This window comes from Nicotiana tabacum, chromosome 13 (assembly GCF_000715075.1).
Source record: "Nicotiana tabacum cultivar K326 chromosome 13, ASM71507v2, whole genome shotgun sequence".
NCBI lineage: Eukaryota > Viridiplantae > Streptophyta > Magnoliopsida > Solanales > Solanaceae > Nicotiana > Nicotiana tabacum.
The window spans coordinates 122,216,511-122,288,599 of NC_134092.1; the positions used below are offsets into that span (position 1 = coordinate 122,216,511).

Here is a 72,089-nt window from a genome sequence, read left to right on the forward strand (position 1 = left end):
ATAACTTCAGCAACTAATAACATACGGTTATAAAAACCTTTATACTACTTCCTACACCATCTCTTAAAGACGTTACCCAACAATTAATTATAATGCTCTAACACAAGAAGATGCTAGGGCTATAACATCACTAGTAACTGATAAAAAAATATTTGAAGCTGTCCGTTCTTTCCAGGTACTAAAATCACCAAGGCCTGATGGCCTTCATCTATTATTTTTTCAAAAATTCTGGCCTCAAATAAAGCAATAAGTAATTCAATTATGTAAACATATTTTCCAACGGGGACACATCCCAAATGAGTTAAACAAGACATATTTGTTTAATCCCTAAAATTAAAAGTCCATCAACAAGGGGTCACTTTAGACCTAATTTTGTGCAATACACTGTACAAACTCATTACCAAAATAATTGTTAATCGAATCAAACTTTTTCTAGACAAAATTATTCATCCTGCATAGTCACCTTTCCAGAAAAATCGTCGAGCGGCAGACAATGCCATAATCGTTCAAGAATTACTAAATCATTTTAGAAATTCTAGGTCAAAATGCTCAAACATGCTTCTTAAAATAGACATAGAAAAAGCACTCGATCGATTGGAATGGAGCTTTATACGCCAAACATTAACTTACTTTAATCTCCCACAATATTTAATATCTCTCATTATGTCCTGTGTATCCACAACCACTACCGCTATACTTTTAAATGATTCCCCTACCAATTTCTTCACACCCACTAGAGGTATTAGGTAAGGTGACCCGCTATCACCATATCTCTTTATTATGTGCATGGAAATATTATCTCAAAGTATAAACAATTTTGTAGACTACAATCAATGGAAACCGATTTCCTTAAACGCCAAAGCTTGGCAAATATCACACTTGTTCTTCGCGAACGACATTATATTGGCCTAAAAAATAAACACTACTAGTTGTCATAAAATTATTGATTTACTGGATCACTTCGCTCAGCTATCAGGTCAAAAAATTAATTTTGAAAAATAAAGAGTTTACTTCTCTAAATATTATACACCCACATATAAGAAGGGAAAATCATCAGCTGGATTTGGGGGCGTATTCAGAGATAACAAAGGGGATTGGGTAATGGGCTACACAGGCCAACACCCAATAACCAATGTTATGATATCGAACTTCTGGCACTGCTATGAGGATTGCAAATTGGCACAAACTAACGCTATTGGAAAACCACATGGATGCACAAGAAGTAATAAAAATGCTTCACAATCCACTAATAATGTAGTCCCCTTGCTTACTGATTGTATATTCCTGATCCAGAGCCTTAGTAATCCACCAGTACTTCACACATACAGAAAGTAAAATATGGTAGCGGATCAATTAGCATATTTTGGGATGAAACTGATGGAAAGCAATATCATCTTTTTGGCAAATCCTCCACACTTCATTTGAACGCAACTCATGGAAGACAAGCAGGGCCATACGACGCTTAGGATGGCTAGTATAAACAATTCCAATAATACACCGTTGGACTCGCCTTCCACAAGCATAGACTCCCACACAATAATACTATGTAATGAACCCGTCAGAACAAATAGCTCTAGTACTCATCATCAAATACAAAGGCACAATAGTGTCGATAGTAGATCTAACAGACTTTTTGTACTTCTGCCCGAGGGCAGATACTCCCTGTAATGCATGTTTAGTTAATATAAAGTAGTCTTTTAAATAAATAAATAAAAAACAAATCCTTTTGTGTCCTGTTTGGCCACTTCAGACACGTGTTACCTTTTAATTCTAATTTAACTACGATGTTTATTTTAGATACAGACAAAATATATTATCTACTTTGATAAACTCAAAGGACTCACGAAGAATATATTCTAGGGTGGATTCTAGATCTACGTTAAAAGACTTTCTTATCATTTTTAAGGAGAAGGGATTAACCAATTGATCAGAAATATATCACTGTCTTGTCTGGTCTCAATTTATGTGATGATATTTAATTGGATATAAAATTTTAATTTTTTTTTAAACTTGTAATTTAAAATAAAATATAAATATTTATGTAATTATAATAATTTTATTAATTATAAAATAAAAATAAAAATTAAATTATTTGAAGTATAAAATAAAGTCATTCTTTTTTTAATAAAATAAAATACAAAAAGTTTCCCATATAAATGGAAGAGACAAAATATATTACTACGATAAGTTTTTGCCATTCTCACCTTTTTTTCCGCCATTAATAACTTGTACTTTAACAAGAATAAATAACTCTTCTCTTTGTTCTTATCACTTACGGGTCAAATTAAAAATATCTGACTATTCGTTTTTTTATTCCCGTTAAGAATATCTTATTATTCCTCGAAAACTTGTCAAAGGGGCTATCAAATTTACGTGACTATCGCAAATAAATATAAACAAATCGTCTCGTTTTAAACTACAAATAGCTTACTACTACTACTAATAATTAGCTGCTTTCTTAATAACAAAGTCATCTAAATTCTACTTTTCAACTAGTACTAGTACTCCAAAAATGGCTTTTTTCCAAGTCCATTAGCCTACCAAAAATCCTAATCCTTCAATTTTTTTCTTCTCTGTATTAAGTATACAAGGGGTATAGATAATTTTTTCGTGAAAATCGTGAAATTTGGTTGATGGAATCAAGAGGATCGTTGAAATCGTTGGCGCCGGGGTTCAGATTTCACCCGACGGATGAAGAATTGGTTCGTTATTATCTGCGCCGTAAAATCACAGGGAAACCCATTAAATCTGCTCCTATTTCTGATATTGATATTTACAAAGTTGAGCCTTGGGATCTTCCTGGTTAGTCCCCTTTAACGTTCTTACCTTTCTTCTAGAACCTTCTATAACTCATATATTGATGTAAAGTTCTTTTTTTTTAATTTTATGGTCGATTGATTGTCTGTACAGATCTTTTGAAATCATAGTGTATATGGGTTGGTCAGTGGCGGTAAGGATTAAAGGGGTTTACTTTTTTCCCAATTTATTGGTAAATTGCCAAGAATTTATGTAATTCAGGTAATATAAAAGGTAATTGTATAAATGGTAAGCAAACTGCTATAGCAGGTTAAATTATACGGATGATGTAAAATATTCATTACTTTAGCGGTCTATATATCTTAAATCCTTATTTGTGGGCTTAATGGCTATGCTAGTTAGAAGAGTGGTGCCTATTGAACTTATAATAGATGCCTGATTACATAAGTTCATTGTGATGGTTTGTTCTACTTGCTAATTGTAATTTTTTTTCTTTTGTTCAATTTGGGTCATAGAAATATTGGCCATAGTTCAATGATCCCAGGGGTTTGGTTTAGTGTAAGAGCACAACACGTGATGTGTGGGTTGTTGGGCTTGAGTCACTGGTTCGAGACAAAAGCCGGGTATTTAAGTAGAGAAGGATAGAGGGGCGGGCTCATTATCTGCACAGTGTCCAACTGTGAGCCACTGGCCGTTGGGGATTTTTCGGCTATTAATGAAAAACTGGCGATCACATGTATGTAAATATTCTGACTGCAGTACCTATTTTATGTGTCGGCATGTATCACTTGTGAATAATTATCATCAAATTATTTTTTATGTTGCCTCCCTGGAAGTACTAGAACCAGAGCTTTAAGCTTATGTCCATTGATTGATAAAAATTTGTTGACTGCAACTTGGCAACTTATTCGGGATTGGATTATGATAATATCTGTAGTATGGTTGAATTGATTGTTAGGTATTTGTGAGTTATATTGTAAGCTTATGGTGCAATAGGCAAGTCGAGGCTGAAAACAAGAGATTTGGAATGGTACTTCTTTAGCGTTCTTGATAAGAAGTATGGTAATGGAGCAAGGACGAACCGAGCTACAGAAAAAGGCTACTGGAAGACAACTGGAAAGGATAGGGCTGTCCATCGCAATAAGTCTCAGGTTGTGGGGATGAAGAAGACTCTAGTTTTTCACAGTGGTCGGGCTCCAAAGGGTCAGAGGACTAATTGGGTGATGCATGAGTACAGACTGATTGATGAGGAGTTAGATAGAGCTGGAATTCCTCAGGTGAGGGTTCTTTTTCCTTTTTATTTTTTGAAGATGTGTGTATATAGTCATATTTGTCATTGGAAAATAGTGGCTTTGTTTTAGTTTTTGTAAAATTTATCAGCATCTCACATTCTTGTCCAGTTGCCCCAAAGCTGCTTCTGGAGGGAAATAGAGAGATGCTGAAGATAAATAGTCAAATGGACAGAGTGAATGCAAATTCTTCTTTCTACCCGCTTGCCCTTGATTGTGAGTGCTTGTGGGGTTGTCTCTTTTTTTATCTTTTCCTTTTTTGGGGGGTGGGGGGGATCCTCTTCGTGTAAGATGCTTACCTATTGTTGTCACCTATTCTAATTTTCTTCTCTTTTTGGCGGAAGGATGCGTTCGTGGTATGCAGAGTCTTCCAGAAGAGTGGTGCAGGGCCGAAAAATGGGGAACAGTATGGGGCACCTTTTATAGAGGAGGAATGGGAGGATGATGAGTTACAGGTGCTTCTGAAGGACGAGGCTGCTGATGAATTTGTATTTGATGATGATATTTATTTAGATGGAATTGAACTTGACCAGGTATTCATCTCTGATATATCTGTTGCTGTTCCCTTTATTTTGTGCATGCGTAGGTTATGTGGAATGCCTTCTCTCTCTCTCTCTCTCTCTCTCTCTCTCCCTTATAAACTGACAAGTTGTTCTAGCGTGACAAGTTACTTGTGTCACTTATAGCCTGCTTGGCCAAGCTTCTAAAATCGGCTTATTTTAGAAGTGCTTTTCAAAAAAGTATTTTTGGTGAGAATGAGTCTGTGGTTGACTAATTAATTTGAAAAGTTCTTTTGAGCAACACTTAGTGTTTAACCAAGCTTTTAAAAAGTGCCCAAGTGTATTTCTCACAAGTGCTTTTCGCCAAAAAGAAGCTTGGCCAAACAGGCTATTAGTGTTCGAAAGTATTATAACACATAGATATGCTCTCACTTTGCTATATTTCTATATGTTAGTAATCGCTTGTATCTTGTCATTAGAAGGAGTCACTCTAAGAAGTTAGCATGCATCTGCAACCAACAGGTCACTGTTACTATAAAAACACCAACTTTCTGGACATTTCCAATTTCGTTGTTTCTCTTATTTGACAAGGTGTACAGGCCTTCTTTGAAACTTAAACCTGGTGAAGTTTAGTAGCATTCTACACGAAAGTTTGAGCTAGCATAGTTTTATCTAGCATTGTTCTGCCTTTAAGATTTAAGAGTTAAGGGTCTATTGCTCTGGGAATCTGGCTGTCTTTTTTCTTATTTTTCCCGGAATGGCGATCTGGATACGCGGTCCTTTTGTTACTGACTCGACATGCATCATCTAATAACAAAACAGCCTAGCCTTGCTGGAATGTGCATTTACTTGCTGCTGAGTTCTGTGGCAAATAGATCAACTTGCTATTGCTTTTAGTGGCTCGTGGCCATGTCTCCATGAGCTGTTGGCATCATCAGAAAATAGAAACTCATCCTTTCTGAGTGCATGTGTTTGAACGCTAAAGCCTTACTATTGAAGACATTTGTCATTAACTTTAAAAAAACTCATCCTTGTCTTACTGTTCTGTGGTGTTACCTAAAACCTATCTGTGAAAATTTGGATGTAATAACGACAGTATGAGACCGAGAGCATTTTGTTCCTGCTGGTTGAATGTTTATGTGGTTGCGATTTCGGACCCTTTTGAAGCTATGGTCAGGCTAGTTGTTTGTTGAAATTTACAGTAGTAGTCAATTGACATTTAAATTTCTAATTTAAAGTGTCTTATAAAAAATAGATATATATCTTCCCTTGTTCCTTTCTGCAGTACTGGTGTTTTCATAAGTTAATACACATCAATTTTCCTTTTCCTCTTCTGAGAAGTAATTCCTGCTTCTGTCCGAAGTAAAAAGTGGCTTTTTAAGGTAGAGAATTGATGGGGATAAGTTTTAACTGAGTGGAGTGTCTCTTTTTCTTGGGTTGGTATCTAATTTTAACATTTAAATCTATTTCAGCACTTCTAAGAGAAATTAAGTCATGTATTATAACATTTAAACCTATTTCAGTGCTTGTAAAAGAAAGGTCCTTGTGAAGTTGTATATTAGGGTATACCTAAGTTGCTCGGACACAGGTGCGGGTGTCCGACACGGGTGCGGATCTAGAGGTTGGATCCTTTGAAATGTAAATTCTAAGATTCGGGGATACGGATTCTAGTACGGATACGGGGAAGGGAATCCGGCTAAACATAATTAAAAAAAAAAATAAAAAATATAAAAATATCTCTAAATTATGAGAAATTATGTGGAATACTTACGTATAGCTTGTAAAGTGTGGATTTCTTTTTTGTTCTCAAGTTGTAGAAAGTAAATGATTGATTTCCTAGATAAAGTATGCTATTTTCTTCAAATTTACCCTAGTTTTGGTTTTTATTTCGGAAATCAAATTGTATCTCGTCTCGAATTTTTTCGTCCGTCATGGTCAAAGTACCCAAAATTGTTTGACCAGATCCGGTACCCACAATCATACTAGTGTCGTGTCGACATGAGTGCGGCACCTAAACTGCCGTATCGGAGCAGCTTAGGGGTATATCCTTCTTGTGAGCAGTATGAATGTGTTTTTGGAAAAAACCCGCCTCTGCTATACTGGTTTATTCAATTTAATTGAGGTGCGCGCAAGCTGACAAAGACACCACCCATATAAAAAATAAATAAATGAATGAATGTGTTTTTTAATTGAAGCAATATCTTTGAGATTTCTGATCACGTGAACATGGTAATTTTCTTACCTCTTGAACCTTTAACTTGGATGTATATCCGTTTCTATAGGAAGTTGTACGAGGTCTAGAAGTCTCTGATATCATGAAACTTCAAAATAGTTTATCACCATCTGTGAATACAACACAGAGTTCTGCTGCGTTCATAATATTTGCCAAAATCGTGTGCTGTTCTGATGTCTGGTAATGCTTCTCTTGCGCCCAGATTCTTGGAACCGAAACCACTTTGAATCGTGTTCCCTTCCTGTTCATAATATTGCCAAAACTGTGTGCTGTTAATATTGGATTACGGTTATCTATATGTTCTGATTTCTCTTAATGCTTCTCTTGCACCTAGATTCTTGGAACCGAAACCACTTTGAATAGTGCTCCTCTTCCTTTGGACTACTGTTATGGTGAAAATGGAAGTAGTGAGGAGACAAATAACTCCTCTGATTCACAAAATTGGCTGCAGCAACCTGACGAGCTAAAACCAATTGATCTAGCTGTTCAACAGAATGTTGATGTCGATCCAGTCATGCATGAATATATTGGTGAATCAAGCAAGAATGTGAACTCTGAAGATGTGGATTACTTGCTTAATGAACCAACTGTAAATGCAACTGATGACCTTCAATTTAAGGAAGAAGCTTTCCTCGAAGCTAATGATCTTTCAAATCCCATTGAGGTTGATAGCTCTGGTTTTGACATGCTTGAGGAATACCTTACTTTCTTTGATGCAAATGATGATTTCCAGAATATGGGTTTTGATCCTTCAGTTTTGTTTGGAAATGATGATCAAATTTCTGATCAAGCACTGCTGGCTGAGAAGGTAAACTTTATTTTTGCCAGCTTCCCTCTCTCTTAGCTGTTACAGCAGTGTTCGTGCTGAGGCTTACATGTTATGTTTCTACTTTGGCAGAACATCGGTGAGGTAACTCAGCAATTTATTGCACCCAACGAAGGGCTTGGTGAATATAAGAATGATTTTGCATCATCCTCTAAACTGGAACTGACTAAATTTGGATCAGGTAATGATGGGACTTTCTATTTTGATTTTGTTCCTGATGATACCTTTGGGTATATACTAATTTGGTCATTGTTATTTATTTTTCAATATTGTAGATCATCAGTATCCATTTATGAAGCAGGCAAGCAAGATGTTGAGCAATATTCATGCTCCTCCAGCATTTGCTTCAGAGTTCCCTACAAAAGATGCAACTCTCCGTCTGAATTCATTGTCTCAGTCATCTAGTTCAGTGCAGGTCACTGCTGGTTTTCAAATGAGGGACATGACTGTGGGTAGCAATGGGACGGGGTGGCCATTGGGCAAGCATGCGGATTACAATATTTTCCTGTCTTTTGGCATTTCACGAGGTAGTGATGAGTCCGCCGTGGAGTCATTTTATAGCATTCATCCTGGAAAGACGACTTCAATCATATCAAGGGGCTGGTTCTATTATCTATTCTTTTCGTTCCTAATGCTTTGTATGAGCTTCAAAATTGGGACCATAATTTGTGCCAGTTAAGGTATCAGCACTTTAGGAAGCTCAATTATGCTGAAGCTCGAGGTTGCTGTTATTATACAAATTCTCGGTACATTATTAGATCTCAACTAAGACTTTATACTGTGTCCTAAAGGAGGAATTTTCTTTCTTTTCCTTTTTGCCTTCCTTTTTTGGGTGGTAAGTTAGATAAAGTTTGCAGTCTACTGATTGCTTAAAGTAAGCGAGGTTTTGGATCATTTTAAGCTTCCAGCTCTGAAACTTGAACATGTTATATATAACAGTTGTTGAGGTTTTTATTTGGAAGACTTTCTTGAAACATGTAGGAAAACTTTGCCAGCATGATTGTCTTGTGTGTTAAATCCGCGTGAGGATTTTACTTACTGGTGGCTTGTTTATCATATAGAAATTTTTCTTTCAATCGCAAAATCTCTGATTTGGCGTGTGTATGAATATGTAGGAAGACGTTGATGAACTAAGTTAAGTAATAGCGATTAACATTTTACGTAGTTGGACTAGATTGAAATATTGAAACTTCAGAAAACTATATAGTAAAGTAGCGAAGTTCATAGGAGCAGTACGCAAGCAAGAGATTCATCCATTTTCCAGACCGCGAATGTGGTTCCGAATCTCTTAGCATCGTAAAATGCTACAGCCTCAGGGTTGACAGGAGGCTAATTCTCCCAGAGCAAACCCACCACTTCGTCGGGCGGTGCTTGTGTGGAGGGTGCGCCACCTGAAATCGGGCTTGTAGCTCTCGTCTTACCAACAAGCCGAGAGCTGATGGATGTTGGTCACGACTACTATTAAAAAGCTCCTATGAAGATAAATATTTCACAAGGATTACTAGACTTGTGAACTATAAAGTTAGTTTGGTGCTTTGAAAGTAGATGCAAAAGTGCAATTTATCATCAAACAAGAACTTTCAGAGGCAAGATTTTAGCTCATAGAGGAACTTGTGCATGAAAAGATTACTACTCTCAGCGGTAGTCAAATATCTTGCCTTTTAGGAGGGCACTTCTTGAAACTGTCTCATTCATTATATTATTCCCTAGTCATCCAAATTTATTGGTAGACTGCACATCAATAGTATAATAAATTACAAACAACATTGAGGTTGGTAAACACTAGTATTATCTTGTCTATGCAAAGCTCTGATAATATATTCTGCAAAATGTTTTGCTTAGTAGTTTCACATTTCTCCAGGAAGCATTGTATCCCCTGGTAGATCACAGACAGCGATACCCTAAAAGGAAAATGAAAACAAAAAAGAAAAAGAGAAAAATATTTAGTTCATTCCGCGATAAAGAAGAAAACAAAAAATTTCAAGAGTATCTCGTGGCTGTTTAATAATACTCACCTCTCCTGTAAGGTGAGCTACACATCTTTTCTCCGCGAGCAACTCATCTTCTGACTGCACAATTTTAATAACTTAATTAAATTATATCTCACCACGTCTTTTTAACCATGTTTAACTGTGTGACCACCTCGGTTGAATGTTTAAATGATTAGAGGGAGGACATAATTACTTAATTATATTAGGTCTCAACACAATCTCGAGCAGTAGTTTTCTTTATGTTAAAGACTGTGTACTTCAAAATTCCCAAATTAGAGAAAAGGTTGAGCACCTTTTTAATTCGGCTTCGAAGATAATCGTCAAAAATTACCTCCTTTACTAGTTCATAGTCGCCATCTCCCTGCAATCAGTTAAGTATCTCAGAGCTGAAGATAGTGTGTGCTTAACATTTGACAAGATAAAGTAAGAAATTACAAAGGAGAAAAAACTAACTTTTGATCTACAAGGCATGCTGAAAACTATATCCTCTGCTATCCCATATGGATTTCCACTTGTATACACCTACACATTTAATTTGTAGCAATATTATAACAAGAAACTCCCAAATGAAAACATATAACATGTAATTGAACGAAAACTTGGTCTTTTGCGCAGGTAATGTTATACTGCACTATACTGGTGTGTCACCTACATCATCCGAGTATTTATAGTCACCAAACCCCACAATTTTCTTCTAAGTGTGCGTAAACTGGTCCATAGACGGGTAAAGGCAGTAAGTTAGCTGTTCTATGCCACGGATACCAATTTGTTGGGCTAAGCCAGATCAAAGATACTCTTAACATGATGTGAAACAGTCCACTTTGGACTAAACTCTCACGGTTTTCCTCGAATAGTCTCACACTATTAAGTGTACCCCTACACATTGTGTATCTTCTTTTCTTATCAACTTTCAATATTTGACTTTTTTGGCACGCCCAACACTAACTTATAGTACGACGAACTTAGGCCATCAATTTTATGCATAAAAGTTTCATCAACTGGCACAGTAACTCAGAGTAAATGAGTGAAGTCACTGATACAAAAGCTTGTGTATGTTAGAATGAGAGTTAATGAACTTACTCCAGTAGAAAACCAATCGCCTTCAGGCGTAGGAGTGACGAGTGATCTTATTGCATCAACAATTGACACAGCAGTTGATGCAGCTGAAGATCTTCCCCATTTCTGAATAAGTGCACCACCTCTCTGGAAATTAATTTAAAGAATTAGATACTTTTCAACAAAACAGATGAATGGTGTATAGGAGAATATTGAATTGGATATTTTACCTTTTGGACTTTTTCAGTGAACTCTTCTTCTAACCATTTAGTGTCTTTAATCACCTCTTTAACTGGCAATCCATTAATCTTAGCATTTAAAAAGTCTGGAACCTGATATCAAAATGATGTTAGTAAAACTAATGATTTTGAAGAAATTACAAATGAAAATGAAACACAATGACCTGAGTAGTTGAGTGGTTGCCCCATATGGTAACATTAGATACTTTGTCATAAAATACTCCAGCTTTTAGAGCCAGCTGCACAAACCATGAGATTGTCTCTTACTTTTTGTTCACTATGGAAAAAGGCAGCCCGGTGCACTAAACTTCCGCTATGCGCGAGGTTCGGAGAAGGGCCGGACCATAAGGGTCTATTGTACGCAGTCTTACCCTGCATTTCTGCAAGATGTTGTTTTCACGGCTCGAACCCGTGACCTCCTGGTCACATGACAACAACTTTACTAGTTATGCCAAGGCTCCCTTCTTGTTCACTATGGAAAGAGGAGTTTAATTTCCCGTACCGTCACTGGAACTTTACTCACTATAACAATCATGAGACAATTTTTTATCATTTTAAAGTAACTGAATTTTTCCCTAAAGGCATAAATTTTACCTACTATAACAATATAGTCACCTTGATGAATACGTCTTATCGTTATAGTAGGTAAATCATGTGACTTTAGTGTTATGGTAGATAAAGTTTATACTTTAAGATGACAGAAAATAGTATTGTGACTTTACTGACTGTTATAGTGGAGAAAGTTCAGTGACGATACGTAAAATTAATCTTATAAAGAGGTAATGCAAATACTTAAATGTAGCGAGTGAAGGGATACCTGGCATTTTGCTCTATTTTCATCTAACCTAGTCAAAGCATGGAAGTTCTTTGCTGGTATGTTTGGAGCATTTTTCAAACAAATCAATGCACTAGAAAGAAACAGAAAGATATTAGCAATGGAGTAACAGATTCACAGAAAAATCAGAGTTGGAATTGAGTGAGACACTTCTTTACTTGGTATTACAAGGGTTCCCAACTACTATCACTTTGACATTACGCGATGCAACAGCATTGAGAGCTTTCCCCTGTAATCATTTGACAAACAATGCAAAATATTGTCTCAAAATTTCATCTAAGACAATCCTTAAAAACATACATCTGAGCAGTTTTAGTCCTTTATATTTACCAAAATTGAGCAATTTTAATCTCTATTATACTTAGAACCAATGTTTTAAAAGGCAGGGGCATGAGGCGAGGCGTAAGCCCTGAGACATGGGGCGTAAGTCCCACGAATCTTTAAATTTTACTAATTTCAAGAATTTTAAGATTGTATAAAATAAAAATAATTATAAAAATTACACTAAAATCACAAAATTATAACAAATAATCTATTTAGAATATTTTTAAATTATAATTCAACTATGAATAATACGAAAAGTATGACATATATCATAATATGCAAATTAGCTGCAACGTCGTTACAACTCAAACATCAAAAGTAATGTATTCGATACGAAATCTTATACATATCTCTTAAGGAGTAATGAATCTTGAAAGAATTTCGATATTATAAAGTGATATTTTTTTAAAATACTCCTTTTATTTAATATGCTTTCTATCTGAAAGAGAATTTATATAAAAACATAATTCACAATTTAAATATGATTCTCTAGCATCATTTATTTTTAAGTTTCAACAAGTTAATAAAGTGACACATAAGTCACCATACAATATACCAAGATAACAAATTATTTTATAAATAATTAATAGCTAATACTGAGCTATTAAATTAATAAGTATTGTATCTCGTAAACATGAAAAAAATAATATTTAGAAAAATAATTATAAAAAAATTATGGACTATTATATAATAAAGACATAACAAAAGTTAATAAATAAATACTTTTTAAATGAAAGATTTATTTAAAATTTACTATCATAGCAGTCTTGGTGGATAACGTGATAATTTTTATTTTAATTATGACATAAAATACTCTCTACTTAATGATTTATGATTAAGAAAAAAGTAATTTTGAATAGTTAACGATTTTATTAAGAAAATTTGTGGATTTACAAGGTTAGTTACACACAATTGCATAAAGTTCTATTAGGCGAGCCCAGTACGCTAAACCCCGACGTGTTCAGGGCGTAAGCCCTGCCGGCCGAGGCGTAAGTCTCACGGAACTAAACCCCACACATAAGCTCAGGGGCGTTTTACGAGTGCTTCGCCTTGGGGCGAGCCCCAGGCGAGTCCCAATTCTGCCTTTTAAAACATAGCTTAGAACACACGACAATAGTTACATTTCATAGAATTGACTCATGAGAAGCACATAAGCCATTTAAACTGAGGAAACCATCGGGTCGGATGTTTCCCCTATTCATTTGTCCAACTCGTACCTTAAGAAAAACTAGATTATTAGGGGAAATGAATAAGAAATTTGTCTTGACGGGATTTTCAGTTTAAACGGCTCATGTGCTTCTAACGAGCCAACTCAAAGAAATAAAACTATCATCACATTTTTTAAACATAAAAGTGCTCAAGTTTTGTAAACATAACGAACTAAAAGATTTTTTTGTCATTTTCTCGAAAAAAAAACTTTATAATCTGAAGAGAAGAAGAAGAAACCTGCTCAGCGAAAATTTGACCATTTATATCCAATAAGCCAGCTCGTTCCATACCAGGACCTCGAGGCTTTGCTCCAATGAGAAGTGCCCATTCTGCATCCTGGAAAACCTCGTAGGGATCGGTACCGATATTCACTTCCCTAAGCAAAGGATACAAAGAGTCTTCTAGTTCCATAGCAACTCCTGCATATTAACAGCTGATTATTATTTATTAATAAAGCAGCGAGTTTTGGAACTCCACATATATCCTATAATTGCATAAGGATGAAATGTGATACTCGCTGCGATCTAATTTTATGTGACGTTATTTTCTTATCAGTCCATTTAAAAAAGAACAAACAACTTTCTATAGGTAAAAACAATTTAACTTTTAGTTTTTCATTTCGCCCTTACTGGCATGCTTTTATAGGCATAGTCTTAAACTTCATGCACAATCAAACACCACTACATAAATTGGAATATAGGGAGTAAAAAATATGGATGTAAATGAATGGAAAACGAAAAATAACTGAAGACATACCTTCGAGCGCTAGGATTGAGCGCTCGGACCCCAATAACCTTAATGCAATAGGCTGATCTGGTCCAAAAACCTCACCAGATGCAAGCTGAGAAATCAAACACATTATCTACTTTGTTTCCAGGCATGTTACTAATTTAACAGGAAGATTTGGTTTTTTCCAAATTTTAAAAAGGTTAATTGCGTTTTACTTTGAAAAGAAGATGATTAGCAATCATCCCAGCAGCACCAGAGACAGAAACAGTTGTCATTTTCTTCCACGACTTCGTCTCTTCTTCCTGTTAATAAAATTTAAAAGAAAAATAGAAACAGAGATCATGGGTCTCCCTTTACCTTTTTGAAGTGTCCGACCAACATACGTTTTCAATTAAATGCTCCAAAAATGCCCTCTAAAAGTAGTGTATTTTTTAGGATTTGACACAATTGTGGCAACAATTTTAGAAAGTCCGAGCAATATAGTTTTCAGTTGGATGCTTATGTTTTTTTCGCATGATAATATAGTCAAACTTTGTTAAGTTCATTTGTTATCTCATATATTTGTTACTATATTATTGCAGTTTAACTTGTGATAGCAGATTAATTATCACTTTGACCAGGTTACAATCAGAGGCGGATCCAAAAATTGAAGGTGGCGGGTGCCATATTTACTTTAATGTACACCTTGACTATAACGTTTGTTAGAAATGTATATTCGGTTCGATCACATCAACTTAATAGGTTTTTATTTACAAATATAAAAATTACATCTTTTATATATCAAGAAACAAATAAAATTAACATTTTGAATAATATATCACATCTCTATTATTAACAATACAAGTAAAAATAACATTTCCACTAGTGAAAGTATATTCTTTCTTATAAATTAAAAATAAATTTTCACATGTAAAATTAATAGTAATATTTTTTATTTAGAGAATCACACCCTCTCTATTAAAGAAAAATTTGTACAAGTAAAATAACATCTTAGATGAGAGAACTACACCAATTCAGAATAAGAAAAAATAGAAAAAACATCTTCAATAGTTAAACAACACCCCATAAGTAAATGTAAAATTCGAGAATTTACAAGTCCCTAAAACTCAAAAACAAAAATTTTATGGTTTTTTTGTACAATACGTATGAAATTTCATTGCAATTTAAAAGTAAAATGATTTAAACTTTACACAACTATAGAAAAGCACAAAATTATGGTATGGTAAACAAAAGAAATTATAAAAAATGAATTTGATCTCAATCCAAACTTTTCACCGAGACCCGAGTTTTTCAGTTTTAAAAGAAGGAAACTCTAATATTTGAGATTAAGAGCAATACTTTTATTTTACCACACCGAATATTTATACCAAATTATACTAATTTACCATGTCTACATCACGCCCCTTGAGTGTGGCCCTTTCCGGACCATGTGTGAACGAAGGATGCTTTGTGCATTAGGCTGTTTTTTTGTTTTTTGTTTTACCATGGTTAAGTGATAAATTAATGTGAGAATTTTCATTTAGTTAACTATAGTTTACTGTTAACCATATCTTTAAATACATGTGTCGTATATTTATTGGAGTGGTGTAAATGTATCCCGGTACGAGTAAGTATTTACTTTGGAGCATGAGCCCTACACACAATCAAACCTCGCAAAACGTCCTCACAATCATGACACTTTTGTCTAGTTTGAGACTGCGAGTGGCAAGATTAACTATTTAACTTTGCTTAAGAAAATTTCAGCATACGTATATACAAATTTTGCCAACCCAGTGGATGCCATGCCACCCTCACCTAGAAGGGTGGATCCGCTACCGGTTACAATCAATGTTTATCCTAGAAATATAAATATAATTACCAAATAAGTTACCTAATTATATTTCTTACACAAATAATGCATACAACTTAAACTCATATCATGATTTAAATCAAATTCAAGAAATCTAAGAGAAGTTTCAGAGTATGCATGTTAGAACTTACAGCCTTGAGATCATAAGTGAGACAAAAAACTCCATAGCACTCTGGTTTCTTCTTTGGATCATCAGTTTGTACTACTGTTGGCGCTTGAACTTCTCTGCAACACCAATTAAGATGACAAAATTAAATCATAAAAGAAAACACTACTAAAAAAAATTAGAATTAGCTACGAACGTCGTCGTTAATCTGTCGCTAAATCGCACATAGCTAATAGAATTTTTTTTATAATATGTCGCTAATCCGTTAGCAACGAATTTTACTGTTTAGCTACAGAATTTATGTGTCGCTAATTTCTGTTTTTTTAGTAGTGAAAAAAAAAGATTTAAACATCATCAATATTTTAAAAATCAAGAAAGTAGCAACATACTTAGACGTTACAGAGCAACAAATTTGAGAATAATGAGTTCTTGGTAGAGGCCTAAGACTGAAACGGCGCTTCTGGGAAATCTGAGCTGATACATAAGAAAACTGTGATGAGTAAACATTGGTCTTTTTTGTAAATGAAGAAGAAGGAATAAACTCTGCTACTGCCATTGTAGCAGAGAGAAAAGAAGAAGTATGTGTATAATACAAAGACAAGTGAAGTGGGCAAAAAAAGGTGAGATTGTTTTCAGGGAATATTGAGAAGTGTTTGGAAGGGAAGAAGACAGGGGAAAGGGGAAATGAGTTTGTGGTTTTGGAGGGAGAAGAGAGGGACAGGGTTTTGGATCAAGTGTTGATTTTGAAATGTAGGTATAAGGCCATAGGATATGACACTTGTCAACTACTATCCTCATCCCTTTACCTTTATGTTGCATCTTGTCATCTATATTTTGACTTGTAAATACTTACTCGTATTGAATATTTATACGAAAATACTTTGTGCATATAAGTTTTTACCTATTGACCTTACTATGTGCAAGGTAAATTTAGAATTTGAATTTTATGAATTACAAATATCGCCGAACTCACTAATCATTTGAGTTACTGTGGTCGAAATTTAATATGTTAACATATTCAGTAGATTATTTAATACTATACATAATATCTGCGCTAAAGTTACTGAGGCCAAATATATATGGGCCCCTCGGTCCCTAACCATGTGCACTCCCACTCGTTATTTTTTTTTTTTTTTTTTTGCGCTTCTTTCGGCTGCTAGAGAAACATGAGATAATTATCTACTGTTATGGAAAAATTAGATAAGATTAATTTTTATAGTAAAAGTGCTATTATTAATTTATAAGACATGTTTAAGGTCATTGAACAAAAAGGAAGTCATAGAAACTAGGGACTGAAGTCGGGTAGAGAGGTGAATTCATACTTTTCAAAATTTTAAAGATAGGTATTCAAGTGGAAAACTACCTAATTCAAAGACAATTACTTAGTTATAAGTTTTTTATTTTTATTTTTATAGAAACTAGGTAACTTTAAGCAAATGTAAGTAGAATGTGTGTCAAAATACTAATTGTTCCTATTTTGCTTAAAATAAAATAGGAATAAATTAAGTGAAGGACCGCCAAGAGTTGTTGGATTTTCTTTCCTTTAATTTTTCTTGAAAGGAGGAGGAAAACCTAATATGTAAGTACAGTTGGCGCTGCAACTCAGTTCTTTAGGAGTTGACTTCATCTTTATTGATTTTTCTTATTCTTTTTTTTGAAAAAAAAACTATTTCAGAAAAGGTTAATAAAGTTAAATTGTTAAAAAGCAATTACTGTGTTAATTGTTACTTATAAAATAGTATAGAACATAATAAGAAATAATGACAACAGTAACTTCGAAAGGGTTTTTTCCAGTTCCACATTCGTCACATATGTTAACCAGAAAATGGATTCATAAACTTGTAGCATTATTTCTTACAAGGATTTTGAAGGAGATCCTAGTTTGGAAGTGCACTGCACAACAGCAAAAGCAGCTCCCTAACAATTTTGTACAACACGATACAAATAAAACTTAGTAAATAAATCTACTTTCTCAACAACAAAGAACGAAGTTTCCAAGGATGAGCAAGAATTGGCAGCTCAAATTTCAATGGAGTCCACAAGTAGGGCATTGATGTGAGGTTTCAAGACTTTCTCTATCCATCTAGATTGTGTATATATGTAACCTTAACAATACGGGCAAGATTGAGAATACGAGATAAAAACTTCGTACAGACAGGAGTGGGCCTAAGAAGTCCTTCATTAAGATCCTTCCATGCCGCCTCAGCCATTCCTTGAAATTTAGTCATTGCCTCTTGTGTTGATATATGCCATAATCTCTCATGCAACACTCAATTCCTGTTGCAATTTGTCCCCTACTTTTCTCAACCTGTGGATAGATTAGGGGTTAGCTTTTATATTGCCGCAATTGTTGTCGCAATACTTTATTTGTCCAAATCACATGTAATTATAAAAGTTTGTGAGATTCAACTCATACCTCGTATGTAGCTGTGTCATCAATAACTCGGCATATTATCACACTAGCTTCAAGAATTTTAGGATTCTTTGACAACCACTCAAAATCCTGCTCCGTAACAGACTTCATGCCCAAATACAATGTTGTCGTGAGGTAGTAATATGTAGTAGTTGCTAGTGCATTACTTATGTATTCAGAAACAAGTGGCATATATCCTTGAATTCACCATGTTGACTCGACAATATAATTTCTTCCTACTTCTTTCATCTGTGAATACAAAATACATATGTTCAAGTGTTAGATAATTTTGATTGAATTGTATCAAGTTTCTGATCACTAAAAGACGAACAGAAGATAAAACAAAGCGATTATGGAAAAATAATATTTCGATAGTTAAGTTGCACAAACATACTCTTTCTATTGCATGGCAGACAATATGAGATCTTCCAGACAACTCCTTTTCATAACCCTTGTAAAGATCTAGAATAGCTTTATAACTGATTTTCATGTAATCACGAAGCCGATCAATTTCGTTGATATCCTATCTGCAGGATGACAAATTAAGGTGAACTCATGTATTTTGAAAGAGCACAACTATAATGAGTAGAAGTTCATCTTGATCTTTTCACGACGAGATTAACTATCAAGGAATATCCGAATAAGTGAATTGATGAAGTTCATACCTTCGTATGGCATCTGTGTATGCCTCAAGTTCTTTAACTGTACCGTAAGCATGAAAGGTGTCATCGCCAATCGAAATCATTAATATGGTCTTAACGAGCATGACGCGAGCTTGAGAGTATTGGGGCTCAAAATAAACTCCTAATGCCCAAAAGTAGCATTCAACTACTCGATCTCTAACATATAGAAGTGTTGTTACAAAATCCAAATCTTTCCACCACCTGCAGAATAACAAATTTGTTGGCCTAAGTGAAGGTTAGTTTTGAAGATTGACAAAGGAAGCTCAGGCATGAACCAGGTCCATTCCTTGTGTGCATAGACACGAGCAGATTCGAGCATGTGGGATACACGTGAAGGAGATAAGCTTAACTTGGTCTAAATAATATCTCCTGCTCGAAAATATTGCATAATTGATAAGGAGAATGACTCCTTAATCAAAGAGAACACTATCCAAGATAAGGGAGCAGTTAGAAGTTGAGATCAACTAGAACTCTTCCACCAAGGAAGAATAGCATTAGAACTCTAGTTATTTTCTACTCTACTAACTCTATAAATTGCAGGATGTTCTCATTCTACAGAAAACATACAAAAGTAGAAGTTAAACGTGAATTGAGAGTAAAATAGCAAGGCATTTTGCAAGCAATTCGTATGTGATTCAAGTGTGCAAACCTGAAGCTACATGAACCAGATAGAAGAACAAGCTCCAAGTGTCTGTCTTTTATTCTAGTTCAATTATAGTAGGTGTTTTCATATTGTACCTTTCAACTTTATCTGGAGGCAATTGTAATAGGTACTCAGAGTATTAAGTTAGAGTTAACTTGAAGTTGTCGCAGCAGTTAGAGGTTGGTTGGCACAACGGGATTAGAATTAATCCTAGGCTTACAAAAGTGTTTTGTAAATGCAGTTTTTGGCTCAGTGATTTAGTGAAGAGTTTTGGAAAAATCCTACTGGGAAGTAGGTCGTGGTTTTTCACCTTTTGAGCCGGGTATTTTTCACGTAAAAATCCTTGTATTTTTTAATTTCTGCATTTATTATTCCGCAATAGTAGTATAAGGAACAGATAGAAGAACCATGTCCTTCTATAATCTGTGCACGCGAAAAATTAGATATCACATAAATCACCCCCCTCTTGTGTGGTATTGAAGTTAAAACATCTATTGGTATCAGAGCAGGTTATCCTTGAAGAGGCTAATATCTTAGGAGAAGATCAAGATGAGTGCATCACTTGAAAATTGGGAAGGACAATCCACTGCTAGGCCACCATTCTTCAACGGCCAGTATTACTCTTGGTGAAAAATAGTATGAGAGATCACATTATAGGAGAAGAATATGAGCTATGAGACATTGTCACATATGGTCCACTGGCTACCATGAAGATAAATGCCGAAGGAGAAGAGGTGCCAAAGACAAGAGCTGACTGCACTGCCGACGACTTGAGGAAATGGGAGAAGAATGCTAAAGCCAAGAAATGGCTTGTTTATGAACTCGGTCCAGATGAGTACAGTAGAATCCAAAGTTGTACCACTGCTAAGAAAATCTGGGATACTTTTCAAGTGGCCCATGAAGGAACACCTCAAGTGATGAGGTCCAGAGAAACACTACTATATTCTCAATATGAGAATTTCACCATGAAGGAAGGGGAAACCATCCAAGAGATGTATACAAGGTTCACCATACTGACAAATGAACTTAAGTCTCTTGGAAGGATTATTTCTGAAGAAGACAGGGTTAAAAATATTTTGACAAGGGTTCTGCTACTTACTTAGGAGAGTAAAATCACTGCCATTCAGGAATCAAAAAACATTGCCACTCTTAGGTTGGATGAGATAATTTAAAATCCCACTGCTTATGAACTTAGAAGGAAAACCATGAATATGGATGTACCCAATAAGGAAAGGAGCCTGGCACTCAGAATCACTAAAGGTTCTGATCTAGAAGATGATGAAATGGCTATGGTCACAAAGGACTTCAAAAAGTATCTAAAGAGAGGAAAGGGTCCTTCAAGAAGTGGAAGCTACAGCAAACCAAAGGCTCCTGCAAGGCAAACCAATGAGGGATGCTACAAGTATGGTAAGGCTGATCACCACATCAAGAACTGCCCTCAATGGAAAATTGAACGAAAGAAGGAAAGAGTTGAATGAAGAAACATGAAGAAGGAACATGTTCAACCCAAGAAGAACAAAGGATCAATAAAGGTTATGGTTGCTGCTTGGGGAGAAAGCTCAGATGCTGAAGATGGAGATGAACAAGCACTTATGGCCATTGGAGAATCTGATGAGAAATCTGAGGTAAGTGTAATTAATCTCAAAGACAAGATTAAATTTTTGTCTAAAGAAAGGCTATCTGAATTACTTCTAGATTTCATTGATGAATCTGAGGATGTAAACAATGAAAATGAACAGTTGTCTAAGGAATGTGTGATTTTGAAAGTAAAGTGTAAGAACTTGAAACTTAGGGTTAGTGAGACTATAAGTGAAAATGCTGCATTAAAGAACCGGGTTCATGCATTTGAATCAAAAGTCCTAGAACTTAGATCTGAAAACCTAAAACTGAAATTAGGAATAAGTAAGAAGATAATTGATTGCACACACCTCACTCTAGAAGAAAATGTAGGTAAACTAAAAGATGAGTTGTATAAGAAGGATGAGCAGGTTAGAATTTTGAAGGAGGATCTAGGCAAAGTCAAGCATGAACTAGACAGAACTTGTAAATGGAACAGGTCCTCTGATGCACTTTCATGGCTACAGGAACATCATAGTAGCAATAGAAGAGGACTTGGCTTTGGAAATCTGCCACCTAAGTGGAATCCCAAAAGCAAGTACCTTACACTTCCTGAGAACAAGATTTGTACTCACTGTGGTAAAATAAGTCACTATAAAAGTGAATGCGATGCAAAAGATAAGGCAAGCCAAAAGAACAAGAATTTGTTCAAGGGAAGAATAGGCTACCAAGTTGGGCTAAAAAGAATCTGATTCATCCTTTTTCCTATAGAAAGGGACCCGAACTAGTTTGGGTTCCTAAGACTAACCCCTGATTTCCTTTTGTAGGTCTTATTGGGAAGCAGCCAAATATGGTACATGGATAATGGCTGCTCAAAGCACACGACAGGAAGCAAGAATCAGTTCCTTTCATTTAAGGACCTCAAAAGAGGTAATGTCTCCTTTGGAAATGGGAAGAAAGGTGAGATCATTGGGGTTGAAAAGGTAGGTAATACTGATTCTCACTCTATTGAGAATGTCTACTTGATAGATGGCTTAAAATACAGTCTAATCAGTGTATCACAACTGTGTGATAGAGGTAACTTGGTAGCATTCACCTCTACCAAATGTTTTGTGATTAATCTTACCACTGACAAGATTGTTTTGCAGGGAAAAAGAGTGAACAATATATATATTGCAGATCTGTCCACATTTTCAGAAAATGAACTCACTTGCTTAAGTGTGTTGGACAATGATCCACTCCTTTGGCATAAGAGATTTGGACATACAATTCTGAGTCAACTCAACAAATTAGTTCTCCAAGGACCTGGTGATAGGGCTGCCTAACATCAAGTTCAAGGAAGACAAAATTTGTGAGGCTTGTGCAAGGGGGAAGTAGGTAAGATCCTCTTTTAAATGCAAGAAAGTGGTAAACACCACCAGGACGATAGAAGTGGTCCGTATAGATTTCTGTGGTCCAATGAGAACATTAAGCAGAGGTGGTAAAAGATATGTAATGGTGCTTGTTGATGATTACTCTAGGTTTACTTGGACATTATTTTTAACATCTAAAGATGAAGCATTTGACATGTTCACTTCTTTTGTTAGAAAAACTCAGAAACAACTAGGTAATCAACTTGCATCAATTAGGTCTGATCATGGTACTGAATTTGAAAATGCTAAATTTACTGAATTTTGTGATGAGCATGGCATAGATAATAATTTTTCTGCTCCTAGGACTCCACAACAAAATGGAATAGTTGAAAGAAAGAATATGATACTTGAAGATATGGCTAGGACTATGCTTCTTTCTAGTAAACTGCCCCATAGCTTCTGAGCAGAAGTTGTAAATACTGCATGCTACGTCATAAATAGGTGCATGACTAGACCTCTTGTAGAGAAGATTCCCTATGAGTTACTTAAAGAGAGAAAACCAAACATATCCCATCTTAGGGCATTTGGATACAAGTGCTTTGTGCACAATAATGGTAAAGACTCCCTAGGTAAGTTTGATCCCAGAAGTGATGAGGGAGTATTCTTGGGATATTCTTCATATAGTAAAGCTTATAATGTCTATAACAAAAGAACTATGTGTGTTGAAAAAAGTGTTCATGTAGTTTTTAATGAAACTAACATTCTTTCTGAGAGACAGGAACATGATGGACAGGAATATGATGATGAAGCAATTGGGCTGGTGAGAAACTTAAATGAAACCACAACCCAGACTAAAGCTGCACTGAAAGAAGGAACAGGCGATGGAACATGTCCTTCTACCCAGGGAAACCTGACAGGGGGAATAGAACAAAGAGAAAATGATCCTCAAACCTCAATGGAACCTGTTCATGAACCTGTTCCACAACAACAAAGCATTGAAGGAACATTAAAGGGAAACCAGTTGGTTGTAAAATCTTACAAGTATCAAAGTTCTCATCCCATTGAGAACATAATCACTGATCCAACCTTTGAAATCAAAATCAGATCTTCATTAAAACATCTTTGTGCTTTTGATGCCTTCTTATATCTTATTGAACCTAAAAATGTTGGTGAGGCTTTGCAGGATGCAAACTGGGTAAATGCAATGCACAATGAACTCAACCAATTTGAAAGGAGTCAAGTTTGGCATCTGGTAACAAGACCCTTGGACAGATCAGTAATTGGCACAAAATGGGTCTTCAGAAACAAGCTTGATGAGGATGGAACAGTTACAAGGAACAAGGCAAGATTGGTGGTTCAAGGATATAGCCAAGAGGAGGGCATAGACTATGATGAAACCTTTGCTCCAGTTGCAAGGTTGGAAGCAATAAGACTCCTCATAGCCTTTGCTGCTTACATGAAATTCACCCTTCACAAGATGGATATCAAGAGTGCCTTCCTCAATGGCTATCTAAAGGAAGAAGTGTTTGTCAAACAACCTCCGGGGTTTGAAATCAAGGAGAGTTTGATCATGTGTACAAACTTGACAAAGCACTTTATGGGCTCAAGCTAGCTCCAAGAGCATGGTATGAAATATTATCAAAGTTTTTGCTTGAGCATGACTACAAGAGAGGTAAAATTGACAATACTTTGTTCTTGAAAGAAAAAGGTAAAGATCTCTTGATAGTTCAGATATATGTTGATGATATAATCTTTGGAGCAACTACTGATAAGTTGAGTAAAGAATTTGCTAAATTAATGGGGAGTGAATTTGAAATGAGCATGATGGGTGAGCTTAATTTCTTTTTAGGCTTACAAATTAAACAAAATTCAAAATGGAACTATGATCTATCAGCAGAAGTATGTAAAAGAGTTACTTAAAAGGTTTAAAATGGAAGATTTCAAAGAAATTGACACTCCTATTGCAACAGCTACAAAGTTGGATATAGATGAACCTGGTTCATCTGTTGATCAGAAGGTGTATAGGGGAATGATTGGCTCATTGTTGTATCTCACTGCTAGTAGACCTGACATTATTTTTAGTGTAGGTCTTTGTGTAAGATTCAAGGCAAATCCAAAGGAGTCTCACTTTACTGCTGTCAAGAGAATTTTGAGATATCTAAAAGGCATCACTGATCTCTGTCTATGGTATCCAAAAGGTAGTAATTTCAATCTAATGGGATATGGTGATGCTGATTATGCAGGTTTTCTAGTGGATAGAAAGAGCACCTTAGGTATGGCACACTTTTTTGGCTCATGTCTTGTGTCTTGGGCTACCAAAAAGCAAAATTCAGTGGCCTTATCTACCGCTGAAGCTGAGTATGTTGTTGCTGCTTCATGTTGTGCTCAATTATTGTGGATCAAACATCAATTAATGGACTTTGGAATTGATGTTGGTTGTATCCCCATTTTTTGTGATAACACTAGTGCTATTAGTATGTCCAAGAACCCGGTTCACCATAAGAGAACTAAGCACATAGATGTTAGGCATCACCTTTTGCGGGATAACTATGAAAAATGGTTGATCACTGTAGAATTTTATGCTACTAACAAGCAAATAGCTGACATCTTCACAAAAGCCCTAAGTAGAGATCACTTTGAAAGGAACATGTTAGAATTAGGGATGATTAAGATCACCTAAAAGGACCAGTTCAGAATTCACAACGGGAAAAAAAATTGTTTTTGGTTAGAAAATCTGAAAATGTGTATATAATTAGATTACTTTTTGCTCAGACTCATACTTTTAATAGTATACTCTTGTGCCATGTGTTAAAATGACTCATTAATCTCTAATGATATTTTCTCTATTTTGGCAAATTTAGACTTACACAAGAGAATTATTAATGAAGAACCTGGTTCATCAAGATAACACTGTATGTTTTCTACACTCTGCATAATTTGAAATAATGATATTCGGATCATGAGCAGAGTCCTACTTAATTCCAAACTCCTTTTGGACGTATCCGTTACAAGTGAACCAATTCCATTCAAAAGAGTCCCAACCGAATTGAAGTACCTAGATTCTAGGGATACACTCCAAAGTCTTTTCAAAACTGAAATTCAGTTTGATTAGACTTCCACACCCACTATCATCCCTTCCACCACCTCAACCTCTAAGAAAAAAGTAAAGATGCTTGCTCGCAAGGTTGTTGCGGGGAGAGAACAAATCAAGAAAATAAATAAAAAATTGAAAGCGGGTAAGGAAGAAGAACCCCAAAAATCTGAAGACTCATTTAAATCTGCTACTGAGGGGGAAGAAATGGTTTCTTCTGAAACTGAACAGGTATCTTCTAGCCCTAAAGTTACTCTGAGACAATTTCTGAAGTTGATACAAATTTGGAGAATAGGTTTGTGCTGGTAGGGTATATAGCAGGTGTTGAAACTATAGAGTCTGAAGAAGTTGGTGGAAAAAAAAAAAAAAAAAAAGAGCAAGGGAGTTAGGAGTGCTGTGAGGGAAAAGGTTAAAAACCTTTTAGTTTAACCAAAGACACATGTGCAATGGTTGTTTGGGCAGAAAAATCTGTTGGAGTAGAGGAGAGTGTAAAGAAAACAGGGGGAAGTGGGTCTGGCAAAGCTGCTGAAGGGTTGGTTCAACTTGGAAAAAATAGAGATGAATCTATTTCATCTTGGTTCATCCAAGAAGGTACCAGTGAATAGTAAGGTACGAGCCTTGGTGCAAGAAAGTGGGGTTAAGAATTTTGAGATTGAGAGGTTGAAGAAGAGGTTGGCAGAGGTGGAGACTGAGAGAGATGCTCTCAGAAATGAGCTGGCAAGAGAAAAGGAGAAGAATAATGGCATTCTTTAGAATATGCTGAAACTCCTCCACACCAAAAACCTAGCACCTAGTCCTTCCCAGCCTTAAGCCTCCTAGCCCAGTGTAGATCAACCAGTGACCCAGTTCGGGATTTGTTTTTTTTCTTTTGCTCATGTTTCCAGTATTTTTATTTCTTCTTATGCTTTGTGGTAGGATCGTATCAATCATCAAAGAAATTTACAGTCTTTTGCTCTAACTGTTCATTTATATTTTTTTGATGGTTAAAATTCTTAGTTTGATCTATGATGATTAACCCATGATTGCATTTGAAGTAGCCCAGTGGCCACGAGTAAGTTTTAAAATCTCGGAATCACACATTTTTTATGCAACTTTTCGATGATGCCAAAAGGGAAAAAAATATTGTGCTTTACACTTTGAACAGTGATGTTTATAACCTAATGAACCTGGTCCTTGATGATAAGTGATAAAAAGGAAAAATATTTCTAACATTGTGTTGATGTTGAGCTAAGTTGAAACAAGGCCTAAGATTATGAAAAGCACAGAGTTTGTCATCATAAAAAATGGGGAATTTGTTGGCCTAAGTGAAGGTTAGTTTTGAAGATTGACAAAGGAAGCTCAGGCATGAACCAGGTCCATCCCTTGTTTGCATAGACACGAGCAGATTCGATCATGTGGGATTCACGTGAAGGTGATAAGCTTAACTTGGTCTAATTGATATCTCCTGGTCGAAAAGGTTGCATAATTGATAAGGAGAATGACTCCTTAATCAAAGAGAACACTATCCAAGATAAGGGAAGAGTTAGAAGTTGAGATCAACTAGAACTCTTCCACTAAGGAAGAGTAGCATTAGAACTCTAGTTATTCTCTACTCTACTAACTCTATAAATTGCAGGATGTTCTCATTCTACAGAAAACACACAAAAGTAGAAGTTAAACGTGAATTGAGAGTAAAATAGCAAGGCATTTTGCAAGCAATTCGTATGTGATTCAAGTGTGCAAACCTGAAGATACATGAACCAGATAGAAAAACAAGCTCCAAGTGTGTGTCTTTTATTCTAGTTCAATTGTAGTAGGTGTTTTCATATTGTACCTTTCAGCTTTATCTGGAGGCAATTGTAATAAGTACTCAGAGTATTCAAGTTAGAGTTAACTTGAAGTTGTCGCAGCAGTTAGAGGTTGGTTGGCACAACGGGATTAGAGTTAATCCTAGGTTTACAAAAGTATTTTATAAATGCAGTTTTTAGCTCAGTGATTTAGTGAAGAGTTTTGAAAAAATCCTACTGGGAAGTAGGTCGTGGTTTTTCACCTTTTGAGCCGGGTGTTTTTCACACAAAAATCCTTGTGTTCTTTAATTTCTACATTTATTATTCCGCAACAGTAGTATAAGGAACACATAGAAGAATCATGTCCTTCTATAATCTGTGCACGCGAAAAATTGGACACCACACAAATCACCCCTCTTGTGTGGTATTGAAGTTAAAACATCAAAATTAACATAAGTACTTGAGATATGATCAATCAAAAAGGGTTGCTCGTTTTTATATATCACACCTTGATACTTCAGCAAGTTCTTGTTTGTGCAACATCTGGAGCAAGTTGAAATTCAATTTGGCAAATCGAAGTAACACATTATTCTTCGATTGTTCCTTGTCATAGATTGATGAGATGAAGAATCGGGTCTCGACTCTAGGAACACCCTTGTGCAAACATTGCTCAAGGGCATGTGTCACTTGCTCCCTAAGTGGAGATTTCAAATGTGGAGCTGCAGATTCAAGATGGATAGTGGAGAAAGCAAGTGCGTCTTCTAAGATATCGTCAGCATGAGTCCTTACATGTGAAGCTTCATACAAGTTTAATAATCCTAAGATGTCACTAGCAAGAGACTCTTTGAATTAATTTGCCATTTTCATCTTGGAATTTGCTGGAAATTTCTGATATTTCAAGAAAGAAAACTCAAGATGAATTAGCCTTCTTCCAATAAATGGATAATAATATTAACAACATTAAGGCGTGCTTTATGATGAACTTACCAGGAGAGATGTCGAAATTGAAGTGCAGAAGCGCACAAATCATCAAAGTTTGAGTTTTGGTTGTAATTTGATCCAAAATGTCATCAATTTCTTTCTCAAAGTGGTATGATATGCCAAGGCGTTCAATTATGTCAATCAAATTCAATGTATCTGCCAATTTCCTTCCGGTTACTAATAGCATACTCCTCGTTTGTTCCTTCAATGCTTCAATCTCTTTAGCATACTTTTCTGCAATCTATTTATAATTGTGTTGTGGGACGTCATACGCTCGGAAAATAATGTTTACTGGTAACTAATCTTTTTTATAAGGGAAAAGAGTCAAATTTACCTCCCTACTTTTGAATATTGTCTATATTTATCCTCTAGTATACTATACAGTCAAAATTTACCTTTATCGATATAATATCTGAACAAATTTACTCTTATTCGTAGCAAACTTTTAAAAATACCCCTACTTCTAACGACAACACACAATCTCTCCTTTATTCGTACCTGCGCGATGCACGGTCAATACAAAATAGATACCAAATTTATGAGATATTAAAAATTACTTTTAATATAAAAGTTTAATATAATACTTCTTTCTATTAAACGTATTAAATGTCTATTGTTGTGGTGGCGTTTTGGATGGTTTCTATCACTGGTAATTGTGGGGCACAAAAATGGTTGCTCTTATTATTAAGAGGCGAGTGATGGTGAATTATGTGAGTATATGCGTGTCTGCTGGGTAAGAAAAAGCTTCTTCCGGTTTGGAATTTCAAAAATTCTATTTTTTTCAGCAGAAAAAAGATTTTTCGGTGATGGATATTTTCAGATCTGAGTGGTTTTGCTTTACATGTGTATAATTATTTTTATGAAATTATTATTTGTGTATTCAAGAGGGAGAGAGAGGAAGAAGACCGAAATAATTAAAGAAGAATGCCATAAAAGTCACCGGCGAGCGCTGTATGTTGTGACGGGAATTGTGAAGTAGTAGAGAAGAAGGAAAAGACAGAAACAAAGAAAAAGGAAAGAAAAAGAAAAGGAAAGAAAGAGAAAAAGTAAGAAAATATATTTTTAATTTTAATAAAAGTAAGAAAGTAATATTTTAAAATATATTTTTTCTTCTCACTCTCCGAGAGAGAGAGTGATACACACACTCTGTTACCTAAGCCTTTAGGGTACAATTAATTATACTATAAAATGGTTTAAATGGATCATCCAAGGATATTATTAGCTATTAAAATAGAACAAATTCTATTTCTCCAATTTTACTCTCTCCAAAAAGTATACATGGAATTTGAATTGTATTCGGCTTATTATATTTGGAATCCTAAGATTTTCATTGACCCTAAAAACAAGAGAGTACGTTAACGAACTTTTTATTAACTTTTGGAAATATCCAATCACCACTCAAGAATTAATTAATTAATAAAACTATTATGTATTATTTTATCCAAAAGAATAGCCCAACTAAAGTTTCGCATCAAAGGATGTAGTTTAAGTTTTTTATATAGTTGAGGTTTTATATAGCCATTTACTCGTTCAATTACATCAAAAGATCCTTTCATCCAAGGGCGGATTTATTTTAGCCCAAGCGGTGTCACGCCGCTGGTCGTAATTCTTTACTAAATAAGTATATATAATAAAAATCTAATAGGAAAAAAATTAATATAGTGACACCAGTTGACAACAGATGTAGCACAACGGGTCAGACGCTTCAATTTTCTTGAATATGTACTTGTTCGAATCAGTGTAGCTTCATCTTTGTTTTAAATTCTTTGTGCCTCATTTTTGAAATTAAAAAAATATGGAGGTTTACCATTGACCTCTTAACTCTTAAGCATTAAGATAGCTAAACCAATAGATCAAAAGTCACATTTGCTTACTTAATGCAACAATAAGTAATTTGACTTGTATTATAAGTTGTTTGGCTATTTTGTTTCCGTTCATCTTCTTTATCAGCATTGAAATTGATTAATAACATTTTACATAATCAAATGAATAGTGAGTTTTTGTGTAATTACTTGGTGTTCTATATATAAAAAAAGTATTTAGTATTATTTCCAATGAAGTTATATTGAATATATTTTAAAAAATAAAAATTCATATTTAGTAAGATACTTGAGTTGTGTTCTATAAAATAATTCGAATTTTATTTTTTTAATATGATGTTATAGTGAATTATTATTTGTTTACTATTTAAAATCGTTATATCGTTTATGAAAAATCCTGCGTACGCCTTCACCTATCTCGGCAAGCTTTTGAAATTTTTTTATTCCTCCTTTTCGTTTCTCCCTATTGCATAATTGACTTCATTAAATTATTTTCTTTCGCATAATAATATATCTTTCAAACCTGGTTAAGCTTTAATTTTTCACAACAGTTCACTTCAAATTATCAATATAAAGTAACTTTTACAGAAGTAAAGAACATACAAAATAATTGCATACCAAGGTTCAACAACTTATTCTTTGCATTTCTTCAAGGCAATGAGAAAGATTTAATGAATCAGGTTAGACTAGGCCAATAACCACCTTAATCTCAGCTGTTGATTAATGCTTCAAAGTGACAGCTTATTTAGTTCCTAGTTTTTAGCATCTATAAAGTTAGTACTTGTTCAGTTAATTAGCATGATCATTTAGTTGGATGATAATGGTAGAAGTAGTGGGAGCATTTTATCCACTTTGTTTATTAGTTGCTTATTTTTAGCTTAAGTCAAAATACTTCAAAATACTCTCTAACTTCCCTTCTTTGTGTTTTTAAATTCCCAACAATATTTTTGATATCAAAGCTAGGTTCATTGAGAGGCAGCCACAATCAAATAAAAAGTTTGAGGTGAATCCTAAGAGAAAAAAAGTAAGGAGCACAAAATTTAGAGGAAGCTATGTCAAGCAACGGCACAAATTCTTCATCTCAACCCCTGATTCCAATATTTAAAGGGGAAAAATATAATCTTTGGAGTCTCAAAATGAAGACAATGTTCAAGTCCCAGGAGCTATGGGATTTGGTGGAGAACGGGTATGTTGAGCCAAATCCGGCACCGGCTCAACCCGACCAACAGCTACGAGAGACTCACAAGAAAGATGCAAGAGCACTATTTTTCATCCATTAGGCACTGGATGATAAAATTTCCCCCCGAATTGCAACAGCAACAACCTCCAATCAAGCATGGGAGACTCTAAAGCAAGAATATTTGGGCGACAAGAAGGTAATTACTGTGAAATTACAAACACTTTGTCGTGAATTTGAAACTTTAGCCATGAAAGACAAAGAGTCTGTGCAGGAATTTATGTCTAGAGTTTCTGGAATTGTTAATCATATGAAAACATATGTTGTAAGTAAAGTGTTGAGAAGTTTAACAAAAAGCTTTGACCATGTTGTTGCTGCAATAGAAGAATCTAAAGACCTATCTACTTACAGTTTTGATGAACTAATGAGTTCATTGTTAGCCCATGAAGTTCGAATCAGTAGGTCCTATGAAAAGGTGGACGAGAAAGCTTTTCAGGTGAAGGGGGAGCCTCTTTACAAGGTGAAATCAGAATTTTCTGGTGGCCGAGGCAGAGGAAGAGGTGGCTATCATGGTCGAGGTCGTGGCAGCGGCAGAGGAAGAGGTCAATTTGGCGATCAGCGTCAAAATAGAAACAACATTCAATATCGATATTGCAAGAAGTTGGGCCACATAGAAGCTAATTGCTGGACCAAGCAGAGGGATGAAGAAAAAACAAGCAAATTTCACAGAGCAAAAGCAAGCAAATTTCACAGAGGAAGTTGAAGAGGGGAGTAAGTTATTCATGACCCAATCTCCTATCAATGGTGGCCTTAATGGAGTGTGGTTCATGGACAGTGGTACCTCAAACCATTTGTCTGGAATGAGATCACTGTTTAAAGAACTTGATGAGTCTCAAAAAGGTGAGGTCCGACTTGGAGACAACAAGCCGATGAAGGTTGAAGGGAAAGGTACAATTGCCATCAAAACCACACATGGTAATGTAAAGCTTCTACATGATGTGCAATATATTCCTAATTTAGCCCATAATCTGTTAAGTGTTGGCCAATTGATGAGTGGTGGTTACTCGCTTCTGTTTGATGATTATTGTTGCACTGTTTTTGATAAGAACTCAAGGCAAAATATTATCAACATTTTTATGACACAAAATAAACTGTTTCCTTTAGATATATCTGGTGTGAAGAATTGTGCTTTAGTTGCTAAAGCTAGTGGCGCTAATTTATGGCATTTACGGTATGGCCATCTGAATGTTAAAGGGCTGAAATTGTTGGGTCAAAAAAATATGATTGTTGGATTGCCTAAAATTGATGGTCTTGATTTTTGTGAAGGGTGTGTCTACGGTAAGCAAAGTAGAAACTCATTTCCTGTAAACAAGGCTTGGAGGGCTTTCAGTTGTCTTGAATTGGTGCACGCTGATGTTTGTAGTCCAATGAGTATTGAATCCTTAGGTGGAAGTCGATATTTTTTGTTGTTCACTGATGATTATAGTCGAATGAGTTGGGTTTATTTCTTAAAATTCAAATCTGAAACTTTAGAGAATTTCAGGAAATTCAACGCATTTGTAGAGAAGCAAAGTGGGTGTTCTATAAAGGCTCTTCCTTCAGATAGAGGTGGTGAATTTACATCTAAAGAATTTGATAATTTTTGTGAGAAAAATGGTATTTACAGGGAATTGAGTGCACCACGCACACCAGAGAAAAATGGAGTGGCCGAGCGAAACAATCGAACGGTGGTGAAAATGGCCCGAAGCATGATGAAAGCAACAGAACTTCCAAAGAAGTTTTGGGAAGAAGCAGTAGCAACAGCAGTGTATCTTCTTAATATCTCACCGACGAAGGCAGTCATGAATCGAACCCCATATGAAGCTTGGAAGGGCAGGAAGCCACGGGTAAGCCATCTAAAAGTTTTTGGTTGTTTAGCATATGCTTTGGATACTTCTCCATCTCGTCGCAAACTTGATGTGAAATCAGAAAAATACATTTTTGTGGGTTATAGTCCTCAATCCAAAGCATATAAGCTGTATAACCCGATGAGTGGCAAAGTTGTTATAAGCAGGGATGTTAGGTTTAACGAGGCATAAATTTGGGCTTGGAATGTTAGCAATACTACAACACTTGCAAATTCTGTGGTTCTTGAAAATGCACCTGAAACACTTGTAGCTGAACCTTCAGCACCAGTAACATCTAAAACACTTGGAGAGTCTTCAGAAGAGCCAATTCCAGCAGATCCAATTCCTCCAAGAAGATCAAGCAGGGACAAAAGACCAAATCCCAGATATTCTAATGACATTTATACTTGTCAATTTGCTTTTATTATTTCAGATCCTATATACTATGGAGAAGCAGCTGAAAAAGAAGAGTGGCAACAAGCAATGGTGGAAGAGATGAATGCTGTCGAAAAGAATAAAACATGGAAGTTGGTTAACTTACCAGAGGGAAAGAATCTTATTGGCCTGAAATGGGTGTATCGCACGAAGTACCATGCTGATGGAACTATTCAGAAGCACAAAGCTCAGCTAGTTGCAAAAGGATATGCACAGCAGCAAGGAGTTGATTTTGATGAAACATTCTCTCCCGTAGAGCGCTTTGAAACGGTGAGAACTCTCTTAGCTCTTGCTGCTCAATTCTCTTGGTCAGTTTACCAATTTGATGTCAAGTCTGCCTTCTTAAATGGAGAATTAGAAGAAGAAGTTTATGTTACTCAACCTGAAGGTTTTATTGTAACTGGACATGAAAGTAAAGTGTACAGGTTGAAGAAAGCTTTATATGGCCTAAAGCAAGCGCCACGAGCATGGTATAGCAAAATCGACTCTTATTTCTAGGAGAATGGATTTGAAAGAAGCAAAAATGAGCCAACTCTCTATGTAAAGAAGTGAGGTAAAACTGATTTCTTGGTGGTATGCCTTTATGTAGATGATATGATTTATATGGGCTCTTGTGAATCACTTATTGCTGAATTTAAGTCTTTCATAATCAGAAGTTTGAAATGATAGACTTGGGGTTGTTGCACTATTTTCTTGCTCTTGAGATTAAACAAAGTTTAGATGGCATTTTTGTCTCGCAAAGAAAATATGCAACTGATCTTCTTAAGAGATTCAATATGTTGGGTTGTAAGATAGCTTCTACACCTATGAATGTGAATGAGAAGCTCATATCAGATGATGGTACGGGTTTGACGAATGCTCGATGCTTTAGAAGCATAGTTGGTGGTCTAAATTATTTATCGCACACACGGCCTGATATGGCATTTTCTGTTAGTGTGGTTTCCAGATTCATGCATAACCCAACAAAGCATTATTTTGGGGCAGTAAAGCGAATTTTACGATATGTTGCCGGAACTGCTGATTTTGGAATTTGGTACTCTAATGTGTCAGATTTTAAATTGTTTGGTTTCACAGATAGTGATTGGGCAGGTTGTCAGGATAATAGAAAAAGTACCTCTAGATATGCATTCTCTCTTGGTTCATGTGTTATATCTTGGAGCTCAGAGAAGCAAGAAATTGTGGCCTTGTTATCATCTAAAGCAGAATATGTTGCTGCCACTACATCAACTTGTCAAGCAGTTTGGCTAAAGAGGTTACTTGCTGATCTATTTCAAGAGCAAGCTATAGCAACTGAAATTTTCTGTGACAATAAAGCAACTATTGCGATGACAAAGAATCCGGCATTTCACAGCAGAACAAAGCATATCGACATTCGGTACCATTTCATCCGAAATCTGGTAGCAACAGGAAGCATTATGCTGAAGCATTGCGGCATAAATGAGTAGGTTGCTGATATTCTAACCAAAGCACTTCCTGTTGGCAAGTGTGAGTATTTCAGATCACAAATGGGAGTGACAAGCTTTGAAGCAAGGGTGTGTGTTGATTAATGCTTCAAAGTGACAGCTTATTTAGTTCCTAGTTTTTAGCATCTATAAAGTTAGTACTTGTTCAGTTAATTAGCATGATCATTTAGTTGGATGATAATGGTAGAAGTAGTGGGATCATTTTATCCACTTTGTTTATTAGTTGCTTATTTTTAGCTTAAGTCAGTTGGTTGTAAGCCTATTTAAAAGGCCTCTGTTGTAGCTTTTCTTATGCAATTTGACAGACTTCAAAATACTCTCTAACTTCCCTTCTTTGTGTTTTAAATTCCCAACACCAGCTACTTACAGGAAACAAGAATTGAACTACTTTCAGTGAAAATACCATTAGCAAGGAAAGAAAGCCAATCAGATACCAAAAGGAAAAAGGAATAAGAAACCCAAGAACTCCTAATCTCCATTCCAAATGTTAAAAACTATGTAATAGAGTTTATTTTTCTTGGCATTTTACATTTTCTCTTAATGGAGAAGTTGGGGATAAAGAGGAATAGACAAAACTTATGGCGAGTTTAACCAGGTCGGAAACTGTCATGACCCAATTTCACTTACAAGTCGTGATGGCGCCCAACATCACCGCTAGGCAAGCCAACTAGGGATTTAAACACATATTCATTTCTTTAAAAATTATCAAAGTAATTAAACTCTTCTTAATTGAAAGAATTAAAAAAATATGAAAGATCTGGTAAATTAAAAACGAAGAAAATAATTAAATCCAAAGTTCTACTAGTGTGTGCTAAGACCTGGTGTCACAAGTGTATGAGCATCTAGTAGGTTATATAAAATTCTAAATACTGTCTGAAATAAAATAGACAGAATACAAATACAAGAAGAGGCACTAGTTGCTTCAGAACGGCTCAGAAAGGCAGCTCGCCACTAAGTCTCTGGATAACGTGGGTGCACGCCGATAGGTCCTCCGATAGCACATGTCTCAGGTCCTGCACAAAAAGTGCAGCAAGCGTAGCATGGGTACGTAAACAACATGTACCCAGTAAGTATCAAGCCTAATCTCGAAGAAGTAGTGACGAGAGGTCGACTTTGACACTCACTATGGGTCAATAATATTACAATAGAAATATTTAATAAAACATGATTTTTAGGTGAACAACAATAATTTTCTTAACCAGCAGAAATAATTAATTCCTTAAATTTCAATAATTTTTATTTTATCAATTAGCTTCACAAGCTGCAATTAAAATGTCAAGGTATCATATAATTATTATTATTAGGCACGATTTCTGCCGAGGTCGTACGACCCGATCCAGAGTGTCATGTACACTGCCGAGGGACGTGCGGCACGATCCATAGATGCATCTATACTGCCGAGCCATTTGGCCCGTTCCACAAGAAAGGAGGACATTTTCTTGTGAACCTCCGGAATGAGAAGTTATTATAAAAAAAATAACACATAAAGATGTAAAATTTCTTTTAATAGTTAATTAATTTACACAAAAATTCAAGTATATGAAATTTCGACCTTTTAATACTTCCTCTAATAATTCAAAATATAATTCCAATGTTTTAATTAAATAGAGGATGTAATTTATAGCAAGTATTTCATGATTTGAGTCCTAAACTACCCGGACATAGCATAATTAGTAGCTACGCACGGACTCTCATCACCTTGTGTGCACGTAGCCCCCCCACAATTAGCAACAATTATTAATGCAAATCACCTATGGGGTAAATTCCCTCTTACAAGGTTAGACAAGAGACTTACCTTGTCTCAAAGTCCACTTCCCGATCACAATGTCGCGTAAAAATCCAATTCGGTACCGAAAAATCTGAAACTATCCAAATGTTATATAAAATAATTAATAGAAATTCAATAATTCGAAATTAGACTATTAAATTAATTACCCAACCTAAAATGATAAAATTTTTAAAATTCACCTCGGGCCCACGTGCCCGGATTCCGGAAATTTTAGGAGGAAATCGTTACCCATAATCTCAAGAACTCAAATATACAAATTCTAGTCTACCAGTGGAAGAAAGTTTTGCTAAAGAACAAGGTGTGGGTCATACCAGTGATGTATCGACAATGGCAGCACCGGGCTTTGATCCTATAGGTAATGATCATTTCATGCCTTCTGAAGTTACTTTGGAGTCACAAGAAAAGGAAGTTATAGAAAATATGCTTTGAATCGCTGCTGAGGGAAGTCTGATTGGAGGTTATGAGGGTGTGTCTGAGTTTCAGGGGGAAGATAATGGTACAGAGGTCGAGGATACGGAAATAGTGCCTGTCAAAACCTTGGCACCTAACGGTACTACTGGGGAACCAACTGAAGGACCTGATCCCTTCGCCCCAGAAGAGCCCTCTGGAACTAATATGGATAAAACCCCTAGTTCTTCACTAGAACCCGAGGTCAGTACTGCTCTCATCCCCTTTCCTCATTTCTATGCTGAGCCATTATCAATTGTGGTTCCTACGATGCGATCTCTATCTGAGGAGGAGAATGAGAACAATGAAGGAGAAGATTTTGATAATATGGCGCTGGTGAGCTTTATTAATGCTAGGAGTAGAAAGGCACCTCCCCAGGGGTCCACTTCTAAGAGACATATCACGAGGTTGCAGAAGAAGGAAGAATTTGAGTCAGTTTTAAGAAAAATCAAATAGGGAAAGAAGAAAAGGAGATTGGTGAAGGATGGGAAGATTTTAAATGAGAGGGTAGTGCCTCCAGCACCAGTTGTCGATATTGGTGACGCCCAGGATGCTGGCAAGGAAACATTAAAAAATTAACAGGTGCTGTGCGGCCGTACATTTGCCCCTGATATTCTGGACATGGCTGGCATGCGACAATTGGTGGAGATTTGTGAATTCCAACAGTGGACACACCTATTCACAAGTGACAGTCCCAGAGTTTATGAGGAAGAAGTGTGCAATCTTTTGTTCAGGGAACCTGCTCTTCGAACTTTAGAAATACTATCTTGAAGGATAAGGCAGTTCAACAAGGGGAACATGTACACAAGAAGACCCTCCTTCCAGTGTACCAACTGCTGTTTGAATTGGTGAATAAGGTTTTGCTCCCTCGTGCAGAAAGAAGGTCCATTACATCTCGAGCAGACCTGGTTCTCATGGAAGCACTGGATGGCTACACAACTATTAACCTACCTGGCATCATGATAGAACACATACATAAGGTGGCAGAGTTCAAGGATGGTAATCATGGGCTGCCTTACAGGTTCCTCCTCACTAAGGTTTTTGAATTCTTCAAAGTCCCTTTGGGAAAAGCTAAAGTGGGTACTCGTTAGCAAATCTTCTCTAAGACCACCCTCGAGGAATGTGAGTACATTGATAAGGTTAGAGGGGTTGGAAGCACTTTTACTATCTCCCAGTTGATCAACGCCCAAAACAGTGCCTCTGATGAGATTAGGAAGCTGAAGGCAAGGAATGCGATTCTTGAGGGTCAGCTAAGTCAGCTTCAGGAGGCACCTGGTTCCAGCAGGTCTCACAGCACAAAGGTTTCCCGTCTGACCAAAGAAAATGCCGACCTCGGGAAACCTGTTGAGGACCTGAAGGAGAAACTGCTCAATGAGCAGTTGTCAGCTAATACTCGAATGGACATCCTTCTTAGAACCCTTTCCTCTCCTCAGCCTCCAGTGCTCCACCTTCCGGTGCTCCTAAATAGCCGTCCTTTCCAGTATCAAATCCTAGTGTTTGTCCTTTGTTTTAGTTCTGATGATGTTTATGACTGGTACTTCTTTTTTTACTGTTTTTATTTTGTGGATGTGTTGGTAACAGTGGAACTGCTCCCTGCTTAATTTCCAAAAATTAATAGAAGTTTCATCCTTTTTTTTTGTGTATGTCTTGCTCTTTTGCTCTGTTTTTAGTCATGATTGTGTGCACACATGTGGCATAAGTTAACCAAGCTAGACTTCTTTTTGCTTATTGCTTGCTACTGATCTTTTTATGATACCAAAAGGGGGAAAAATAATTGAGGGGGAACAAGCTGAGGAACAGATTCAGGGGGAATACAAGTTATGTATATGTGCTGGGGAACAGATTCAGGGGAATACATGTTATGTGTATTTCATTCTGGCTCTTAAGGAAAACTTCAATTATAAGTTTGTCATCATCAAAAATGTGAAAATTGATAGGTTATATGTATCTCTGTTATGTTTTGATGATCTAACAAATTTATTAATAAGAACCAGATAAGGAACTTGTTATACATCCTCAAGTACTTAAAGAACAACAAGTCTCAGTTTGGGGACGTGGTTCAACTCTTCAGAGTCAATGGAACAACAGAGGGAACAGATGGCCATCAAGCATTTTCTCGCAAGTCTGTGCCAATCTTGCAAGTGATTCTCAAGGGCATCAAGAACAAAGAACAACATAACGAAGGACCAGTTTCATGTATTGAGTCATTACATGTCCTTAGTTGTGTTGCGCATTTGTTAAAGTTCTTTACTTGTAATTCCTACATAGCTTAGTTAGAAGCATTGTATAAGAAATCTTTGTAAATCATAAACCCTTGTGTTTGTGTCTTGGCTAGAGTTAGTCGAGTTGTAAAGTCTTTGTAATAGAATTATTACAAAGTGGCTTGTAATAGGGTTGTTACAAGTTAGTGAGGGATTAAGAAGTTAATTCCTAGGTTACAATAGGTTGTAATCTAAAGTTTGCTCAGTAGTGAAGTTGAAATCCTACAAGGGTAGGTCATGGTTTTTAATCCCGTGAGCTGGGAGTTTTCCACGTAAAACTTCTTTGTCTCATTTACCTACTGCAGTGTGCGTGTGTTCTGTGGGAACTAATAGAGAACCAGGTTCTGTATATCGTTTGGTGGACCCTTAAATTCTATCATAAAGAATACTAAAAACTTACTTGATTTTCAATAGAGAATGAAAGGAATTGATCACTCCACATACTAGGGGAGAAGTCAGCCACGAGGCGAACAATGTCTTCTTAATTCATAGTTGCCAACTGCAGCTGAGGCCAATGCTATAAACGATAAGAGAATTTGTTGGTTCTTAATTCTCTAGGGAAGAAAGAAAGTCGAGTGATGAGTGAGATGATCCAAATGGAAGAGAAGGTATAAGTATTTATAACATATGCTTTTTTATTTCTTCATTTCAGTTGCCTTACTTGACTATATACCATATAGTCTAGTGATCCAATATTTCTTCCTTGGCGTCTTCTGATTTATTTCTTGGCGTCTCAATTGATCCAATATAACAGAAGTTGTATTTTTTCTATGTTTTCTTATGTTAATTGTTTTTTCAAGATAATTGTGTTGTGGGACGTCATATGTCGGAAAATAACGTTTACTAGTAACTACTCTTTTTTATAAGGGAAAAGAGTCAAATTTACCTCCCTACTTTTGAATATTGTCTATATTTATTCTCTAGTATACTATTCGGTCAAATTTATCTTTATCGTTATACTATCTTCTACCTCTAGCAAACTTTTAAAAATACTCCTACTTCTAACGGCAACGCACAATATCCCCTTTATTCGTACCTGCGCGATGCACGGTCAATACAAAATAGATACCAAATTTATGAGATATTAAAAATAACTTTTAAAACAAAAGTTTAATATATTTATATTGTTCCAAATAAAATAAATTACGTACTATACATATATAAATTATAATATTTCACAAAAAAATAATCAAATATTTATAGTACAAAGTTTATGGGAAAATACATAAGTTCCAACTACACACTTTTTCTTTTTGGGGGTCTTACAACCCCTCTCCACCCGAACTATTTTAAAATAGAATAAATTCACCCTTCAAACACTACAACTACATTTCTTCTGGGAGGTGAATTATACGTCCTAGACAAGTGTATATTTCATAAAAAAGTTATTTTTCTTTTCTTTTCCTTATTTTTTCTTTCTCTTTTATCTTTTCTCTTTTTCATTTATTCTCATCACCGCCAAACCAGATAACAAAGTTTTACCCCATGATCTAATTTTTGGCTTCTGATCTGTTCTTCCTTTTTTTTTTACTGCTAAGCTAGGCTTGAGGCCTTTAAATGTCTATTGTTGTGGTGGCGTTTTGGATGGTTTCTACCACCGATAATTGTGGAAGCATAAAAATGGTGGCTCTTATAATTAAGAGGCGAGTGATGGTGAATTATGTGAGTATATGTGTGTCTGCTGGGCAAGAAAAGGCTTCTTCCGGTTTGGAATTTCAAACACTCTATTTTTTTCAGTAGAAAAAAGATTTTCAAGTGATGGATTTCCAGATCTGAGTGGTTTTGCTTTACATTGTTTTATGAAAGTATTATATGTGTATTCAAGAGGGAGAGAGATGAAGAAGACTAACGAAATAATTAAAGAAGAAGGCCATAAAAGTCACCGGGGAACGCTGTATGTATGTTGTTGACGGGACAGTGAAGTGGTGGAGAAGAAGGAAAAGACAAAAACAAAACAAAAAAGGAAAGAAAAAGAAAAAGTAAGAAAGTATATTTTTAATTTTAATAAAAGTAAGAAAGTAATATTTTAAAATATATTATTTTCTTCTCACTCTCTCCGAAAGAGTGATACACACACTCTGCTACCTAAGCCTTTAGGGTACAATTAATCTATATATAATTATAAAGCATGGGCCAAACTTAGGTGATGTGGCATCTCCACAAGGTAGAATTTATATTTATCGTTTTTCTCATTTTTTTGAATTTTTCCTTCTACTTTTTTGGATAATCTAATCACAAAAACCCCTTAAACAACTTACGTTAACGTTAGTGAAGGAACGCAACGGTTGCGAAGAAGAAACAAGGAACGCGACGGTTTTTTGAAGAAGGGACAAAAAGGATCCTAAAGCTTTTTTACATTCAAAACATTTCAATTTTCAGCAATTTTGGCCGTCACCTCCACTACTATTTTTACATCGTTAGCAAAACTCTTATTCAAATAATCAATCAGAGATGCTGAATTTTAGCAATCGCACTCAGCCAAAGATGTAATTGCTTGAGGACTACCTGTTGCGTTTGTATTGTAAGGGGCAATCTTTTGAGCAAGCGAAACAATAAAACTCTCAAAAGTGAAATGTCTCTTTATAGAATTTCAGTACTAGGTTCATACATAGTGTCTTCTAAGATTTTCTCCTTATCGTTTATTCTTCTATATATTACATCTGATTTTGTATGGCAAATTTTGTAGGGCAGATAACAATTTCAGTATATATATTTAGGCTACGTAATGTCTTTTAGAATCTCTTTCTTGTAGCTTTTTCTTCTGTTTTGTAGGGCGAATAACAGCAGATATGGAAAGATCACGAGAGATAAAATTTAAGAGGTAAGATTATAATTTATTTTTAATCTTTAAAGGATATTTAAATATATAAAAAGGCAAGTAGACGTTACATAATTTTTGTTAACTTGATTGAGAGGCCTATTCCTTCATTCCAGTGGTATTATAGAAGGTTATGCAACATTTTTATATTTGGTTTTTGTCAACATTTTTATTCCTCATATATTTGATTTGTAATTTTTTTCCTTGTAATATCTCTATTGTTAAGATGTATTCTCTACAGACCTCCCTAACATACTAACTCATAACTTGATAGTTTTGTTTCAAAATTTAAATTATGCAAGATATATTATTACGAGGAAATTAACATCGTCGTAGGAAGGTAAGGTTTTTGTTAAGATCATTAACAATGAAGAGGATAAAAGTTGAGAAGAAGATGTTGGCGGACGTATAGAATGAATGTATGCATTTATATATAACATTATACTGCTATTAGAATTTGATTAAAAATTAGGAGACGAGAAAGAAGGAAAATTTATCTTAGTAGTGGAAGCTTGGAGAAAAAAATCTTAGTAGTAATAAAAGAAGTAACGAGTTAAGGGGTGGGGGGAACAAGAGACAGATATTTCTCCTCTTTTACCTAATTTGTCAAAACCTTTTGTTTTGTGTCTTCTTCTTCTTTTTCAATTTCAAATTTCCTCCCTTTTTCTTTAATTGAGTGGAATAGACAACTGGAAAAACTCTTTTTTCCCTTTTTGCTCAAATATGTACAATTAGTTCGGTTCTTTTTTCTGAAAGCCTAAATGAAATTTATAGTCACCTATGAAGAGCTGGTGAATCTAAATGCCTTCTCATATTTTTGTATAAAAGAAACACACAGCTTGCTAGGATGCTAGACGTCTGGAAGTATGCAATTCACTAATTCTTTTGGCAATTTGCTTATACACCATGAGAAACTACTTAATAGTAGTATTTTTCATTGATTATGAGACGATAGTGCTTAACTGAAAGAAGTATGCTTTTTCTACTAATATGAAAAGAGGCGGAGAAGGAATATTATACATATTTCCTTTAAAAGAAGTGTATTAATCAGGATTAGAGGCCAACTATGTTTGAAAATTTATTACTACAGAAGGTAAAAGGAAGTACAGAAAGTAAAAGGAAGTCTGATGCATAAAGTATCATGTTTTGAAGAGTGTTATTGATATGTACTACTATATTTTATTCAATTATAGAATTTAAATTAAAAATGACATTTATTTTTATAATCGCACGAAGCGCGACAAATTCACTAGTTATACTATAAAATGTTAGTTGAAACTTTGGTGACAGATTAGGGGTACTTATGCATTTTTCCAATTTTATGCTTGTGTAAAGGTTTCAATGGATCATCCAGGGATATTATTAGCAATTAAAATAGAACAAATTCTATTTCTCCAATTTTACTCTCTCCAAAAAATATACACGGAATTTGAATTGTATTCAACTTATTATATTTGGACTCCAAAGATTTTCATTGACCCTAAAAACAAGAGAGTACGTTAACAAACTTTTTATTAACTTTTGGAAATATCCAATCACCACTCAAGAATTAATTAATTAATAAAACTATTATGTATTATTTTATCCAAAAGAGTAGCCCTACTAAAGTTTCGCATCAAAGGATGTAGTTTAAGTTTTTCTGTATAGTTGAGGTTTTATATAGCCATTTACTCGTTCAATTAGATCAAAAGATCCTTTCATCTCAGAGCGGATTTATCTTAGTTCAAGCGGTGTCACGTGACACCATTTGGTCAAAATTATTTACTAAATAAGTATATATAATAAAAATTCAATAGGAAAAAATTTAATATAGTGACACCAGTTGACAACAACAGATGTAGCACAACTGGTTAGGCGCTTCAGTTTTATTGAATATGTCACTTGTTCGAATCAATGTAGCTTTATCTTTGTTTTAAATTCTTTGTGCCTCATTTTTGAAATTAAAATAATATGGAGGTTTAGCATGACCTCTTAACTCTTAAGCATTAAGATAGCTACACCAATAGATCAAAAGTCACATTTGCTTACTTAATGCAACAATAAGTTATTTGACTTGTATTATAAGTTGTTTGGCTATTTATTTTTCGTTCATCTTCTTTATCAGCATTGAAATTGATTAATAACAATTATTGATGATTTATGTTGGTATGAGTCGTGAGCTCTTTATTGTGAAAAAATATTGTTGTTGAAGTATTTTGGCAAGTTAAATTATTTAAGCACTTGAAGTGCAAATTGTGATATATTGTGATGTTGATACGCATGCGGTTGTATAAGGTATGAGTATTGAAACGCATGCGGTGAGATAAGAGTGACTTGATACGCGTGGCTAGTAGGAGGAACTACTAGAAGTCATACGGTGTGATAAGGATGGTTAAAACGCGGGATGCTATTTCGGAAAAAATATTTTTTTTAAAATAAATTGTGAAGGCTCCCGCGGTGAGATAAGGAAATGATGAATTGTGAATTTATTATTATTTGAGACTACGAGGCGGTACCTCGGGAGTGCCCTTATTGATATTGATTTATGGCCACAGTTGCCTTTGATTATTTGTTGTGATTTTCATTTTCTTAAAGTTGAAAGAAATTCTGTTTTGATTCCACGAGATATTATTTGCCATTATTTGTGTAATTAAATGGTGACCTACTACTTGATTCATTTCCCTTGTCATTTTATTTTATTATATTATAAAATATTTTACCATGCCAATTTTTATTTTCCAGTAGGGCCTTACCTGACCTCGTCACTACTCTACTGAGGTTAGGTTTGGCACTTACTAGGTACCGTTGTGGCGTACTCATACTACGCTTCTGCACATTATTTTGTGCAGATCCAGATACTTCTTACCAGCCACGACTTCAGTGAGTTACCTATGCACGGAGATTTTGAGGTATATCTGCCAGCGTCCGTAGACTACGGAGTCCCCTTCTATCATTATTATGTTGCTTCCTTATTTTTCTTTAGACCTTGATATATATGGAGACATTGAGGATAAATTCTTAAAAGCTTGTGACTTATTTCTACTAGGTTTTGGGAGTTGTAATTATTTAAAGTTTCAAATTTCTATTTTTATTCTGCATTGATAGGCTTACCTAGTCTTAGAGATTAGGTGACATCACGACATGCTACTGAGGGAATTTGGAGTCGTGAAAAGTTGGTATCAGAGCTCTAGGTTCATAGGTGTTATGAGTCACAAGCAGGTTAATTTAGTAGGGTCTTGCGGATCGGTACGGAGACGTCTGTACTTATCTTCGAGAGACTATGGAACTGTTAAGAAATATTCACTTCTTTGATTCCTTATCGTGCGTATTTGTTGACTTCAAAATTTTAAACCATTGTCTTTATATTCTCTCACAAATGGCGAGGACACGCACAACTGAGTCCGATGATCAGACACTCGCGCCCCCTGTTGGAGCCACAAGAGGCCGGGGTCGGGACAGAGGCCGAGGAAGATCATGTGGTGCAGCCAGAGTACCTGCACGAACTGTTGCACCAGAGCCACCAGTAGCTCCAGTTGGAGAACAGGCACCTGAGACGCCTGTTACTACTCCTGCGCTTTAGAAGACTCTTGCCCAATTTTTGAGCATGTTTGGCACTCTAGCTCAGGCAAGGTTGATTCCACTTGCTCCTGCTACATCTCAGGGTTGACAACGTGTTATTAAATAATATAAATTGAGAGTAAAAACAAGAGAATTAGAAAAGGAACTTAAAAGAGATCATATATCTTCTTCTTCGTCGTGTGTTACAAATAGGTCACAAGAGACTCTAATGACAGAAAAAGAAAAACTTATTATTGTTATATAATAAGATTTATCCATAAATCTAGTAAATGGAGGACATCTGATCTTAAAAAGGTCCTAGATAGGAAGTGCACTGCACAACCACAAATGTAGCTCCCTAACAACTTTATACAACATGATACAAATAAAACGTAGTAAATAAATCTACTTTCTCAACAAATCAAAGAAGAACGAAGTTTGGGAAGATGAGCAAGAATTGGCAGCTCAAATTTCGATGGAGTCCACAAGTAGGGCATTGATGTGAGGTTTCAAGACTTTCTCCGGATGAGTGTATCCATCTAGATTGTGTATATAAGTAACCTCAACAATACGGGCAAGATTGAGAATACGAGATAAAAATTCCGTAGCGACAGGAGTGGGCCTAAGAAGTCCTTCATTAAGATCCTTCCATGCTGCCTCAGCCATTTCTTGAAATTTAGTCATTGCCTCTTTTGTTGTTATGCCATAATCTCTCATGCAGCACTCAATGCCTGTTGCAATTTGTCCCCTACTTTGTCCCCTACTTTTCTCAACCTGTGGATAGATTAGGGGTTAGCTTTTATATTGCCGCAATTGTTGTCGCAATACTTTATTTGTCCAAATCACATGTAATTATAAAAGTTTGTGAGATTCAACTCATACTTCGTATGTGGCTGTGTCATCAATAACTCGGCATATTATCACACTAGCTTCAAGAATTTTAGGATTCTTTGACAACCACTCAAAATCTTGCTCCGTAACAGACTTCATGCCCAAATACGATGTTGTCGCAAGGTAGTAATATGTAGTAGTTGCTAGTGCATTGCTTAGGTATTCAGAAACAGGTGGCATATATCCTTCAATAAACCATGTTGACTCGACATTATAATTTCTTACTACTTCTTTCATCTGTGAATACAAAATATATATGTTCAAGTGTTAGATAATTTTGATTGAATTGTGTCAAGTTTCTGATCACTAAAAGACGTACAGAAGGTAAAACAAAGCGAAAAATGGATTAAGGAAAAATATATTTTGATAATTAAGTTTCTCAAACATACTCTTTCTATTGCATGGCAGACAATATGAGATCTTCCAGCACTAGACAATTCCTTTTCATAATCTTTGTAAAGATCTAGAATAGCTTTATAACTGATTTTCATGTAATCAGGAAGCCGATCAATTTCGTTGATATCCCATCTGCATGATGAAGTAATTAAGGTGAACTCATGCATTTTGAAAGAGCACAACTATAATGAGTAGAAGTTCATCTTAATCTTTTCACGACGACATTCACTATCGAGGAATATCTGAATAAGTGAATTGATGACGTTCATACCTTTGTATGGCATCTGTGAATGCCTCAAGTTCTTTAACTGTACCGTAAGCATCAAAGGTGTCATCGACAATCGAAATCATCGATATTGTCTTAACGAGCATGACACGTGCTTGAGAGTATTGAGGCTCAAAATAAACTCCTAATGCCCAAAAGTAGCATTCAACTACTCGATCTCTAGCATATGGAAGTGTTGTTACAAAATCCAAATCTTTCCACCACCTGCAGCATAAGAAATTAACATGAGTACTTGAGATATGATGAATCAAAAAGGGTTCATCGTTTTTATATATCGCACCTTGATACTTGAGCAAGTTCTTGTTTGTGCAACATCTGGAGCAAGTTGAAATCCAATTTGGCAAATCGAAGTAACACATTATTCTTCGATTGTTCCTTGTCATAGATTGATGAGATGAAGAATCGGGTCTCGACTCTAGGAACACCCTTGTGCAAACATTGCTCAAGGGCATGTGTCACTTGCTCCCTAAGTGGAGATTTCAAATGTGGAGCTGCAGATTCAAGATGGATAGTGGAGAAAGCAAGTGCGTCTTCTAAGATATCGTCAGCATGAGTCCTTACATGTGAAGCTTCATACAAGTTCAATAATCCTAAGACATCACTAGCAAGAGACTCCTTGAATTTGCCATTTTCATCTTGGAATTTGCTGAAAATTTCTGGTATTTCAAGAAAGAAAGCTCAAGATTAATTAACCCTCTTGCAATAAATGGATAATAATTTTAACAACAATTTTATAGATGTGCTTCATGATGAACTTACCAGGAGAGATGTTGAAACCATGTTGCCTGAGCAATCGAAATTGAAGTGCAGAAATGCACAAATCGTCGCAGTTTGAGTTTTGGTTATAAATTTGATCCAAAATCTCATCAATTTCTTTTTCAAAGTGGTAGGAGATGCCAAGACGTTCAATAATGTCAATCAAATTCAGTGTATCAGCCAATTTCATTCCAGTTGCTAACAGCATATTCCTCGTTTGTTCCTTCAATGCTTCAATCTCTTTAGCATACTTTTCTGCAACCTATTTATAATGTATTTGAAAAAAGAAAACTGAAGTTAGCAAAATTAATGTTGTTCAATAAATATAAAGAAGAAATTAATAAATTACCTGATTTTTAATGGAGAATGAAAGGAACTGATCACCCCAGAGACTAGGGGAGAAGTCGGCGACGGGGCGAACAATCTCTTCTTCATAGTTGCCAACTGCTGCTGCGGCCATTGCTATAAAAGTTATAGGAGAATTTTGTGTTATTAATTCTCTGGGGAAGAAAGAAAGTCGAGTGATGAGTGAGATGACACAAATGGAAGAGAAGGCATAAGTATTTATAATGCTTTCTTATTTCTTCATTTCAGTTGCCTTACTTGACCATATATATTCCATATAGTCACCAATCCAATATAATGGAAATGACACAAATGGAAGAGAAAGCCTTTTGATTTCTTCATTGGCGTCCAAGTAAATCCAATATAATAGGAGTAGTATTTCTTTTAGTTTTCTCAAGATAATTGTGTTGTGGGACGTCATATGTCTGAAAATAATGTTTACTAGTAACTACTCCTTCTTGTAAGAGGAAAGTGTCAGATTTTACTCTTACTTTCGAATATATATTGTCTATATTTATTCTTAACTAGTCTTACTGTACGTGCGTTGTACGTATAATCTATCTAAATGAGTATTGAGTTTTTAAAAAATTATGTAAAGATTATTTTTGAATTAAAATAAATATGTGAATTTATATTAAAAAAGAATATTGTTGATTCTGCATAGTTAATTCAATAAGGAATATCAATTTATTCCTTCAGTGTCTATGTTTTCTCTTAGATATTTTAACTACGACCTTAAATTACTTAGGAATAAATGCATATGATTTATTCCTAAAATTTAGGAGTTTATATATATAAAACCAAAATTTAATTGATTTTAAAGTACTAAATTTCTTCATTTCAGTTCCCTTACTTGACTATATACCATATAGTCACCAATCATCATCAGCCTTTTGATTTCTTCCTTGGCGTCTGCAAAATAATGTTTATACTTTCCTAGTAACTACTCTTTATTATAAAGGTCAAATCTGTAGCCGCCTTAGTTAAGAGTCTTTCTTGGCCATGTTTCCGAGTAGGGGCGGCAAACGAGCGGGGCGAGTCGGATACAGACGGGTCAAAAACAGGTAATACAATCCATATATATTTAATACGGATAGAAAATGATTTAACCAGCTACGGGTAATATGAATATCCATATTATCTATAACTTCTTGAAAAATGATCACTTTTGGGTTTCTATTTTTTCAAATGTAAAAGTTAAACTCAATGGTTATCAATTTTATCAGTGGATAATATGAATTTTATCCATATTTTATCTATTTTTCAAAATTTCGTTGTCCTACCCATTTTTAATGAATTATATATTAATGGACAATTATTTTTTTATCCATTTTGCCGCCACGACTTCCAAGATTATTAGAGAATTTCCCCGGCATAGTGACAAAAATATTCATATTTTGGCTTCACAATAATTAGTACACAAAATTTATTTGTTTACATCAGTGTGGTTCCTGGAGTCAGCTGAATTGTTTTGACTCTGAAGAAAGTTTAACAGGTAAGTAAACAAAGCCTGCTTTGACCAGATGTTGACAAACAAAAGTTGCAGAAAAATACTACTCCATTATAATATAACAGAAGATGAATATACGTCAAATATCTAGCCGCCTTAGTTAAGACTTAAGAGTCTTTCTTGGCTAAGCTCCGGAAATATTACTAAAGAATTTCCCCGGCATAGTGACAAAAATATTCATATTTTGGCTTCACAATAATTGGTACACAAAACTAATTTGTTCTTTGAGTCGGCTGAATTGTTTTGACTTAGAAGAAAGTTGAACAGGAAAGTAAAAAAAGTCTGCTTTGACGGCCAGATGTTGAGAAACAAAAGTTGCAGAAAAATATATATTATTATATTTCTGGCCAAAACAAAAGCCTATAAAAGACCACACACATGACACAACTGACCTTTGAATTATATCATCGAACCAAATAATTATTTTTTATGTTAAAACAAAATAATTAAATCTTTTAATTAATTATTTAGTAAGAGAATCTAATTCAATTATTTTTTAAATTTATCATATGAGTAAAATTCTTATTCAAGTTAAAAATAAATCTTAGGGTACATAAATTTATTCCATAAAAAGAAACACAAAGTAAAAAGGTTAGTATATTATTAAGAATAAAAATGTTATACAAGTGTCTGAGGAAGCACAATCAAAACTATATCCTAAACAAGAACAAGCTTTCAATACTATATTATAAAGAGTCGACTCTGCTATAATGAGATTATTCTTTGTAGATGCCTCCGGTAGAATCAAAATAATATTTTCATGTCATGCATTACTTGCAAATATCATATAAAAAGGCATGACATTATTAGCAATAATAGCAAGTGGTGTACCAACAACGATTTTATTGTGAGGCCACCCACTTTAGATTTGATATACCTCTTCAAACAACTTAAATAACCATCACAAAGATATCAAAGCAGAGCAATAGTGCTAAATTTATAAGAAAAGCAAAATTGATAATATGGGATGAAACACTTATGGTTATGTGTCAAACGATCGAAATAATTTCCCGCAGTTCTAGAGATATATTAGATATTAATGAACCGTTTGATTAAAAATTAATGTTTTGGGATGTGATTTATGTCAAGTACGACCAGTAGTTCCAAAATCGACAAAAGCATACACTGTAAAAGCTAGCTTGCCAAAGTTATACTTCTGGCCTCAAATAGATTCAACTGACAAGAAATATAAAGTAAGAATAGATCCAGTATTCAATGTCTTCTTGCTTCGTGTCGGAAACGAATAAGAGCATCCAATAAAAGATGACCCAATGGTAATAGTAGTGCATTTAATAAGAGAAATATTTCTATCATTAGATTAGAATACAATTTGTGCAAATCGCATGATAGAATTAAAAAGATATTTTAGTTAGGAGAAATGAATATGTTGATCAACTAAATAAAAGGTTGATTGCAAAATTTTATAGTAAAAACAAAATATTTTTCTATTTTTGACTCAGCAGAAAATGATACCAATAATTACTACAAGAAGAATAGTTAAATACTTTAATACCAAATGACCTTCTATCATACATGTTTGTTGCCAAATTTATTATTTCTTACATATGTTAGTGTCACCGTTTATATAATAGACTAAGTTAAAATTGATCTTCTATTGTATATAGGTTGATTTTGAATAAAAATATACCTGTCATGCTACTGAAAAACTTAGATACGCCGAATAACTGATGTAATAGCACACAAATGGTATATAGAAGTTTTGACAATAACGTCATACATGCAAAACTATGATACTAGTCAATGTGTTTCTAAGTATATTCTTATCCCTGAATTCAACTTTCGTCTTCCGAAACTAAGGAATATCCTTTTAAATTTGTGTGAAAATTATTTTTAGTATGTTTATATTTTATAAATATAATAAATAAAGCACAAGGAAAAACATCCTAAATATTGGACTATGTTTACCGCATTATTTTTTCTTTCACGAACAACTGTATGTTTCACTTGCAAGAGAGATTTCAAGATCGACAACAAAAGCTCTAGTTGAGGCAGAGCAACCAAAGCATTAGGAGGAAACATACACAAAATAATATTATCCACAAAGAAGTGTTCGTTAAGATACCATCACATTAAATACTTTTAAACTATAACACATAATTATCCAACTAACATGACAAAAATAATTATTTGTGTAAGTTTTGATGATGTCCTTTTATTTTAAATTCATGTATTATCCTAATGTAGTACTCCCTCCGTTTTAATTTATGTGAACATGTTTTATTGGGCACAAAGTTTAAGAAAAAATGAAGACTTTTAGAATTTGTGGTCCAAAACAAGTCAAAAAGGGTCGAGAGTATTTGTGTGGTTATAGAAGCTTCTCATTAAGGGTAGAATTGAAAGTTTAAGCTAAATTGCTTCAAAATTTAGAAAGGGATCATTCTTTTTGGAACTGACCAAAAAGGAAATAGGTTCACATAAACTGGAACAGATGGAGTAATATTTTTCGGCATTTAAATAATTGTTGTATTATTATACATAAAAATTCTCTCATTAATTAAATTTTATTATTTCTTCATATAAATAAATATTTAAATCATTACGTGCTATTATTCACGTGCAACACACGTTCATAAATACTAGTGTAATTAAATTAAAACTTGAGTAGGGAGGATAATAAAGTATCAAATGTTGTATATGAAGGTAAAAATCTCATTAATAAATCTATTATGTATTATTTTATCCAAACGAGTAGCCCTACTAAAGTTTCGCATCAAAGGATGTAGTTTAAGTTTTTCTGTATAGTTAAGGTTTTATATAGGCATTTACTCGTTCAATTACATCAAAAGATTGCTTTCATCCAAGAGCGGATTTATCTTAGCCCAAGCGGTATCACGTGAGACCGCTTGGTCGAATTGTTTTACTAAATAAGTATATATAATAAAAATCCAACAGAAAAAAAAAATTAATAAATAAGTATATATAATAAATATCATGGTGATCCGTCCCACGTGTTAGATTTCAGCTCAGTCCATATTGGACAAAGATTAGACTTACGTGGAGGAGCCGGTGGCTATTCTAGCCCGACAGATCTGAAAGTTGAGGTCAAAGAGTTATCGTTCAGTTCGGGTGCAATGGAGAGGTCAGCCGGTAGAGGCATCTACCTGGGAGTCCGAGTCAGAAATGCGGAGTAAATATCCAAACCTTTTCTCCAGCTTAGGTACTTTTCTAACTCCGTTCGAGGACGAACGTTTGTTTTAGAGGTGGAGAATATGATGACCCAAAATGTCATCTTTAAATTTAATAAGTAATTCTATATTCTAAGACCTCGAAAAACACCATTTATTATTTTTTGACTTGCGTGCACAGTCCGTAAAATTTTTCGGAAAGTTTTCATGTGAAAAATGAATTAAAATGTGAAATAGAGCTTTAAAACTCAACTGAGTTGACTTTGGTCAATATTTTGAGCAAACGGACCTGGATCAGTATTTTGACAATTCCGATAGGTCCGTATCGTAATTTTAGACTTGGGCATATGCCCGGAATCGAATTTCGAGGTCCCTAGTTCGAGATATGGAATTTTGATGAAAAATTAAAAGCTTGAAAGCTTAATAATTTCTAAGAAATTACTGATGTTGGATTTATTGACTTCGGGTCCGTATTTTGGTTCTGGAGCCCGGCATAGGTCCACTATAATATTTATGATGTGTCTGCCGAATTTGGTGAGAATCAGAGTTGATTTGACGTAATTCGGACGTCCGGTTGTAAAAAATATAAATTTTAAAGTTTTTTTGAAAACTTCCTTTGATTTGGTGTCCGATTCGTAGTTCGAGGTGTTATTTTGGTGATTTGATCGCGCGAGCAAGTTCGTATGATGTGTTAAGACTTGTGTGCATGTTTGGTTTGGAAACCCGAGGCCTCGAGTGAGTTTCGGAATGGCTATGGGATGATTTTGGACTTAAGAAATTTGGTTTTCTGCAGATTTCAAGCTTCTGGTGTGTTCTTCTTCGCGTTCGCGAAGGTACTCTCGCGTTCGCGAAGAGCAAATTGGGGATGGCGCATTTTGTGCTTCGCGTTCACAACATAGCGACTGTGTTCGCGAAGGCTCGAGGTTCAAAGCTTCGCCTTCGCGATAGAAGCCTCGCGTTAGCGAAGGGTCGAGGTGCAAAGCTTCGCGTTCGCAATCGAACCCCCGCGTTCGCGAAGGGAAAGAGACCGGATAGGAAAATTAGCCTTCGCGTTCGCGAAGGGCATCTCGCGTTCGCGAAGGCCAAGCTAGGCAAGCATCGCGTTCGCGAGGCAGCCCTAACGTTCGCGAAGAGTAAAAATGGACAGCACGAATTTGTGCTTCGCGAACGCGAGGCACTGATGACGTTCGCGAAGGGTAAAAATCCCAGAAACAGAACTTAAGTTCTGGAAAATGGGATTCGTCCCATTTTCAACCTATTTCCATTTTTGAGCTCGGGTAAGGCGATTTTTGGGCGATGTTCACGGGAAAACATTGGGGTAAGTGTTCCTTATCCTATATTGATTATATTTCATGATTTCATACTCATTTATATCATGAATCCGTGAATTTATGGAAGAAAAATTAGATTTTTATAAAATCTTCCACAAACAAAAAATTAAGATTTGAAGGTCCATTTGATATCGGAATTGGACAAATTTGGTATGGTAGAACTCATATCGGAACGGGTGTCCGGATTTCCCGAGTTTTTTCGGGATTTGAGACGTGGGTCCCACTGTCGAATATAATAATGAATTTCGGATTTTTATCCGAAAAATTTATAAATTCATATGAAATTAATTCCTATGATTCATATTGAATATATCGAATTATTTGTGAATAGATTTGAAGCTTTCGGAGGCAAATTTAAAAGGAAAAGTTGTGGTCGAATAATTAATTGGAATTTGCAAATCAAGGTAAGTGTCGTGGTTAACCTTGACTTGAGGGAATAGAACCCTTAAATTATTTGTTATGTGAATTGCATGTGAACGACGTATAGGCGAGGTGATGAGTGTCTATACGTTGTCAAATTTATTGTTTGCCTTCTTACTTGAAAAATCATAAATTATTTTTAATCATAAATTAATTATTATAATAATTGTTTCTCTCTTATTTTTTGTCAAATATTGATTCTTGAATTCCTGCATTAATTGTTACATGCTATTTAAATTATGTGCCTTAATTGTTATTTGATATTTAGCATATTAAATATTAAACTGCTTATTTGCTCCATGATTTCCATAATAATTTGCTATTTGTCATTGTTTGCTTCATAATTAAATCATAATTATTGTATGCTTGTAGTCTTATAATTTTATATGAATTGTTACATTAATTGAGAAAATTTCTTCTATAAGAATTTGTGAATGAATATGTTGGAGGAGCGGGTTGCACGCCGCAACAGGATTGATTATAATGAATATATTGGAGGATCGGGTTGCACGCCGCAACAGACTCATTAAGAGTCAATAATGTGGATCGGGTTGCACGCCGCAACAGACTTATTAAAAGTCAATATTGTGGATTGGGTTGCACGCCGCAACAGACTTATTAAAAAGTCAATATTGGAGGATCGGGTTGCACGCCGCAACAGACTTATTAAAAGTCCATATTGGAGGATCGGGTTTCACGCCGAAACATATTTGATTAAAATGAATATATTGGAGGAGTGGGTTGCACGCCGCAACAGAATCGAAAGTGAATATATTATGAGAGCGGTTTGCACGCTGCAACAGAATTGAATGTGAATATATTGTGAGAGCGGGTTGCACGCTGCAATAGAATTGGTTGAAATAATAATGGATTATGCCTGCTGAGTTGGCTTCAATTATTATACATGTGTTACCTGGTTTATTCTATTATTTTTGATTGTTATTAATACTACGTACAGGTTAATGTAAATGAACTGCCTTAGCCTCGTCACTACTTCATCGAGGTTAGGCTCAGCACTTACCAGTACACGGGGTCGGTTGTACCGATACTACACTTTGCACTTCTTGTGCAGATTTTGGAGTTGGTCCCAGTGGCATACCATAGACTTGCTCGGATTTCTATGACCAGAGGAGACTTGAGGTATAACTGCATGGCGTCCGCAGTTCTGAAGTCCCCGTCTATTTTAATTTGACTGTGTGTTTATTTTTAGTCAGTTTTACTTTATTCAGACCTTTTATTTGTATTTATTCTAGAAGCTCGTGCACTTGTGACACCAATTATGGGATGGTATTTAGACACCGTTGTTTTAATAGATTATTCACTATATTTTAAACTTGCTTCCGCATTTGTTCTTGGATTATTAATAAATTTAAAAATTGTTTACAAATTGGTTAATATTATTCTAACGTTGGCTTGCCTAGCAAGTGAAATGTTAGGCGACATCACGGTCCGAAGGTAGGAATTTTGGGTCGAGACAATAATGATTCATACATTATACAATTGTTTTTCAACTTTCATACAACATTCAAATAAAAATTATATATAAATACAGCAGAATACAATTATACTACAATTTTATTACAATTTCGTAAGTATATTGTATGTCATGTGTTCTTCTTCTTCTTCTTCTTCTTCTTCTTCTTCTTCTTCTTCTTCTTCTTCTTCTTCTTCTTCTTCTTCTTCTTCTTCGAATTTCAATTTGAAATTCAGCCAAAATCAAGTCTAATCTTCACCAAACACCCTCAAAATTGAGATACGAACTCCAAACAATATTTTCAATTATTTTCAACAACACCTAATCCAAACAAATAATGATTTTTGAAAACCCAAATTCGAATTCAAAGCTTCAAAGTTTTTTAATGGCTGTCAATGGCGGAGAGTCAAACGCCTTCAAAATTTATTGATTGACAATTTCAATTTGAACACCAATTGTGCAACATGAAAAGAAATTGCTAAGTTAAAACTCTATAGTAAAACGATTGAAATCCATCGATGAATTCCATTAAAAATATATACAACATGAAAGGATAAAAAAATAGAGGACATCAGAGGAAGAAAAATTAGGGAAAGAACAGAGAATGTGTCACGACCCAAAATCCAACTAGTCGTGATGACACCTAATTCAACCCGCTAGGTAAGCCAATTAATAACTATCCAATTCCAATGATATTAACAAGACAATTATACGAAAGTAATTTACTGAATCTTATACATATCCCAAGGACTAGTAGTACAAATCATGAGCTTCTAAGAATAGAGTTTACAAAGCTTAAATAAAATAAATACATCGTCTGTTTGAAAGGTACATAAATAGAATTTTTATAGATCTAAGCCTACCACGAACAAGAGGCAGCTACAACCGGGACACAGGTACATCTTCAAATCCAGCTCCCATCGAACACAGTAACATCAGCAGCCAATATCTGCACGCAAGGTGCAGAAGCGTAGTATGAGTACAACCGACCCCATGTACTCACTAAATAACAAACCTAACCTTAGGTTGAAAGTAGTGACGAGCTAACAAAAAGGTCAGGTCCAACACCTATATTCCACAACAGTACATAACAGCATAGTACAAGTACATGAGGAAGATGTTTCATTTTCAAATAGCACGAGGAAAGTACTTCTATATGCCTACATGTCAAGATACAGGTAAAATCATAAATGTCCCCAAAACTGGGTAGCAGAATGAAATGCACCTCTATGCATGTATCACAAGTACGCATGTCAAATGTAATGCATCTTGATGATGAGCTCATGAACTCACACTCTCAGAGTACTCAATCCCACTGTCTCACATTCTCTCTTACTATGATCAACACACTCAATCACTCAGTGTTGTACAATACCCGTTGTGGCGTGCAGCCCGATCCATATTTATAGTCGACTGCGCTCACTGGGGTGTGCAGACTCCGGAGGGGCTCCTTTCAGCCCAAGTGCTATATCGATGCGGCGTGCATCCCGATCCCATAAAACATAATCAATATAACATGATGCGACATGCAGCCCGATCCCAAAATATCACTTTCACTCGGGCCCTCGGCCTCACTCAGTCATCAATCTCTCCAATCTCACTCACGGGCTCACAATGTCATGAAACTAGCCCGACAACAATGATATGATGTATCAATAAATAATAACTGAGACTGAGATATGGTATGAATGCATGGATATGACTGAGTATGAAATATGAATGAAATCAGTGAGATGACAGTAAGAAACGACCACTATGGGTCCAAAGAGTATCAGCATAATGCCTAAACATGATATCTAGTATGATTGACAGCTTAACTACTTTATCACATGGTGAAAACACAGATATCAACAAAGTAAGACCACTATACAGTGCCATGGGAACAACAGAGTCTCAATTCACATGGTGCACGCCCACACGCCCATCACCTAGCATGTGCGTCACCTCAACACTAATCACATAACACGTATTTCGGGGTTTCATACCCTTAGTTTCAAGATTAGAAGAGTTACTTACCTCTAACAAGCCAATACCAATGTCGAGCAAGCCAAGCGATGCTCTAAATATGTCATCACGCACGTAGCGACCTCCGAACAACTCAAAACTAACCAAAAACAACTCAAGTACATCAAACAATGCTAAAGGAAACAATCCCGATCGAAAAAGATCAAATCTTGAATCAAAAGCCCAAAATCAGCCAAAAGCCCAACCCGGGCCCACACCTCGGACCCCAACAAGATTTACAAAATCCAACAACCTATTCAATTACGAGTCCAACCATACTAGTTTCACTCAAATCCGACTCCAATTCGATGTTCAAAACTCAAAAATTCACATTATGAAACTTTCGGCCAAAACCCCCAATTTCCTCTTTAAAATTCACAATCCAATTACCAAAAATAAAGATAGATTCATAAAATATAACCAAAACCGAGTAGAGAACACTTATCCCAATCCTTGTGATGAAAATTGGTCCAAGAATCGCCTCAATCCGAGCTCCATAGCTCCCAAAATGTAAAAATGTCTGAACCCTTCGAAATAGAGTACTATATACACTGCCCAGACGCCCTCTTTCGTGAACGCGGGAAAACCATCGCGAACGCGATGAACACCGCTGCCAAAGCTTTGCAAACGCGACTAACCTTACGCGATCGCATAGAAGAATGCTCAAATTCCCAGTTGCCAACCTCAACACTACGCAAAATCAAACATAAGTGAACGCGAAGAAGACTTGCCCCAACTCTACGCGAACGCGGGACATACTTTGCGATCGCGAAGAATAATTTTCTGCTGCCATCAAAATACACTATGCGTTTGCGACACTTGCCACGCGAACGCGGTGAAGGACTGAGACACAAGAAACCAGCAGGACACAAAAGTGTAAACATGAAGGAAAATGTCCGAAATCAATCTGAAACACGCCCGAGCCCCTCGGGACCATGTCCAAACATACCAACAAGTCCCCTAATATAACACGGACCTACTCGAGGCCTCAAAACACACATAACAATATCGAAACGATGAATCACACCTCAATTCGAAATCAATGAACTTTGAAACTTCATGCTTCCACAACCGATCCCGAAACCTATCAAATCACGTCTGATTGACCTCAAATTTTGCACACAAGTCACATTTGACATTACGGACCTGTTTCAACTTTCGAAATCGGAATCGGAATCCGACCCCGATATCAAAAAGTCCACTCCCGGTCAAACTTTTCAAAATTTTAACTTTCACCATTTCGAGCCAAATTCAACCACGGACCTCCAAATCACAATCCGGACGCGCTCCTAAGTCCAAAATCACCAAACGGAGCTAACAGAACCATCAAAAAATTCTAATCCGAGGTCAAATGCTAAAATGTCAAACTTGGTCAACTCTTTCAAATTTAAAGCTCCCTAGTTGAGAATCATTCTTCCAAATCAGTCCCGAATAACTTGAAAATAAAAACCGATGATTCACACAAATCAAAATACATCATACGGAGCTACTCACGCCCGTAAACTACCGAACGAAGTGCAAATGCTCAAAACGACTGGTTGGGTCGTTACAGAATGAGAGATTGAGAGACAAGAGAGAGAGAGAGAGAGAGAGAGAGAGAGAGAGAGAGAGAGAGAGAGAGAGAGAGAGAGAGAGAGAGAATACGATGAGAAATAATTGATTCCTTATTCAATTCTTAATATAAAGGGATACTCATTTAATTCCTAAAGTGTATATAATTGGTAAATTGTATATGCCTATCTATATTATTATAAAAGAATGAATACAATGTCGGTTTACAAAAATAACTTTATAATATTAAACCTAATAACTCATAATAAAAGGACATAACCGAAATTCTAGATATTAGTCTTATAATCCTATTAGTTTTAGGACATACTACTATAGTTATGAATCCTACATGATTACCTTTAGGAATTCTATTAGTATAATTACTATCGGGTTGTCTAAACAATTCAGTATTAAATAATATTGTTATAAACATGAAATATCCAGCTATGAAAAGCATCCGCAATAGATATAGTAGCTTTTTATGTTCTATGAAGACTAAAATATATATCTAAAGAAAAATTCAATATTAAATAATATTGCTATATGTAAGAGTTCACCTAATATCTGAGATTTTGAATACAATAAAGTTTAACCGAATTTATGCTTCAAAAAACAAATTAATTCTTCAAAGAGACAGATCCATATTGGACATATTATCATATATTTAGGACTTTGTCTAACATGTAGGAGTTTGAACATAATTAGAATTTTGAAGTCAACTATGTTTTGTCCACCTTTAATTTATGAAAATTAGCCAGGACACATACATTGAAATAACTCTTATAAGGAATAATATATAGAATGCATAGTTTGTAGTGGAAGAGAAATTTACTGCCGACGAAGTAAAATTATGAAGGGAATATAAATTGAAATTGATCAGCTTTTATACCATTAAGAATAATAAATAAATCATCCCTCAAATATTGGTAATGTACTACTTGGAGACTGCAGAGTCCTAGAACATATATTAAAGGAATATTAAAAGGTGAAAAAGAACAAGCAACTGATCTTGAAGAGGAAGTCTACTGTTTGGAAATTCAAGTAAGTGAATTTAACCTTATACAATTCTTTTATCAATTTCTATCATGACTAAATGATTATATTAGCAAATAAAGGCACAAACACTCCAAGTATAACATTATACGGGTCATAAACTATCCGAACAATAGCATAATACTAGCTGCGTACGGACTCTCATCACCTCGTACATACGTAGCCCCTACAATTAGGTACAAACATTTATTTAATTCACCTGTGGGGTTAATTCTCTCTTACAAGGTTAGAAAAGAGACTTACCTCACTCCGAAGTTTCATAACCGGCTCCCAATCCATTCAATCAACTCAAACCAATGTCCAACGCTCCAAAACTAGTCAATAAGTAAGCAAATTCATAAATATATACTCTAATACTCATTATAATCCTATTTACAATAATTTTCAACTCTGTTCGAAAAGTCAATAAATTGAGCTAGGACAAATGAATATGTTGATCAACTAAATAAAAGGTTGATTGCAAAATTTTATAGTAAAAATAAAATATTTTTCTATTTTTGACTCAGCAGAAAATGATACCAATAATTACTACAAGAAGAATAGTTAAATACTTTAATACCAAATGACCTTCTATCATACATGTTTGTTGCCATGTTTATTATTTCTTACATATGTTAGTGTCACCGTTTATATAATAGACCAAGTTAAAATTGATCTTCTATTGTATATAGGTTGATTTTGAATAAAAATATACCCATCATGCTACTAAAAAACTTAGATACGCCGAATAACTGATGTAATAGCACACAGATGGTATATAGAAGTTTTGACAATAACGTCATACATGCAAAAACTATGATACTGGTCAATGTATTTCTAAGTATATTCTTATCCCTGAATTCAACTTTCGTCTTCCGAAACTAAGGAATATCCTTTTAAATTTGTGTGAAAATTATTTTTAGTATGTTTATATTTTATAAATATAATAAATAAAGCACAAGGACAAATATCCTAAATATTGGACTATGTTTACCGCATTATTTTTTCTTTCACGAACAACTGTATGTTTCACTTGCACGAGAGATTTCAAGATCGACAACAAAAGTTCTGGTTGAGGCAGAGCAACCAAAGCATTAGGAGAAAACATACACAAAATAATATTGTCCACAAAAAAGTGTTCGTTAAGATACCATCACATTAAATACTTTTAAACTATAATACATAATTATCCAACTAACATGACAAAAATAATTATCTGTGTAAGTTTTGATGATGTCCTTTTATTTTAAATTCATGTATTATCCTAATGTAGTACTCCCTCCGTTGTAATTTATGTGAACATGTTTGATTGGGCACGAAGTTTAAGAAGAAATGAAGACTTTTGGAATTTGTGGTCCAAAACAAGTCAAAAAGGGTCGAGAGTATTTGTGTGGTTATAAAAGCTTTTCATTAAGGGTAGAATTGAAAGTTTAAGCTAAATTGCTTCCAAATTTAGAAAGGGACTATTCTTTTTGGAACTGACCAAAAAGAAAATAGGTTCATATAAACTGGAACAGATGGAGTAATATTTTTCGGCATTTAAATAATTATTGTATTATTATACATAAAAATTCTCTCATTAATTAAATTTTATTGTTTCTTCATATAAATAAATGTTTAAATCATTACGTGCTATTATTCACGTGCAACGCACGTTCATAAATACTAGTGTAATTAAATTGAAACTTGAGTAGGGAGGGTAATAAAGTATCAAATGTTGTATAGGAAGGTAAAAATCTCATTAATAAAACTATTATGTATTATTTTATCCAAAAGAGTAGCCCTACTAAAGTTTCGCATCAAAGGATGTAGTTTAAGTTTTTCTGTATAGTTAAGGTTTTATATAGGCATTTACTCGTTCAATTACATCAAAAGATTCCTTTCATCCAAGGGCGGATTTATCTTAGCCCAAGCGGTATCACGTGAGACCGCTTGGTTGAATTGTTTTACTAAATAAGTATATATAATAAAAATCCAACAGAAAAAAAAAATTAATATAGTGACACTAGTTGACAACAACGTACAGATGTGGTCAGGCGCTTCAATTTTCTTGAATATGTCACTTGTTCGAATCAATATAGCTTCATCTTTGTTTTAAATTCTTTGTGCCTCATTTTTTAAATTAAAATAATATGGAGGTTTACCGTGACCTCTTAACTCTTAAGCATTAAGATAGCTAAACCAATAGATCAAAAGTCACATTTACTTAATTAATGCAACAATAAGTTATTTGACTTGTATTATAAGTTGTTTGGCTATTTTTTTCGTTCATCTTCTTTATCAGCATTGAAATTGATTAATAACAATTTGCATAATCAAATGAATGGTGAGTTTTTGTGTAATTACTTTGTGTTCTATATATATAAAAAAGTATATATAGTATTATTTCTAATGAGGTTATATTGAATATATTTTAAAAAATTGAAATTCATATTTAGTAAGATTCTTGAGTTGTGTTCTATAAAATAATTTGAATTATATTTTTTAATATGATGTTGTAGTGAATTATTATTTGTTTACTATTTAAAATCGTGATATCGTTTATAAAAATCCTGCGTACGGCTTTCACCTATCTTGGCAAACTTTTGAAATATTTTTATTCCTCCTTTCCGAGTCTCCCTATTGCATAAATGACTTCATTAAATTATTTTCTTTCGCATCATAATATATCTTTCAAACCTGGTTAAGCTTTAATTTTTCACAACAGTTCACTTCAAATTATCAATGTAGCTGCTTGAAGCCAAAAAAAACAGTCCGTTAAATAAAAGAAATTTGAGTGATTGTGGGTAATTATTAGGACTCGGAGTAATTTTTTAAAGTTTGCAAGAAATAGAGAAAAAATTGGTTGGATAGTATAACAATAAGTACAGATTTGGTCAGATAGTATAACAGTAGGGATAAATTTACCGAATAGTATAATTTAAGATGAATATACGTCAAATGTCTAGTTGCCTTGAGAGTTTTTCTTGGCTACACTCCGGAAATATTACTAAAGAATTTCCCCGGCATATATAGTGACAAAAATATTCATATTTTTGCTTCACAATAATTGGTACACAAAACTAATTTGTTCTTTGAGTCGGCTGAATTGTTTTGACTTAGAAGAAAGATGAACAGGAAAGTAAAAAAAAGTGTGCTTTGACGGCCAGATGTTGAGAAACAAAAGTTGCAGAAAAATATATATTATTATATTTCTGGCCAAAACAAAAGCCTATAAAAGACCACACACATGACACAACTGACCTTTGAATTATATCATCGAACCAAATAATCCTCCATTTCTCTCCCAAAATGGAATTCTTCAGCTTGGTTTCCATTTTCCTATTTCTATCTTTCCTCTTTTTGTTAAGGAAATGGAAGAACTCCAATAGCCAAACCAAAAAATTGCCACCAGGTCCATGGAAAATACCAATACTAGGAAGTATGCTTCATATGGTTGGTGGAGAACCACACCATGTCCTTAGAGATTTAGCCAAAAAATATGGACCACTTATGCACCTTCAGTTTGGTGAAATTTCTGCAGTTGTGGTTACTTCTAGGGAGATGGCAAAAGAAGTACTAAAAACTCATGACGTCGTTTTTGCATCTAGGCCTAAAATTTTGGCCATGGACATTATTTGTTATAACCAGTATCTGATATCGCATTTAGCCCTTATGGTGATCACTGGAGACAAATGCGTAAAATTTGTGTCATGGAACTGCTCAATGCAAAGAATGTTCGGTCTTTCAGCTCGATCAGACGTGATGAAGTCGTTCGTCTCATTGACTCTATTCGGTCAGATTCTTCTTCAGGTGAGCTAGTTAATTTTACGCAAAGGATCATTTGGTTCGCGAGCTCCATGACGTGTAGATCAGCATTTGGGCAAGTACTTAAGGGTCAAGACGTATTTGCCAAAAAGATCAGAGAAGTAATAGGGTTAGCAGAAGGCTTTGATGTGGCTGATATCTTCCCTTCATACAAGTTTCTTCATGTTCTTAGTGGAATGAAGCGTAAACTTCTGAATGCCCACCTTAAGGTAGATGCCATTGTTGAGGATGTCATCAACGAGCACAAGAAAAATCTTGCAACTGGGAAAACTAATGGAGCATTAGGAGGTGAAGATTTAATTGATGTCCTACTAAGACTTATGAATGATACTAGTCTTCAATTTCCCATCACCAACGACAATATCAAAGCTATTATTGTTGTAAATACTATTGAATACTACAATCCTATGCTTTTTCTTACTCTCCCATATCCATTTCCAATTTTTACCAAGAATAAGAATTCTTGTTAGAAAAATAGTAATTTAATGTTGTAATTAACTTGGCCATTATTAATTTGCAGGACATGTTTGCTGCCGGAACAGAAACTTCATCAACAACAACTGTATGGGCTATGGCTGAAATGATGAAGAATCCAAGTGTATTCACCAAAGCTCAGGCAGAAGTGAGAGAAGCCTTTAAAAACAAAGTAACATTTGATGAAAATGATGCGGAGGAGCTGAAATACTTAAAGTTAGTTATTAAAGAAACTTTGAGACTTCATCCACCATCTCCACTTTTGGTTCCAAGGGAATGTAGGGAAGATACAGATATAAACGGCTACACTATTCCAGCGAAGACCAAAGTGATGGTTAATGTTTGGGCATTGGGAAGAGATCCAAAATATTGGGATGACGCAGAAAGCTTTAAGCCAGAGAGATTTGAGCAATGCGCTGTGGATTTTTTTGGTAATAATTTTGAATTTCTTCCCTTTGGTGGTGGACGGAGAATTTGTCCTGGAATGTCATTTGGTTTAGCTAATCTTTACTTGCCATTGGCTCAATTGTTGTATCACTTCGACTGGAAACTCCCAACCGGAATGAAGCCAAGAGACTTGGACTTGACAGAATTAGCTGGAATAACTATTGCTAGAAAGGGTGACCTTTACCTAAAAGCTACTCCTTATCAATCTTCTTGCGAGTAATTTTAATGGCATCATATTTTTTAATTTCATTGTCAACCTCACTATTGTACAATCTTTCTGATGTTCCAGTTTCTACCTATTTCTAATAAATGTAGTTTTTATATACTATTAAATACTGATATGTATCACGTTTAATGTATAAGGAGGACCGCATTAACTGTGCCATTATATTATGGTGACCTGTATCCATGATCAGAACTTCTTAGGAAGATGTTATTATGTGGTGTTTTGGACAATCATTTTGAAAAGTTAACAAATAAAAGTTCAAATAAGAAGCTTAACATTACGTTTCGTATTATTCTGTACGAGTCAAGAATCGCTTGAGTAGTGCAACTGAAAATTCAGGCAGTTTGAATCTTATATATGAATGCAGGACAGAAGTGTGATGACCCAAAATGTCAATCTTTAAATTTAATAATTAATTTTGTGGTCTAAGATCTCGTAAAGCACTATTTATCATTTTCGACTTGCGTGCGTAGTCCGAAAATTTTCCGAAAAGTGTTTATGTGAAAAAATGGTTTAAAATGTGAATTAGAGCATTAAAACTCAATTGAGTTGACTTTGGCCAACATTTTGAGCAAACGGACTCGGATTAGTGTTTTGACAGTTCCGGTAGGTCCGTATCATGATTAGGGACTTGGGCGTATGCCCGAAATTTTATTTGGAAGTCCGTAATAAATTAGGCTTGGAGTGGCTAAAATAGAAATTTAAAGTTTGGAAGTTTGACCGGGGAGTTGACTTTTTGATATGAGGGTCGGAATCCAGTTCTAAAAAATTTCATAATTCCATTATGTCATTTATGACTTGTGTGAAAAATTTGAGGTCAATCGGACTTGATTTGATAGGTTTCGACATCGAATGTAGAAGTTGGAATTTTTTAAGTTTCATTAAGCTTGAATTGAGGTGTGATTTGTGATTTTAGCGTTGTTTGATGTGATTTGAGGTTTCAAATAAGTTCTTATGTTGTTTTAGGATTTGTTGGTGTATTTGGTTGAGGTCCCGAGGGCCTCGGATGAGTTTCGATTGGTTAACGGATCGAAGGTCCATGATCGAGGTCTAGCCTCGACAAATCTGTAAGTTTATAAAACTGGGGATTTCGTCCCATTTGCCATTTTTGACGAACTAGACCTTGAGTAGAAGCGATTTTGACAAATTTTCAAGGATAAACATTTAGGTAAGTGATTCTAATTCGGATTTGGTCAATATACACGAATATATCATTGTTTTCACCATTTAATTAGTGTATTGAGATGAAAATTTGGAATTTTTTTAGAAATCTCATAAAAATAAATTTTTGAGATTTCTGTGTCGATTCGGAGTCGGATTTGAGTGAAACTAGTATGGTTGGACTCGTAATTGATTGGGTTATCGGATTTTGTAAGTTTCGTCGGATTCCGAGACGTGGCCCCCACGGGCAATGTTTGAACTAATTTCGGATTTTATTGAAAAATATAGTAATTTCTTATGAAATTGATTCCTATAATTTTATTTGACTGTATCGAATTAATTATGACTAGATACGAGTCGATCGGAGTCGGAAAATCGAGAAAAAAAGCATACTACTTGGTTAAATTGGAGCAAGTCCAGGTAAGTGGCTTGTCTAACCTTGTGTGGGGGAAATTTCCCCTAGGATTGATATTAATTGTAATGTGATGAAAGTCGTGTACACGAGGTGACGAGTGTGTACACGGGCTAAATGTGAAGGATTATGTTTTTAAATTGTGTAGATCACTGTTGCGTATTAATTAAATTATTAAATCTTGTTATATTCTCCATCATTGATTTGAGGTCAATCGGACTTGATTTGATAGGTTTCGACATCGAATGTAGAAGTTGGAATTTTTTAAGTTTCATTAAGCTTGAATTGAGGTGTGATTTGTGATTTTAGCGTTGTTTGATGTGATTTGAGGTTTCAAATAAGTTCTTATGTTGTTTTAGGATTTGTTGGTGTATTTGGTTGAGGTCCCGAGGGCCTCGGATGAGTTTCGATTGGTTAACGGATCGAAGGTCCATGATCGAGGTCTAGCCTCGACAAATCTGTAAGTTTATAAAACTGGGGATTTCGTCCCATTTGCCATTTTTGACGAACTAGACCTTGAGTAGAAGCGATTTTGACAAATTTTCAAGGATAAACATTTAGGTAAGTGATTCTAATTCGGATTTGGTCAATATACACGAATATATCATTGTTTTCACCATTTAATTAGTGTATTGAGACGGAAATTTGGAATTTTTTTAGAAATCTCATAAAAATGAATTTTTGAGATTTCTGTGTCGATTCGGAGTCGGATTTGAGTGAAACTAGTATGGTTGGACTCGTAATTGATTGGGTTATCGGATTTTGTAAGTTTCGTCGGATTCCGAGACGTGGCCCCCACGGGCAATGTTTGAACTAATTTCGGATTTTATTGAAAAATATAGTAATTTCTTATGAAATTGATTCCTATAATTTTATTTGACTGTATCGAATTAATTATGACTAGATACGAGTCGATCGGAGTCGGAAAATCGAGAAAAAAAGCATACTACTTGGTTAATTTGGAGCAAGTCCAGGTAAGTGGCTTGTCTAACCTTGTGTGGGGGAAATTTCCCCTAGGATTGATATTAATTGTAATGTGATGAAAGTCATGTACACGAGGTGACGAGTGTGTACACGGGCTAAATGTGAAGGATTGTGTTTTTAAATTGTGTAGATCACTGTTGCGTATTAATTAAATTATTAAATCTTGTTATATTATTCATCATTGATTTGATTTATATACTTTAAATTTGCTTGACCTTTTTCCTGCTAATTGTTTTACCTGTTTAGTTGGAACTTGGTTTCTTTTATTCTGTGCATTATTTGAAGGTTGGTTTTCTTTAAAATAAATATTGTTAATATGAAGTATTTGACATTTTTAAATTTGGTATTGAAGCAACGTATTAAAGATTTTAAAATATTATTTTGCTGAATTATTTATTCCTGAATATTTTGTAAGATTTTCGTACTCATTGTGATGGAGCCGTGAGCTCTTTATTGTAGAAAAATATTATTGATGATTTATGTTGGCATGAGCCGTGAGCTCTTTATTGTGGAAAAATATTGTTGTTGAAGTATTTTGGCAATTTAAATTATTTAAGCACTTGAGGTGCAAATTGTGATATATTGTGATGTTGATACGCATGCGGTTGTATAAGGTCTGGGTATTGAAATGCATGTGGTGAGAAAAGGGTGGCTTGATACGCGTGGCTAGTAGGGAAAACTACTAGAAGTCATGCGGTGTGATAGGGATGGCTAAAACGCGGGATGCTATTTCGGAAAAAATGTTTTCTTTAAAATAAATTGTGAAGGCTCCCGCGGTGAGATAAGAAAATGAGATATTGTGAATTTATTTATAATTTGGGACTACGGGGCGGTACCTCGGGAGTACCCTTGTTGATATTGATTTATGGCCACAGTTGCCTTTGATTATTTGTTGTGATTTTCATTTTCTTAAAGTTGAAAGAAATTCTGTTTTGATTCCACGAGATATTATTCGCCATTATTTGTGTAATTAAATGGTGACCTACTACTTGATTCATTTTCCTTGTCATTTTATTTTATTATATTGTGAAACATTTTACCATGCCAATTATTATTTTTCAGTAGGGCCTGACCTGACCTCGTCACTACTTTACTGAGGTTAGGCTTGACACTTACTGGGTACCGCTGTGGTGTACTCATACTACGCTTCTGCACATCTTTTTGTACAGATTCAGATACTCCTTACCAGCCCCGACTTCAGTGAGTTACCTGTGTACGGAGACTTTGAGGTATATCTGCCAGCGTTCGCAGACTCCGGAGTCCCCTTCTATCATTATTATGTTGCTTTCTTATTTTTCTTTAGACCTTGATATATATGGAGATATTGAGGATAAAATTCTTAGAAGCTTGTGACTTATTTCTACTAGGTTTTGGGAGTTGTAATTATTTAAAGTTTCAAATTTCTATTTTTATTCCACATTGATAGGCTTACTTAGTCTTAGAGACTAGGTTCCATCACGACATCCTACGGAGAGAATTTGGAGTCGTGACAAGTTGGTATCAGAGCTCTAGGTTCATAGGTGTTATGAGTCACAAACAGGTTTAGTAGAGTCTTGCGGATCGGTACGGAGATGTCTGTACTTATTTTCGAGAGACTATGGAACTGTTAAGAAATATTCACTTCTTTGATTCATTATCGTGCGTATTTGTTGACTTCAAAATTTTAAACCATTGTCTTTCTATTCTCTCACAGATGGTGAGGACACACACAACTGGGTCCGATGATCAGACACTCGCGCCCCCTTTTGGAGCCACAAGAGGCCGGGGTCAAAAAACCGACCGAAGTCGATCGGTTTTCCAAAATATTTTATTTTTCAATTTTTTTTTACTCGTTTTCTTTTTGGCACCAAAATGCGGGAAACTATTTTGGCATCCAGCGAAATTTATTTTTTAAGAAATCGACCAACTTTGGTCGGTTTTTCATGTAAAATAAATTAAAATTAATATTTAAAAATCCGACCAATTTCGGTCGGTCATTTTAAAAAAACCAACTGACTTCGGTCGGTAATTTTATATTTTTTATAAAACTGACCGAAATTGGTCAGTTATTTTCACGCAAAAATATAATTAAAGAGTACAAATAAAATAAAAGAAAGTCTTAAACCAAAGTGAACCAATGGTCTAATGGTAGAATAGTATCTTGCCACAATACAAACCCCGGTTCGATTCCCAGACGGTGCATCTTTTAATTATATAATTAAAAATACCGACCGACTTCGATCTCAGCAGATTTTTTCTTTTTTGGTTTGTGAAATTTAATTGACCGACCGAAATTTGTGGAAAATTGCGACTAACTTCGGACGCTATTTATTACCGACCAACCTAATTTTGACGGATTAAAGTTAGTCGAAAATCGGTCTGCTTTTTTAGTTTTTCGACCGATTTCGGTCGGTATTTCTGGACGGTTTTTCGCAGTTTTCTAGTAGTGACTACACTACTTAAACCACAACATTCCTGGATCTATGGCAATCGAGTTTGGTTTCAGGTCAAGATTTCACCGTCGGAAAACACCTGCACCTAATGGCTTAATCCGCTATTCTCATTTCCTCGCAGACGCATCATGTAAAAGGTATACTATTAGTTTACGCCTTGGCCCACCAACTTCTTTTCAATATGTAATGACCTGACTGGTCGTTTTGAGAATTTAAGTCCCGTTCGGCAGTATAAGGCCCTGAGCAGCGTCGTCTTACATGTATTGGCTTGCGTGCGTGGTTGAATTCAGTTACCAGATGATTCAGAGTGATTTGGGACACTTAGTCCCTAAAACGGAAGCTTAAGTCTTAGGATTTTTACCGTAGTTAGAACTGTGTGAAGACGACTCCGGAATGGAGTTTCGTCGGTTTCTTATCTCCGTTGGGTAATTTTAGACTTAGGAGAGTGTCCGGATTGTGTTTCGGAGGTCTGTAGTTAAATTAGGCTTGAAATGACGAAAGTTGAATTTTTGGGAAGTTTGACAGGAGGTAGACTTTTTTGATATCAGGGGTCGGATTCTGATTCCAAAAGTTGGAGTAGGTTTGTAATGTCGAGTATGAGTTGTGTGCAAAATTTGAGGTCAATCGGACATGGTTTGATAGGTTTCGGCATCGGTTGTAGAAGTTTGAACTTTTAAAGTTCATTAAGTTTGAATTGGAGGGTGATTCGTTTTTAGCGTTGTTTGATGTGATTTGAGGGCTCGACTAAGTTCGTATGGTGATTTAGGACTTGTTGGTATGTTTGTTTGAGGTCCCGGGGGCCTCGGGTTGATTTCGGATGCTTAACGGATCGAAATTGGACTTGTGTATATTGCTGAAGCTTTCAGGCTTCTGGTGTAATTGCACCTACGGTGGGGTGACCGCAGGTGCGACAAAAGGGGCGCAGAAGTGGAGCTGCTCCTG

The 72,089-nt window shown here is 35.2% G+C and overlaps 3 protein-coding genes and 2 pseudogenes across 5 annotated transcripts; 2 read left to right on the plus strand and 3 right to left on the minus strand.

Annotated features, from left to right (window-relative positions):
* Positions 1-2,361: 2,361 nt before the first annotated feature.
* On the plus strand, positions 2,362-8,579 carry LOC107769199 (NAC domain-containing protein 53-like). Its single transcript, XM_016588398.2, has 6 exons — positions 2,362-2,802; positions 3,754-4,034; positions 4,391-4,579; positions 7,114-7,587; positions 7,678-7,786; positions 7,881-8,579. Exons 1-6 carry the CDS (start codon positions 2,634-2,636, stop codon positions 8,282-8,284), a joined length of 1,626 nt encoding a protein of 541 aa, XP_016443884.1. The 5' UTR covers positions 2,362-2,633; the 3' UTR covers positions 8,285-8,579.
* Positions 8,580-9,219: 640 nt separating this feature from the next.
* Positions 9,220-16,695, minus strand: LOC107769200 (malate dehydrogenase [NADP], chloroplastic-like). Of its 2 annotated transcripts, XM_016588399.2 has the most exons (14): positions 16,333-16,695; positions 15,969-16,062; positions 14,204-14,290; positions 14,016-14,100; positions 13,497-13,678; positions 11,885-11,955; positions 11,709-11,799; positions 11,056-11,130; positions 10,883-10,984; positions 10,677-10,799; positions 10,050-10,118; positions 9,889-9,957; positions 9,621-9,674; positions 9,220-9,506 (listed from the first exon to the last, which is right to left on the minus strand). In XM_016588399.2, exons 1-14 carry the CDS (start codon positions 16,497-16,499, stop codon positions 9,453-9,455), a joined length of 1,323 nt encoding a protein of 440 aa, XP_016443885.1. In that variant the 5' UTR covers positions 16,500-16,695; the 3' UTR covers positions 9,220-9,452. The 2 variants fall into 2 exon arrangements, with proteins under 2 accessions (XP_016443885.1, XP_016443886.1); XM_016588400.2 differs by lacking the exon at positions 14,204-14,290 and having other exon boundaries at positions 16,333-16,689.
* Positions 16,696-17,962: 1,267 nt separating this feature from the next.
* On the minus strand, positions 17,963-40,383 carry LOC107769203 (5-epi-aristolochene synthase 3-like; annotated as a pseudogene).
* Positions 40,384-46,216: 5,833 nt separating this feature from the next.
* Positions 46,217-48,997, minus strand: LOC107769201 (5-epi-aristolochene synthase-like). Of its 2 annotated transcripts, XM_016588402.2 has the most exons (7): positions 48,741-48,995; positions 48,395-48,653; positions 47,916-48,291; positions 47,621-47,839; positions 47,343-47,481; positions 46,945-47,190; positions 46,217-46,836 (listed from the first exon to the last, which is right to left on the minus strand). In XM_016588402.2, the coding sequence occupies exons 1-7, from the start codon at positions 48,849-48,851 to the stop codon at positions 46,528-46,530; spliced, it is 1,659 nt and encodes a 552-aa protein (XP_016443888.2). In that variant the 5' UTR covers positions 48,852-48,995; the 3' UTR covers positions 46,217-46,527. The 2 variants fall into 2 exon arrangements, with proteins under 2 accessions (XP_016443888.2, XP_016443889.2); XM_016588403.2 differs by lacking the exon at positions 46,945-47,190 and having other exon boundaries at positions 48,741-48,997.
* A 15,444-nt stretch (positions 48,998-64,441) lies between these two features.
* LOC107769202 (5-epiaristolochene 1,3-dihydroxylase-like) lies at positions 64,442-66,255 on the plus strand (annotated as a pseudogene).
* Positions 66,256-72,089: the final 5,834 nt, after the last annotated feature.

Bases quoted from the DNA above. Each gene is read 5' to 3' on its own strand.
- LOC107769200 (XM_016588399.2), bottom strand. From the start codon at position 16,499: ATGGCAGTAGCAGAGTTTATTCCTTCTTCTTCATTTACAAAAAAGACC. The intron at 10,119-10,676 runs GTAAGTTCATTA...TTAAATGTGTAG, and splicing joins GCGATTGGTTTTCTACTGGA to GTGTATACAAGTGGAAATCC. The intron at 9,675-9,888 runs GTGCTCAACCTT...AAAATTGTGCAG, and splicing joins TTCGAAGCCGAATTAAAAAG to TCAGAAGATGAGTTGCTCGC.
- LOC107769201 (XM_016588402.2), bottom strand. From the start codon at position 48,851: ATGGCCGCAGCAGCAGTTGGCAACTATGAAGAAGAGATTGTTCGCCCC. The intron at 47,840-47,915 runs GTGCGATATATA...CTTATGCTGCAG, and splicing joins GAACTTGCTCAAGTATCAAG to GTGGTGGAAAGATTTGGATT. The intron at 47,191-47,342 runs GTATGTTTGAGA...TTGTATTCACAG, and splicing joins TCTGCCATGCAATAGAAAGA to ATGAAAGAAGTAGTAAGAAA.
- LOC107769199 (XM_016588398.2), top strand. From the start codon at position 2,634: ATGGAATCAAGAGGATCGTTGAAATCGTTGGCGCCGGGGTTCAGATTT. The intron at 2,803-3,753 runs GTTAGTCCCCTT...ATGGTGCAATAG, and splicing joins TGAGCCTTGGGATCTTCCTG to GCAAGTCGAGGCTGAAAACA. The intron at 4,580-7,113 runs GTATTCATCTCT...TCTTGCACCTAG, and splicing joins ATGGAATTGAACTTGACCAG to ATTCTTGGAACCGAAACCAC.